Here is a 72,089-nt window from a genome sequence, read left to right on the forward strand (position 1 = left end):
TCAAAATTATTTAAGAGGTCAAAACTTTATATAATGTGATGACAAGATAGAAAAGAGATGAAGCGAAAGATTAAGAAGGTGAAAATACATGAACAAGAAGAAAGTAAAGAAATATATGAAAGGAGTTAGCTGATATGTCCACAAAAAGATGAAGAAAGAGAGCTCTCCCCATATGCAAGAATGCAAGATTAAGCTAGAAAATGAACCTAAAATGCAAGCTAATATGCAAAGTGGTTTACCAGAAAGAAACGCATAACATTTAGACTCTTAATTTCATCATTGAGCATTTATTAGGGACATCATGAGATCATACAACCATCACTATTATAACTATGAAGATATGAATATGATCGATATTAGATAGGTATGTGGAAATCCAATCTAAGCATCAGAGACATGTAAGTCAAGATAACTACACGATTAGATTCCCTAAGTTTAATTTAGCAAGATTACACTTGTATCAAGGCATAAGCGCTAGGGTAAACCCTGAGTGCGGTCTTGCAAAACAGTCAAGGATGATACATTTGTAAGTCAACGTGTTGAATAGGACAAGCATGAATTCTTACAACACTATAGACAAAAAAAGTATACCCACAAGCGGAAATCAAGAAGACATGCCCCATGCCCCCAGTCTTCTAGTCAATGACATCCTTGAAAGACTATTAGGGATGGAACATATAGTAAATAAATCATCATAGACAGCACACAAAGTAGATAAAGATCAGCATAGCTTAGTTATTTAAGTGTTAAAGTGCATGTGTGTAAGTCACTTGGCCATTTCTTCAAGACTTGATTCTGAAAGTGAGAAATATCACGACATCAGAGATTGTAGGCAAACTATTTGTAAAGTGTTGAAAAACACTTGATGTCAAAGTGGGAGAAGTGTTGAGAAACATCGTTTTGTGAGTTGTCCAAGAAACCCTAATGCACAAGAATACCTCAATAGGCTAAGCAATTGTGCCTCCAAGACGAGGACAAGAAACAATTCCAACCTAGAAAATGTGTAGCAAAATAGGTGATTGAGACTGATAGACATAGGTGCGAGGGTTTCAAGTAGCGCCTGTTTCCAGGTTTTCACCGCTTGACAGATTTTTTCAAGACTTTTTTCAAATTTTTTTGTATTTTTTTTTTCATTTTTAGAAAGAGCTCAAGCTTTTTAAATGTAGATAGTGCTCCTATAGGAAAGATAAGTCATGATAAGACAAGACCATAGAAAGGTATGCTCAAAGATATTGATAGGGTGATGAAAGAGAAATGGTAGTAGGAAGAATATATTGAGGATAAGAGTTCATGTATAGAAAGTAAGTGTAAGCTTTAGAGGATTTTATGAGGGTAGTTGAAATATTGGACAAGATCAACATTGACACACACCTTGAAGGGTATTGGAACAATGGAGGAATCATGGATGAAGTAGCTTGAGGTTTAGATGTATGAGGTGGTAGAAGAGATTTGGAAAAAAGTGGAGTGAAAGGCTTTGGAATATTTTTAGGGAGATTTTTGGAAGAAGATGGAATAGAAGCCTTTGGAAGCTTGAATGTCAACTTTGAAGTTGTTTCAATATTCAAGTCTTCTAAAAGAGACTTGGGAATCCATATAGCTTTAGATTTTCCTTTGGATACTTCAAAACACATTTCTTCAATAATGGGTTTAGGAACCCATATTTTCTTTGATTTAGCTTTTTTAATAGTGGACCTTTGCAGTCCCTTTTGTACTTTCTCCTTCTTAGAATTCACATGTCGATTAGATGGGACATAGTGATCTTCATTTTTCAATGGATTCTTATGTTTATTCTCACTTCCAAAGGACTTGGGATTTGTGGATGAATAAGGATGATATGACTGGTTTAGATGTATAGATGGGTGAAAAGTCATCAAGGATGAGTGTCTTTGTTGATCTTGAGGTATTATAGGAGAGCTAGGGAATGAGCTAGGAGTGAATGTGGGAGATGGAGGAACCTAAGGTCCCAATATAGATGGAAGGTTTGAAGACTTTAGCTTTGATGGATAAGGACCAAGGATAGATTTAGAAGATGCAAAGGGATAGTGGGAAGAGATATCAACATCTTTAGAGTGAGCAACATGGTCAAAGCCATCAATAGACTCAAGAGTACCTCTCATAGGAACAACATTTTTAATAGAAGCACTTGAAGCTTGAGCACAATTTTGAAGTGGATGTGGAGAAGTAGAACATGAGGGGATGCTTTGATCTTGACAAGTAGCTTTGGATAGCATAGGAAGAGAACTTTTCTCATAATTTTCAGTAAGCTCAAGGGAGATAGTGGAAGTGATATCTTCATCATACTTAGGAGGTGGACAAGATATAGGATATGGAGGGGAAAAATCTTGAAAGAGATGAAAGGGTGCTTGATCTTGATCTTTCTTGACATTTATATCTTTTTCTTTTTGAGAGTCCTCTTGACATGGAGCCACTTCTAAGGACAAGGGAGAATGAAGAGTGAATGGAGTAGTGCTTGGATTAGGCATAGTAGTGCATGAAGGTTGAGGATGTTTAGGATTAGTAGCATGGAAAAGGTTTGCAGCCAAATGAAGGTTAGCTTGAGTTTCTTTTAGAGGTAGCCCTTGAGGATACACGTAGTCAATGTGGAAAGCATTAGGTTCCTTTTTTGATAGAGGCATGTTAGAAAGATTTGAAGTGTTGGGAGATGCATGAGTGTTGGAAGAAGTGGAAGATGTAATGGAGCCACTACTAGACATAGGTTCATCAATGTAATCTTGCTCAAGAGAAGTACCCTCAACACATGAGTCACTAGAGGTTCCAAGATCAACAATCTCATCATCAATGAGATCTTGGATTTTATGTTTCAGCTCTATACAATCAGAAGTAGCATGGTCATTAGATTGATGATAAGCACAATAAGCATCCAAGAAAGGATTTCCATAGGAGCTAGACTTAGGCAACATGATGAGCTTAGTTTCAAGAAGTTTTTGCAAAGTGTCATCATAAGAATCTTCCAAGGGAGCAAAAGTTCTATTAGAAGTATGTCTAGAGTCCTTTTGTTGTTTCTCAAGTGAATGGTATGCATCCATGTCTTCATCATTATCTTGGTCAAAGATAGGTCTATCATGAAATTTTAGCATAGGCTCAAAGGAGGTATCACTTGCTTGTTCTCTAAGGAGGTCTTTAGATCTAGAAGATGAAGACATTTGATGTCTTGAAGTAGAGCATGTAGACCTAGAAGAAGAGGATGACCTCAAAGAAGGTGACTCACATGCATGTAAAGACCTTAAGGAAGATTCATTTAATGATGCAATCTTCTCCTCTAACCTTTTCTCAAGTTTGGACTTCATTTCTATCATGCGCTTAGAGAGATGAAGGTAAGAAAGATCATTTGTCTCTTCTAGTTCTTTATATTGTGCATATAGATCTTGAAACTCTTTAGTGACATGGAGGATATCATGATCATCTAGATTTGGCCAAGGTTTGATAGCACAAGGTTTAGATCCCATAGTTTTAGATGCAAAGCCAAGCATAAAAGAGCCTAGAAGATAACTTGATGTTGAAACTATAGGAGGTAGAGTGTTCACTTGCCAAGATAGTAGAGAGAGATTAAAGTGACTTGTCAAACAATATGTCCAAGAAACTTACGACATGAATGACTCAAGTCAATAGCAAGGAAAGATGCCCAAATAGCCAAATAGATAGAGCAAGCAGGGTGACAAGTGAACAACTCTCCAACCCAAGAGTGTAGTCAAGAAATCAAGGCAACCATTTCAGCAAAAGGATAACTAGCAAGCGGACATAGACCATGAAGATAGAAAGACCAAGAGCACCAAGACCAAAGAGTCACTTTAAGCATGTTCAAGAACTAGAGAAATAGAAAATAAAAATCAAATGATGAGACTCCCCTTAGCAAGCAACACAAGAAAATGTTTGCATTTGATGTTTTGACTTGGTTGACAAAGTTTGACAATAGTTGATAGCATAGCAAGTTTGATGTTCAAAAGCAATTTCTTTCCAAGCAAGATAGTGACACATGGAGTAGTCTTCAAACAATCAAGCAAGGGACAAAGCAACCTTGCATGATACAAGCATATGTGAGGTCTTAAAAGAATTCCCTAGAATTATCGTCATGTGTATGTTCAAAACATATTCACTGGTATAGCACATTCGAGAACACATCAAGCAATATCTACCTAGAAGTCATGGTTCATTACTCAACAACTTGGCCCATGCTTGATGCTCCTTTGCCTTACACCAAGTGGTTTCCCACAAGAGATATTGGCTTTGTCATGGAAGTGCCATAAGCACAACAAAGGGAACACATATGGTGAGTGTAAATCTTGGGGTGATCCGGTAGTTACTAACTTAGAGTTTTTAGATCGGTCTTCCGTTCATAGTGTTCCTCTTGCTCCCAATTACGGGACACCTCACCTTGCGATGAGTAACCGATCTCACGATCACAAGAGTACCTTAAGCATTCTTGCCTAGTGATCTCCCTATGGTTGAAATCCCATAAGCAATCACACTAGGCGAAGACAAACACTACGTCTACCAAATTTTTGTGTCCTTGGTAGCCTTGAGTTTATAGTGGGTTGGAAGAGCTAGGTAATCAGCTTGTCCCCACTTGGGTCGTTCCTCTCAGGTTGTCTGAGAGCAGGCCCTCTAAAAGATTCTAACTACACAAAGTGGATCAAATTTTGGAAGTCAAGATTTCTAGTTCACCACAAGGGTGAAGAGCATACTCTCCTATTCCAATCATTTTCTCCCAAACACACCAAGAAGATTCAGTTACTACCCCTTGCTTTTGAAACCAAATGGCAAGTCAAGATTTCTGATTCACCACAAGGGTGAAGAGAATACTCTCCTATTACCAAAAGACTCCAATCACAAGTTTTATGTGCCTATGAAAAATGAAAAATTAGTCAATGCCACACATGAAAACAAAAAAGCAAGAAATTTTGAGTTTTTATGCTTTGGGCAGCCCTGCAAACAATGTTAGTAGCCCTTGCGCATTTGAAGCTTTGACATGCGTTCTTTTTATGCAATGTTTCAATTTTTTTTTTCATAAGGATGGCAACCTGTAATCACAACTTGTTAGCACAAAAAGTTAATATGAAATAACATAAAAATCTGCAATAAAAAGTGGTGAGTTGCCTCAAAAATCCAATTTATCTTCCAACCAAGTGCATGCAAAGAAAGTGCAAGTTAATCACAAATGCTCTCATTTTTACTCTTTGATTTTGACCTAGTCAACAAGATTGGACTTGTTTACTATGATTTTGTATCCAAAAATGAAAATGAAAAGAAGAGACCCCTATTAAAAATCAGACAGCTTTCCAAAAATGCAAGAAATTTTAAAAAATCTCTTCATTTGTGCTCTAGAGATCAATTTTGTCAAAACAGGCCAAATTTATCAAATCGAGTTTTTGATCTTTAATACGACCTCAAAATTCAAAACACAAAGAAAGAACCCCCATTATAATTGAAAACCCTTTTTGAAAATGTAAGTTTTTAAAAAAATTCGCTGATTTGTGATCATAAACGGCTTTTTATGAAAAATAAAGAAAAATTCATAACTCTCGAAAATCACATCAAAATGCTCTGAAAATTGGACTGAGACATTTTGAGCACATACTCAACTTGCAAAAAAATTTCAGAACCAAACTCCAAGCATTTTAAAAGATATGATCAAATCTTTAAACCAACTAGATTTTTGGCCTTCAAACCAATCTACTTATGGATTGGCCTTAAAACCAAAGTGATAATTCTACAAAAGCACTTGATTAGATCCAATATGCTGCTGTAAAAAACCAGAGATAAAAAATGAAAACAAATGGAGCTAGAACTTGATTCAAGCCCCACGGTGGGCACCAAAAATGTACATTGGATTTGTGTCACACTCTAAACCATTCTATCCAAATGATTCCATGAGTTCGGAATGCTTGGAATGCCGGCTTAGAGCTCCCTATCCATGGAGTGCAAAAGAGTATATTTCAAGAATAAGAAGGCTCTCAGATGAGCCTTAGAGATACTCTTCTTGCTAGTAAACCATGCAACGTGAGGTTCTTTGAGACAAGAGCAAGAGTGCAAATATCTTCAAGGAATTCCTCAAGAATGCAATGCAACTAAAGATTAAACTAGAATGAATATGAAAAGTGCAGCTATTCTAAGCATGGATGAGAGTGTTGCAATCTAACTATTAGACTATATGATTTAAGCTAAATGTAAAAATGAAAGCTAAGCTAAGCTAGAATGCCATGATGCCATGGATGAGAGAATTTAGACAAGAAATAGAAGTTCTCCACAAAGCTCCAAGGAAACCTGTTAGAAAACCTGCAGCATAACAATATTCAAAAATGAGGATGGATCCTTTGAGAGGGAAAGCTCTCTCCCTTTTAAAGATGTACGGACGGTGGAGATCAAGATGAAGATGGTGGATAATCAACGGTTGAATTCAAAAATAGGAGTGATCCATGTGCACACACAAGTCAACCAATAGAATATAAGTTGACTTGTCATATAAGACAAAAGTCTCACAAAATTTTTCCTTTAATTGTAAAATAGAAAAAGGACTTTATGTGTGCACTTTAAGTGGGTTAGAAGAATGGAGTCTTTTATTTAATTAAAAGGGGACATGTTCTTTTAATCAAATAATGAACTTAGGATAGCATAGTCAAACTATAGGTTATAATCAAATAAATTGATTATTAGCAATTTGGTCTAGGTAAATGATTAAATTAATTTAGCCAAAATGCTGAGAAGGGGGCTAATAGTCTAGATGACCATTTTTAGGTGATTACACAACTTCTGTACACCATCAACTTAGACTCTGTGCACTTAACCACATCATCTAAACACTGTGCTAAACATGTCCATAACTGCACATGACTAGAAAATCAAACCATTGTCTATACCATCAAGATCTTTGTCCACTACTCTACTAGTCTTTACAAAAATAATGCTATGTTGACATCAATGACAAACACAGTCATGAATGCAACATATCAATACTCTTCAATGCTTAGGATACTCCCCTAATGTAGTATCATCATTATTCATGCTAACAAACCCCTTATAGGGTAGATCATTAGAAGTGATCAAATTGTAGCCCTACCAAGCAAACTTTATTATTGTAGTAATAAAGATTTGTGGGTTTCATCCATACCCCTATTTTATCTTCAACTTGGAGGGCTTATGGGTTACCAAATCTTTTATGTTATGTGTTTATGTTTCCATGGATGTTATGCTTAGATACATTTCAATTTCAAAATTACAAGTTTATGATTATATGGAATGAGATCTAAGATATGAGATGGATTAGGAGTGAATGTTGTTAACTTTAGATATTGTTTTAATAGTGAAAAGTTTTATTGGTCCTGATTTCACCCCCCCTCTCAGTATCTTGTTTCCCAATAAGACTTCCAACAAATGATATCAGAGCTTAGTTCTTTTGAAAGAAATCTAATAGCTTGAGATATTAGATCTTTGAAATGGAGGAATACAAATTGGGAAAGATCATTGGGAATCAAATAATTGAGATTCAGATCATACTGTAGCAACTTGAAGGAGAAAAAGAAGAGTTAAGGAAATCCTTAAAGAAAAGGAAAGATACAACCATTCAACAAAATGACACACCATGTAAGGAATTTGATATTAAGGACTTTCTTAGAAGTTGAAATACCGGTGATAGTGATGTAGTGATAGTAGATCTAATGGAGAAGAAAACCATTCTATGTAAAGAAGTTAGGGAACTCAAAGGAGAACAAGAAGTTCAATCAGTAAGACTATGTGATGTAACTAAACAAAAGAAGAAAGCTAAAGAAGATAAGACTATGGCTGAAGAAGATAAAAGACAAATGACTGCCAGACTTAAAGAAAGATCATTTGATGTGTAAAATCTTATAAAAAATTAGGTGGACATGATGAATCAACTATTACTTACAAATCAAGAGTTGAAAATAAAGGAAATGGAGATCACAAATCTGAGATCACAGAGTGACCAACTAAGAAATAAGTTAAGAACTAAGAAAGAACCTATAGAAATAATGAATAAGCCAAGTGAAGCTATCAGATACTTTGAATAACTGATGTGATTACCAAGGTCATCTAGTGATACTTCTAGTCTAGGACATATCAATCACTTTTCATCTACTAAAGTGAGAGAGTCATCAAAGAGTTGAGAGAAAAGATATGCAAAATCCAAAGGAAACCTATATGTCATCATTGTGGTAAACTTGGACACACAATGAACATTTGCAGAAGAAAAAATGGTATGCAAAACCCTAAACCTATGTTTACTAGTAATTATTTTAATTGTAAAAAACAAGGACACCAAGCATATGAATGCAAGTCAAAGACAAATGATGCACCTACTACACCAAGATTTGAAGGATGTTGTTACAACTATAAAAAATATGGACATAAAGCTCAAGAATACATATCCAAAGAAAAATCCAATTGAACATCTAAAGGGAAAACACATGCACCTAAGCAAGACAACTCTTACAATTGGGATTAAAAGACATGGTATAATTGCGATTATTTTGGAGAGTATGGACACATTCTAGAAAGTTGCATTCAAACAATTTCAAATGCAACTATAAGAACTAGTTGAATAGAAACCTAGTTTGTTTTAGTTATCTCAAGGTTGGATATATTTGTAAAAACTGCATGACTCGAGCACTAGCACCAAATAATGAAAACAATAAAGGAAAAGGGAAAGGTGAGATGAATAAATCATTAAAAGAGGTAGTAGAAGCTGTGATGCAAGGATGAACAGGAAAAATTAGGGCCAATAGCACACCTAGCTCTCCGAACCACCTTGCAAGAGTTAACACAATGGAAGCAAACACAAAGAACAACAACCAAAGGAGGAAGAAGAGTGAAACACTTTTATTGATTCTTAAAATATTCAACATACATGCCCAACTATAAGGCCTTCTGGATTATGACTAGATACAAAGTACATTCATACACAAAGATCAACAACAAATTCACACTTTCTAGTTTTGTTCTGCAGTCCTCTTCAAAATTGCCTAAAAACTACTTAGCTCTAAGCCTAAACACTCTATTTATACTAGAAAAAATGTATTATAGATAATTCTAGAACATGGAGAAGCCACAAGTTAGATCTTAGCAAATATTAAATGAAAATAAACCAAAATTAAATACACAAGTCGGCCTGCATCAACAATTAACTGTCTTGAAATTGATGTCTAAGAGAAATTGCAATATCTCCTAGCTTCGATTGAGTTAGAACTCATGCTTCAAATTGTGGGTAGATATCTAGGTCCTCTACAACCCTTTAAGTGTAAAAAGTCTAATTCATTAAGGAAAACTATGCATCCATTCTAAAAGTTGAGCACAGAAAACTATCACGCAGAACTACCAGAAATCGATGTTCCGAGAGAATTTCCATAACTCCCAAACTATAAAGAGTTAGAACTTGAGATCTAGAACATAGATAGTAATCTAGGCTCTCTTTAATAATTGAAGTGTACACCCTTCATTCATTATGGAAAATTAGTTATAAAGTCTGCAACAAGCACTAAGAAACCAGAAAACATAGTTTCAACAGAACCCAATTTCAGTAGCAAAATAAAAACTGAAAACATGCAAGATAACAATGCAACCTAGGATGCTCCTGCATCAAACAACCAAGCTTGGAAGAAATTATTCTTTTGAATCAATGAGATGTCACAACTTGAGATGAATCTAATTCAGATTGGGAAATCCATGAAGCATCTTCCATAGGTTTGTTCTTCCACTTCACTAGATATTCATAATAATCTTTTCCCCTTGTGCTCTTACCTGATTCTCTAATCCAATATCTATTCAAATTCTTCAATTTTATTTTTAGGATAGTCCTTTGATACAACAACTTCATCATCTCACTTATGATACTTGTACAAATTAACAAAATTGAATGTAGGAGATATATCCATGTCATTAGGTAACTCAACTTCATAAGCATTTCTACTATCAAATTTCTTCAAGATCTTACAAGGTCCAAACTTCTTTATCTTTAGCTTACTATATGTTCCAACTGGAAATGTTTCTTTCTTCAAATAAACCATCACCTCATCACCAACATAAAAATCATGATGTCTTCTAGACTGATCAACATTCTCCTTATACTTCTGATTACTTTGTTGTATCCTCAACTTCACTTCCTTATGTAAAGACTTTGTATAATCAACAAATTCTTCTCCTATAGCACTTCTTTTTTCTTCACCAGCAATATCTCTCAAATTTGATAATCCTCTAGGCTTCATTCCCATAACAATCTCAAAAAGTGTCTTTCTTGTACTCCTATTCATAGAATTATTGTATGCAAATTCAGCTTGTGCCAATACCATCTCCCAATTACTTGGCTTATTCCCAACTAAACATCTCAGAAAATTACCCAAGTTTCTATTTACAACCTCTATTTGTCCATCTGCTTGCAGATGAAATGTAGGAATAAACTTCAACTTAGTATCCATATTCTTCCACAAAGTCTTCCAAAAATAACCAACAAACTTACTGTCTCGGTCAAAAATAATATTTCTTGGTAATCCATGCAATCTTACAATCTCTTTAAAGAAAAGTTCAGTAACATGCTTAACATCTGATGTCTTCTTACATGGTATGAAATGAGCCATCTTAGAAAATCTATCCACTACAACAAATATGGAATCATACCCTTTCATTGTCTTAGGTAATCCAAGAACAAAATCCATATTGATGTCACTCCAAGGTTTCTTAGGAATAGTAATAGGTGTATACAAACCAATATTTTGACTCATTTCTTTTGCAACTTGACAAACTCCACAACTTTTTACAAATTTTACATCCTTACACATTTGTGGCCAATAATACTTCTCTCTCAGCAAAATCAATGTCTTATCAATTTCAAAATGTCTAGCTAATCCACCACTATGCTTTTTCTTAATCAGATTCAACCTCATAGAACTTCTAGGAATACACAACTGAATACCTTTGAAAAACATACCTTTTTGAATGAAATACTCATCATACTGATGTGATTGGTCAAATTTGGTGCTCTACACTCTCTCCATGCCTTAGAAAAATTAGGATCAACATCATACAACTCTTTCATTTCATCAAAATCAAGAACTTCAACCTTCATTTCAGTCAACAAAGAACACCTTCAACTCAATGCATTGGCAACTCTATTAGTAACTCCACTCTTGTGCTTAATGGCAAATGTAAAATTCTGCAAGTACTCAACCCACTTCATATGTCTCTAATTCAATTTATGTTATTGCAAAGCTTTATGATCAGTATACAACACAAACTCCTTAGGAACCAAATAATGTCTCCACTTCTTCAAAGCTTGGACAATAGCATAAAATTCTTGAGCATACACATAATACTTCCTTTTAGCATCATTCAACTTTTCACTAAAGAAAACTTAATACATCTCTAATTGCATTACCACTTGCATCACATTCAACTTGAAATACTTTGTTGAAATCAGGCAAAGTCAATATAGGTAATTCAACAACCTTTTTTTTCAAAGTTTCAAAACACTTATCAACTCCATGTGTCCACTTGAATTCCTTTTTATCTCCCCTCATTGTCTCAATCATAGCATTACAAACATAACTGAAATTCTTTATAAACTTTCTGTAAAAACTAGCCAAACCATGAAATGATCTTACCTCACCCACATTCTCAGGTGTAGGCCACTCTAAGATTGCTTTAACCTTCTCAGGATCCATCTTTAGTCTATTAGCTGAAATCACAAATCCCAAATACACAATCTCCTCTTGCATAAAAGAACACTTTTTCAGATTAATCAACAACTTTTTCTCTTTCAACCGCTATAATACTTCCCTAATATGCTCAAGATGTTCTTCCTTAGTCTTACTAAATATCATAATGTTATTCAAATAAACAATCACAAACTTACCCAAGAATATTTTCAAAACTTCATTCATCAACCTCATGAAAGTACTAGGTGCATTAGTCAAACCAAAAGGCATAACCAACCATTCATACAAGCCATCTTTTGTCTTAAAAGCAGTCTTCCATTTATCACCTTCTCTGATTCTAATATGATGATAGCCACTCTTCAAATCAATCTTGGTAAAATACTTTGCTCCACTCAAGAAATCCATTATGTCATCCATTCTCGGCATATGAAACCTATATTTCACTATGATTTTGTTAATAGCTCTAGAATTAGTACACATTCTCCATTCTCCATTCTTCTTAGGTGCTAATACAATAGCTACAACATATGGACTCAAACTTTCTCTAATCAAGCCTTTTTGCAACAACTCATGCACTTGTCTATTAAGTTTTTCATTCTCTGTAAGTGTCAATCTATATGACACTTTGAAAAACTAGCTCCAAGAATTAGATCCATACAATGACTTATGCTTCTTACTGGAGGTAAACTATCAAGAATGTCATTAACAACAATATCTTTATAGTCATTCAACAATTCTATAATTTCTATTTTCATACCAACTTTTGTTGCTTGGTCATTACTATCAACACTTGGTCCTCTAGGAACCATAGCAAAACAAAATTGATTCTTCTTTACTTCCTTTTCAAATTGCTTTCCATTAACCATGCAAACTTTTATTGCAGTACAACCAATCTCATCTGGACTTTCAATCAAAGGAAACAACATTTGTTTCTTCCCATTTACCTAAAGAGTATATTGATTCAATATTCCATCATGCACAACATATCTATCATATTGCCAAGGTCTACAATCCATAGGCATAATATCACACAACACTTCATCAAAGTAATGTCCAATTTTGAACTTCACAAGGCATTTTTTATTTACCAATATCTTATGCTCATATTTGATCCATGAAACATGATAGGGCTTGGGATGTTTTAGCCTCTGTAACTTCAACTTTGTAACTAGCTCTTCTGATGCCAAATTTATTTAACTCCCACTATCAATGGACATAAGGTTCTTCTCACCATCAAATTTTCTCCAGCCTTATGTCCACTTGGTGAACTCTCAATGTCTCCTTGAATCACAACATTTCTCTTATTCTGCCCACTTTTAGAAGATCTACATTCAAAGGATCTATGCCCTTCTTTACCTCATCTAAAACAATTACCACAAAAACCACCTCTAGGATAAGAATAACCTCTTCCTTGTTAAGATCCAATACCTCCTTGGTATGAGCTACCACCTTTCCACTTAGTCTTGTCTTTTACTTCAAATTTTGCATCTTTCTCAAGAAGCTAACTTGGTAATCAATAGGAAGGAATTTGTTCTTTACCTTGTTCACTATCTTCATCCAAGTTTTGACCTTCTCCTTTCCTCTCCTTTCTCTATCAGTTTGCAAATGCTCCCACCATAGCGAAGCATGACCTTTTAGCCTAGTAACTACAATCTTCACCTTTCTATTATCAGGAGTGTTTTCATACTCAAAGAATTTATCCATATCTGAGATCCAATCTAACACAACATTGGTATCCAATTTTCCATCATAAGGAACAACTTCTACAGTAGGCTTTGAATTTTCCCTAGACAACACTCTCAACAATCTTTCCTTATCTTGATCTTCTTCAAGTTCTAGATTATGGTTTGGTGTTGTTGCTTCATCATCACTTACATCATTAAAATGTGTTCCTCTCCTTTGGGTTGTCTCCATCACATTTAATTTGGCTACAATTTTTCTTAGCTAATCCAATATGGCATTATCAACATTTTCTCTACCATGAACCATCTTTACAAATCAAGTTCCTGCAAGATCATAACCCTCTTCAAGTTATAGGTCAAATCCGTAGATCTACCTCCCTACAACCAAATCCAAATTAGGGTTCTACATGATCCAATCTCCACAAGGATGAACCTCAGGATCTAATACCACCTGACACGAGGATGGATAGGGAAAACTAGGGCTAATGGCACACCCAGCTCTACGAACCACCCTGCAAGAGTTAACACAACGAAAGAAAACACAAAGAACAACAACCAAAGGAGGAAGAAGAGTGAAATAATTTCATTGATTCTTCAAATATTCAACATAAATGCTTAGCTGTAAGGCCTTCTAGGTTATGGCCAGATACAAAATACATTCATACACAAAGATCGGCAACAAATTTGCACTTTCCAGTTCTGCTTTGCAATCCTCTTCAAAACTGCTCAAAAAATACTTAGCTCTAAGCCTAAAACTCTATTTATACTAGCCAAAAAAATTTATAGATCATTCTTTAACATGGAGAAGCCACAAGTCAACTCTTAGAAAATATTAAATGAAAATAAACCAAAATTAAATACACAAGTCAACCTGCATCAGCAATTAACTATCTTAAAATCGATGTCCAAGAAAAATCGTGATATCTCCTAGCTCTTATTGAGTTAGAACTTGTGCTTTGAAATATAGGTAGATATCTAGGTCCTATACAACCCATTAAGTGCACAAGGTTTGATTCATTAAGGAAAAGTGTATATCCATTCTAAAATTTGAGCACAAAAAATTGTCACACAGAACTACTAGAAATCGATGTTTTGAGAGAATTGCCATAACTCCCAAAATATAAGGACTTAGAACTTGAACTCTAGAAAATAGATAGTACTCTAGGCTCTCTTGAATCCCTGAAGTGTGAAGCCTTTAATTAATTGTGGAAAATTAGTTATACATCTGCAATAGGCACCCAGAAACCCTAAAACACAATTTCAGCAGAACCCAGTTTTAGTAGCAAAATAAAAACTAAAAACATGTAGGATAGCAATGCAACCTAAGATGCTCCTTCATCAAGCTAGAAATTAGTGAAGAAATAAAAGGTAATATGACCCAATCTAATGGAGCAGGTGATCACAACACATTAAACTAAGCAAAAAGGTACGTAAGGGAATGTATATTCAAATGTTATATTTTACACCAGTTCCTAACAAGAAATGAGATTAAGATTCAATATCAACAGGAATCAAGATGCATTAGGAAATATATGAGAAAATAATTGGGCAATGGATTAAGTTATACTATTAAGTGCCAAGCATCAATAATATTGTCTATATTATTTGAGCATTACAATATAGACCAAGAGCTTACATCAACCAAGTTGATTATTGACCAAACAAAATGGTGTTGATCAAGTCAAGCAAGGGTGACCGAGTATTTGGAAGCAAAAACACAATGTGAAGATTGAGATAGCTATTATGCACCTACCAAAGAATAACACATTTATTACAAACTTAAATGAACAGATTGAATGTATATATCAAATTTTGGTGTTGATTTTCATTTTACAAAGCGATTTTAAGTGCACATATGATTCAAAGGTGATCAAGGAAATTTCAACGATATAGCAAGCAAATCACAATGTATCATTGGAAAATTTGGAAGAACTTAGTAAGTAAAGTTTCAGTGTTGAGTTAAGCTATTTTTCAAAGTTGTTGAAAATTTTTTGTTCAAACCCTAGGTTAGAGATGGCATCCTCTATATCTACATCTGCAAAGGAAATATTGAAGGAAAGAAATGTACAAATTGTGAGGAATAATCAATTTTCTCCACCAAAATTCAAGGAGTACCCTAATGTTGCATTGACTGGTGATGAATCTGGTATCCTGTCATCAATTCCACCAAGAATATTGATGATTCATAATGCGAGATCATGCTACATGTGCAAAGTGGAAAAAATTGGAGATTATGAACTTCGAGCAGCATATGATAAATTGTGTAATAATGGAGTTTTGAGGGATGAGAACAAAATTGTTGCTGAGAAAGGGCTAAACCGTGCCCTAATTTTTCTGAAGGTTTTTAATGTTGAATGGATAAAGATTGTGTTGAGCCAAGTTCAAAATATGAATATATGATTAGAAGGTGGACCAATAAGGATAAACAAGGCTATCATTGGCCGAGTTACAGGTTACCCTACTTTGGACAAATTAAAGATAATGAGATGTGCTATGAAAGATGTCATTGAAAAATTGACAAAAGCAAAGTGGAATGGTCGTAGTATGTTGAAAAATGAGATTGAAGATCTAGTCATTGAATTTGTAGTACGTGTGATTGCACAAAAATTCTATCAGTTGAGATGATTGAATATTGTACCTTGCATTATAGTGGACCTAGGATATAAAATTATGAGGAAAGATCATAGTTATGATCTTGCTGAGCTGCAACTACAACAACTATCAAAGAATCTTGAAGCAATAAGGAAAACAAAGAATACTTCATACAAGTTTGGTTCCTTTACTTGTTTGTATATTATTCTATGTACAAAATTCATTCCCCAGCATTGACACCATAGCATGGGATAGGAACAAATTGATAATTGCACAAAATAGTGACCTAACCAATTAATTGGGAGATAATTTTGAGGCAATAATGGAAAATTATTTTGAGGAATTCAAGAATAAGATGAGGATACCTATGTTAGTGGTAGATCATTATTCTAATGATATATATGCTTTATGGTAGATACAAATTTAATTTATGCACAAGCAATACAACCAAGGGTTGAATGGCTGAGGTAAATGCAATATGAAGTTAAAGTTGATGAGGTTAAAATAGCGACATTGTCATCTAAAGAAATCAATACAAATGCCGAGATGTTTGGTATCTACAAGGCAACCAAGATTAAGATGTTAATGGAAAAAAAGTGACCAAGATAAATAGAAAAAGAAAGAAGATAATTAAAGACCTTGAGGGAAAACTTGGCAAAGGTCAACTTCAAATAACCAAAGGCAAAGGAGAGGATGAGGAGCCCAATGAAGAAGTTGAAGTTGAAGAAATAAATGGCAAAGAGGTAGTTTTTGCTGAGTCTAGGGAAACAAAATAGAAGAAAGTAGTGATTGTTGATCCAAAGGTAAAGGAGTATTTGAAGAAAGATGTGAAAAAGGTTGTTATACCATTAGAGCTAGAGCTGAAGAGAAGAGTAATCACAAGATCAAATGCAACTCAGTCCCCAGCTACAAAAGGCAAAGGAAGCCAAAAAAAGAGGAAGCCAACTAAAGCACATAAGAAAAGCCCACCTAAGAGCCCTAGAAGAAAACTAGTCATTACACCTGATGAGGAGGAGGAAGATGAAGAAGAAATTGAGTCTGACAATTTGAGAAAACTTCAAATTATTCACAGACTACTTCTAATGACTATTGACCATGTATGCGAGGAGATTATAGACTCAGCTAGTTTTGCAGGTTTTAATAATATTAATTATGATTATTTAAATAAAGATGATTAGGAGAAGCATGCAAAAGCTATGATGGATATGATGATAAATTTTAGATATAAACCTATAGAATTAGGTGAAGGCATTCCTGAAGATTTGTATAATAAAGTTGATGCTAAGTGGAAGTGGGAATTATCTACTAAAAGAAAAATAAGGGAGACTAGCACAAACAATGCCCAATTTGGGAAAGATGCATATGTCTATAGCCCTGAAAGATTTTGTAAAGATATTTATACCAAACGAAAGAGTATAAAATTTTGAAGAATAAAGCTCATGAATTAGAGAAAGAAAGTATAATAATATGGAAGAAAGAATTTGGATTGCTTGTTCCACCGGCTAATGAAGAAGAATAGGAAGAAGGAAAAGATCTCGTAGAATTAATAGGTCAAGATGATGATGAAGAAGTTTCAAAGCCAGACTAAAAAATGAGGCAATTGGTAGAAGGGAGTGAACAACAAGATGTTGTCACTATTGAAGAAATTCTTGATTCATTGCCATAGAATCAAAATGTATTAACCGAGGAAGAAATGAAAAATGCTACGTTAGATGCCTCAGACCCCTCTCTACCATACACCAATCTAGTTTTTTTGTGGATTCAAGATTATGAAAGGATTGATAGTGCAAAGACTGATGATTTTCAAGTTACATTAGTTACAGTAGAATCTGACAAGAGTGTCAAGTAGTATGGCAAGGTGATAATTGTGTTTCCATAATTTACCCATGTTATAGATAGCACTACAAAAGAACAAAAGGAGGAGAAGAAAATAGAGTTGAAAAAAAAACCCAAAGAACAAGAGGCTATCCAAGCTCTTATACAATTGTCGAGTGCCATGCCAATAGAGACATTAAATATTACACTTGTACAATATGTTAGATCAACTCCACAAGAGTCGAGAGAGATATAGAGATTGAGTGCAAAGGGAAAACAACTAAAAATAACACTACTTAGTGATAGCACCCCTTGATCATAGATAGTGGCACAAAAAGATGAAACACCGGAGGAAACAATGAGTTTAGATGAGGTAATTACATTGCCTATGTATGACTTGAACAATATGACAATAAAGAAAATGCAAAATTTGCAAACCTTGCTAAGTAGCAAGATAGAATAAGAACAATTAAGAAGAGAACACAAAGAAAAAACATGTATTACATAATATCAAGGATGTTTTGTCGAAGCTTTTGAGATTCATGATGTTAATGAGAAATATCAAATTTTAAATTAACTTGTGTATATAGTTGATAAAGGACAAACAAAAAATATAGAGACCAATGAAAAATTGATGAGATGGCCTAAAAAGAAATTTGAGCATAAAGTTTTGGAGAAAGCCTAAACTGAACTTGAAATTAGGTAGGTTGAGCTTTCTACTCTTGTAACGAGTGTGAATTTTTTTTGAATGTAATTCATTCTTTGTATATAAATCTTTATGATGTTTATTTCTTCACATTGGAGAATCAACATGTTATTGATAAGTTACAAGTAGATATGAAGGCTTGTACAATCTCGTTAAGCAAGAACACAAGTTCAAGCTCACTTTCTTTCAATAAAATGGCATACGATCAAGGGAGGTTAGCCAAATTGATGGCTAGAGATAATAACATTAGGGAAACATTGATTAATATTCAATTTATGTTACTACCCAATTTAGAGATAATTCAAAAGGAATTATCAGTGGCTCAGGATTTATCAGGGAAAGATCTCCATATTTCAACAGTAGAGAGCCTGATTGATCTAGTTGCTCAACAAGAGATTCAAATAAAAATCATGGAATTAGTGAGAGTAGGATGGAATAAAGGACTTGAAGAGATTTTGGCTTCCCATAAAACATTTTTGGATAAATATTAGCTGACCCCTTGTAGTACCTAGCCCTAATTCGCATTTCAATTATCATTGCCAAACTCTTTTAGGCTAGTTTTATACTTGATGTTTAGTAGCATTACTTTCAAATTTTTAGATATTGTTTCAGATTTAGTTTATTATATGATGAGATTACTTGGTACTCTATATTTCATGTATGTAAGATGATTATGCAGTGTTTTCAATTATCGATGATGATTAGTTAGATGGTTTATTATCACATGTGTTTTCTTATGGATACTTACCCCATACTACATGTGTATGGTGTGCGTGTTTGTTTTCTTTATGTATGGCATTTTTGATGTGGTTAAGGAAGGGAGTTGTAGTCACCTGTTAGTCGAGATCTACACGATGCACCACTTCCTGCCATTGCCTGTTTAGCTTAGTATATTGTGTCTGTACATGTGTGAATTTATGTAGGTTGCAGGTACCGGATATCGACTTCCCTGAATTGCCAGGATGAGCGTACCCTATCGCATTATCTCAATGGTAAGAGAGGGGAGATAAATCTTAAGTCCAAATCCTAAACCTTTAAGCCATTGTCCTAATTTAAAATTAGGACAAGTATCTGAGTCAAGTACCCTCCGAATGCATCAAATGATGTAATTTCGTGATTATAACCCTTTTGTTTGATTTATTATGTGTTTTTCTATGATGGGTTTTCGTATGTTGCTTTATGAGTCCTTGATGTATTTTCTATTAATTAAGTCCAATTAAAAAGATTAATTAATGATTTAATTTAATGCAAAATTAATATGATAATCTTTAATATTTAATTAATTGAGAAATTAATTAAATAAGAAGGATTAAATTGGAGATTAAAATTGTAAGGATAAATTTAGAACGTGATAATATTTATTTACTTTAATAATAATATATTTAGAGTTCATTTTTAAATAAATGCTAAATAGTATTGTTATTTAAGTTAATTAAATATTTTATCAATTAAGTTTCTAAAATAAATTAAAAGTTGAAAGATATTAAATTATTAAAGTTTCTAGATTGCATGATGCGAGCATGAATTGAAAATAAAAGAAATTAATTAAAAGATAAAATAAGTGGAAATAATAATGTTATTTTTAATTTCATAAAGTGCGCATGAGTTTAAAAGTAATAAAGATTAAAATAGAAGTCAAGTGGAATATTAAATAAAGTTACTTAATAATTCAACTTAATGTGCATGAAAAGATTAATGCAAGATAAAGAAAGATAAATAAAGTTAATTTTAGAGTTAACTCAGTTGAGCAAGGAGTCCTCTCGAGTGAACGCACAATTAGTGCCCCGATTTGAGGAGAAAACTCCTTAACACAACTTTGGGGTTCATTTTTGAGGGACACAAATTTGGACAGTGAATTTGGGGAGACAAAAATTTTGGGAGACAACTTTTGGAAGCGAATTTTAGAAGGTGAATTCTAAGAAAGATTTTTAGAAGAAGGTTATTGAAGAGGAGTGAATTCTCTTACAGTTTTTGGAGATTGCATAATAACATCAGGCTCAGGTAGGGTCTTGTGTTTTGATGATTGATTAATTACGCAATTATCCTTTCCTGTCTTCTTTGTGCCTGTGGATTGTATATCTGAATTCTCTATGATGAAAGCTTAAATATTTCAATATTGTAAATTATTAAATGCTTGTCAATATATTCGGCATACGTAAAAATTAGAAGAGTGATCAGACATCCTTGTTTGATAGATCAAAGAAATATGGATTTAATCGGGGAAGGGTTGAATTTTAAATTTAAAAATGAAAATTGTAGATTGAAATACGAATGGTTAATATTATTTTCTCTATCAGAGTATATTTGTGAATGTTTATAAATATATATATATATATATATATATATATATATATATATATATATATATATATATATTAATAAACATATATTATTAAATTTTAATTAAGAGAGAGTTGTCTTTTGATAAACAAAACTACTTTTTTTAAAGAGGCGATTTTAAATTAAATTTAAAAGTTTTTATAAACAAAAAAAAAAAATATAAAACTTTATATTTATAAGTATGGGGGGGGGGGGAGGGATTTACCCTGTGCCCCACCCCTATCGCTATCTGCGACGGCAGGGTACTTTGTACCTGACCGTTGCAGGCCCTGCTACAACAGGTACTGCGACACAGAGGCCAACAACCTTTTCAAAAAGGCTTTCTTTTTTTAATTCGTTTTCTTTATTACGTTTTTTATAAATCGTATTCATTTTATTGAATTTTAAATAATATTAAATATTAATAATTTTATTAATAAATTTATATTATTATTAAATCAAATTTTATTATTAAGTTATATTGATAATTAATAATTAAATAAATTATTAATTAATGAAAAATATTAAATAAATTATTAGTTAATTTAATTAAATTTGATTTAATTAAGGATTACTAATAACAAAAGTATTTAATGAAGTTGTAAATTTAGTTATTAATCATAATAATATTGATTTTACTAAAAATGTAATTATTCGATTTAAAATCAATAACTGTTAATTTTATAACTTAAATAATTAAAGGATTAATCCTAGACTATTTTTGGATATTAAATTTAATAATAAGGGTAACTTTATATGTATTTTTGAGCCAATAAATTAATGGGTTGACTTGTAAATTAAGCAAAGAATCTCATACACTTGGAATGTACATTGAAATGCAAACTGAACTTTACTGCTAACCCTATTATGTATTTTGAAATCAACCCAAACTATGAACTGTACTATTTTGTTTATGTTATCTATGTTTTGGGGTTGATTAGATGTTGACCAGTCTTAGGTTGTTACCAGAGGCTCGAGGGTTGTGCGATTGTGATGTTATGGTGAGTTGTTCTCGATCTTTATACCTGACCTTGGTAATGTGATGCTATGCTCTATTATGGATGTCTTTACTAGTTGTTATTGCTTTCCAATTTCCTTGTGTGAAGCTGAGGTGTTTTAAAGTGATTTGTTCTTGATGATGTCATGTTGTGACATGTTTTGACTTGACCATTTTGGAGTCTTCGATCAGTATTGTGATCTATTATTGGGATACTTGTTGGTTGCTCGTTGGAGAACCATTAGATATTGTGACTTATCATTGATGCCTTCAGTTGCTGATAGAGAACTGTTGTGATCATTATGAGTATCATTTGATGCTTTCCAGACACTTGTATAGGGCTGAGGTGATATTTGTGATTTGTGATTTCATGAGTCTAGGGTAGGTTATCTATGTGTAGTGTCGAGAAGTGGCTTGCGATGGGGGCCGAGGCCTTAAGTGGCTACCAGGGTAACTCATTGTAAGTTGTTTTATTAAGTGAAAACATCTCACCTAAATACTGACTTAAATGAACCTCATAAGATAATTGTATGTTCTCTCCCATGCCTTGAGTGCTAGTACAGACTAGGATGGGGTAGAGAGAATGCTTGGTTGTGACCTTGCATTCTGTAGTATGCCTCGTCAGTATGAGAGGATACTAGTCACCGTAGGATCACAGGGGATCCGAGATTCCTAAGGGGTTGCTCGGGTAACTTCCGACGTGACTTTTGCGATGAAACTTTCTCGCTTGCATAGTAGGTTCCCTACGTGTCTTTGTGTGCCTCTGGGTCTAGATGTCGATCTATGTTGGAACCTTTGAGTTAGTGTACTTTTAGGATTTCCCAGACTTAGAGAGTACTTGTGTTTTGTGTTTTGATACCTTGTTTGGGACTTGAGACTATCTCCTTAGCACGGTGGGAGTGGACCATTTAGGTTCCATGCGGTCGGGTGGTAGTGCTTTTACTCTTACCATTGAGATCCATCCGTAGTCACTGTGGCTGGAGCTTTCTTGGTTGGCATTTACCTTCACTATGTTCTTGGATCATTATGATGGATGGTTAGATTTTATGATGGATGTTTTATCATTATGGATGTATGGATGTATCATGTGTGGTGGATGATTTCATTTATTTTATTGTACTTTGTATCATGGATTTGAGGATGATGTATCTTTATTTTTACATATGTATATTCTTTTAAGCCTTTCATACCCTGTGACATGTACAGTGGATGATTGAGCATTCTGAGTTAATTTGCCAAGAGGCATTCGAAACAAATGTATATTATGGACATTGGACTTTATTATTATTCTTTCATGTGGATGTGGTAGTTGTTAGACTTAGAATTAATTAAATTTAAATGTGACTCAACGTCTTAGGATCCTTAAGGAATGTAACCTATTATGTATGTTTGTAAATGATTACATGTTATTGCTTCCGCTACTATGTGTTTGATGTGTATGTTATACTTTCTTATTTAAAAAAAAAAAATGTTTAGCAAACTTAGTAAAACTTTAGGTTAATTCTTTTGGATCCCTTGGCGGGGCATTACACCCCTGTAGATCCCAAGGAATAACTGTAAAAAATAAGGGGAATATGTATACGAAAAATGAAATGGGAAATGTCAGAATAAGCAAGGGGAAAATGCAAGATCAGACGAGTCAACATCAAAGTGAAAATATGTATATATTGTATAGCAGAGTTAAATTTTTTTAAAAATGAATCGTAGTCTCAGGGGAGTGCTGAATTCTTGATATTTTGATTGCTAAGTCATGAAAAAGTTTTTTTACACTAATGTCAAAGGGGGAGATTGTTGATCTCTAATTACAAGTTGTCTATTAGTGTCCAACACTTAGTCATTTCCAAGGCAACATTGGTCAATCACCACTAAAATTGAGCCATCTAGAGAAGGCCAAGCTACAAAGGACCTATCTTTATATCACTAGATGCTAAGCAAGTTAAAGGTTGCCAAGCACCCCAGAAGAGACCAAGCCATCATACATGCTCAAGAAAAAATTGAGACTGAGTGAAGTAAAGGTTAACTTATGCCGATTAAGTTAGTATATGTTGAGCCTATAGAAGTCGAGTGATCAAATGAATGCTAGTTATGACTGAGCGTTAGAACATTCAATTGCCAAGTAAACCAGTTTTGACATACGAGTTTGTGATGGCACACACACTTATGTAATTCATTTTAGTTGAGTTCTACTTGAAATTTAATGATTGTAGAGATAATTAAGGAGTAGATTATGTATTTTGGTAGAAGGAATTAATTCCAAGAAAAGAAGATTAACCAATAAAAAAATAAGAAGAGTAAAATGGAAAAAGGATGAAAATAGATCATTGATTAAGCTCTAGAACTTTATACAATTATCTATTTAAGGAATGGATCTAACCCTAAATTAAAAGTAATGAGTGTGAAGATGTGAAGAAGCGAAAAAGCTAAGTACAAAGAAAAGAGGCTAAGTTAGAGAGAAGATCAAATAGAGCAACCTAATAGTGAAAGACATAAAAAAAAACTTATCAGATAAGGAGATCAGTTTGAGATATTGAAGAGAGGAGGTCCATAAACAACTTGTAGAGCAAATTGAAGGATCATGTACTAAATCAATTTTGACAGGTTGAGTTAGGGAAAATCTCTTAACATAGTCATTTTAATAGACCCATTTTAAATCTCCTAACATAGTCCTTACTTCATTATAATTGTACAATCCTTTAGTCAAGGTGAGACCTAACAGTCTTGTAAATATTTTAACAGAGCAGAACCCTCACAAGGTAAATTATCAAAAGTGATCAAATTGTAGCCCTAATAGGTAAACTTTGTTTTTGTAGTAGTAAAGATTTGTGGGTTTCATCCCCACCCCACTTGTACCTTCACCTTGGAGGTTTCTAGGTTACCAAATATTTTGTATTATGTGTTTATGTTTTCATGGATGTTATGCTTAGATAGATTTAAATATTAGAATTACAAGTTAATGATTATATGGAATGAGATCTAAGATATGAGATGGATTAGGAGTGAATTGAGTTAACTTGAGATATTGTTGAAACAGTGAAAAGTTTTATTGATCTTGATTCACCCCCCTTAGTAGCTTGTTTTGCAATAAGACTTCCAACACACATGTGCTATGGAAATTTGGCATCCATTGTGCACACATGCTATAGTGTACACATGCAATGGCTTGGGCTCCATAAGCCTAAGGCTTGTGGAGACTAGGCCATAGCGTGTGCACTCTAGAATTTAAAAAATAAAATAAAAAAGGTGTCATGTGTTTGGAACACAATTTGGTACATTTGCCCATGGTTTTTTAACAAGTTTTTGATAAGGATAGTTTTGGAGATTTGGCATTTTCCCATTAGTCAAATTTCACTAACTGTTACCATTGATGCCAAAGCAGGAGATTATTGGCAAGAACATAGGTATCACAACATGGATGTTTTCATTTATGGAAATAATATAAAATGGTAAGGTCTCTTGGACTTAAATATAGCTTTGGTTCTAGTTTAATGTGAAAATTTTCTCAGTACAATTCACAAGAACTATCAATAGAGTTATTGTTTTGATCAACAAAGTTAGAAGGGATGATATTAATGGCCATAATTTTGGATAATTGTAGAATAAAGTTTATAAATTATATAACTATGTTAGCATATTTAATATATCAGATATCATATATTTTAGTTGGCAAATGTTAAGATGGGTCTATATTTCATAATACAAGCTAAGAGGAAAATATCAGGCATTTTGACCTAAGAAATTGAATTTCCTTGTCAATTCAATTGCTTAGAAATGTAGGGATGACATCCTAGATGTGAACCTTAGTTAGAAAGTTTTATTAATTTGTTTTTATGGAGTGTTACATGTTTGATTACTAAAGCTGTCTGAATAGTATAATTGAGAGGGTATATAATGAAGACAATTTGAGCATGTGAAGTATTGTTATGATATGCACATGACATGCAAGATTTATTTATTATTCTATGATGTTTTGATGGTTAGATGTGAATATTCATTGCATGGGCATAATCATATGTGAGATACACAAAGGATATTGAAGATATCAATATGGCTAGTTTGGGTATTGTTTTTATAACTCATCTATAGATTGCATATCTTTGTAGATAATTGAGATCTATTATATTAGAAAACCTAATAGGGTTGGGACATCTAAAAGATCTAGTTGTAATGTCCCACCCAGAGATGCTTGGAACAAGGATTCAATACAAGCCAAGATATTAAAAAAAAAAAAGTATGGATGTACATGATAATCAACATATGAGGATCAAAAAGACTACAATGGAAGACTAACCAAATATCCAAACACCAACAGATCTCCAAATGCCGCTACCAAACTAAAGAATGAAAACCAACGATGACATTAGAACAAAAAATCTCTGATTTGTCAAAGCAAGGAAACACTAGCATTCCTAAAGGGTACTCAAAAGTTCAAATTGTGTTCTCCAAAAAATAGTAGAGATGCCCCCAATTTTTCATGCGAGAGGATTAACAACTGATAGTCTCGTGCAAGGAAGTACCTCTTCATGCAAGAAAGTACACTAAGCCACATGAGGAAACACCATTTCATGCAAGGAAGTTCTAGGTTTAGCAACCAAAGAGCACTGCACTAGTGTTGAGGTTTGCATAAGAAAGTGCCAAGAGCCACGTGAGGAAATGCAAGGCCCTACATGAAACTTCCACAATCTTGCACGAGGAACCATAATGACACACCAGAAAAACAAGGAATAAGAAGCTAGAAAAGATGATCCCTCCACACTGGGGAGTACCAAATCCACAATCGAGGCATAGATACTCGAATCACAACAACTAAAAGATGAGAACTAAATCTAACCATCTAAACATAGCAGTGAAGGAAATGAACCAAAAGCAACATCACAATGAGATGAAACAAAAAAACTAAGTGCACGGTTCCTCCTAGAAATAATATCATCATGGGACCTTGAAGGTCCTAGCCATCCCCTACTCATAACATACCAAATTTCCAACTAGATAGGTAGAGCTATCTTATGAGGATGTCACTACTAAAGCTTAATAACATCATAAGAACAAAGAAATCTAACATGCTAACTAGTAAGCAATAGATACTCCAACTAAAAAATAAATCATTTAATCATATGCTAAACATCATAATAAGGGAATGCATCAAATAAACTAACATCATCCAAACATGATATCTTAGTATTCCAATGAAAGCATAAATCAAAAGAAAGCATACTCCAAAACTCGAAGTAACAAGTGAAAACATCAAGTAACTTTTGCACTGGAACAATAGACCATCTCTATACACCGATCCCTAATAGTGGTGAAGGTAGCTACACCTCCCAACCATGTGGAATGCATAGGTTCACTCCCACCATATTGATCAAGCTAATGATCCAACCACAAAAACACATAAAGAAAATATTTATGGCTAACACTCATGCCGAAAAATAAAGATGACTAAAACAAAGATCATGAGACAATGCAAGTACTAAAGATCTTGGTTAGACAATCAATGGGTAACTATAGGGGTTGACAACATGGAGAGTCATTTGGCATCAGAGAGCCTAAGCTTGGAACTGTGTAGACTCAACTTCCCAATAGAAGGCTCTCACATTGAAACATTTTATTATCTTAAATTTTTTTACCACCCAATGTTTTACTTAGCTATCAATTGATTAAAACTTCCTTTTCCAACCCTCTAGGCAATGGTCACCAGGCTACAAGATAGAAGCCCCCTCCATGAATGCTACCCTACCCTACCCATGCTCATCCAACGATGAGTGCCTGTAGGCATGTATATTCCCAACCCAACCCAAAATGATCATAACTCCTGGACATACCATGGAAGATTAGGCCTCACAAGTCACCCAAAAAATACATGTGCACATGCTCATGTATGGTGCACCACCATCACAAAGATCATATCACAAGGACTGGATGAGAACACAAGCAAAATATCACTCAACTTAAAAAAAGCTCAAGAGGACGAATGTGACACACATCCCAATGCAACATACAAGTTCAAAAATGATCTAACTATCATCCTAATGAATGATCCAGGTCCACAACCAACATCATGCCAAGAAAACTTGAGAAAACCAGGTAATACACAAATCGAGATAAAATCCCCAAAATTGGAAAACTTCAAAAATAAAACCCATTTGGTCTTAGAGCACAAAAGCCATGAAAATCCAATAAAAATCAAGCTCAGACACTATATGCAAAAATAACCAACATAACCATGTGAAAGCCCACACCCTCATCCCAAAAATAGGGAAAATGTTCATACCCAACCAACTGGGCAGAACCAAAAAACATAAATGGAAGGGAACACTAATTCTCAATCTCCCAAAAAATAACCACCAGAAAAAGAAGTAGAAATGAAACTAAAGCAAGAAAATGGGAGAGACTTACCTAATAGCCAAAAGGGCAGAAATAGGGAATAGCACAATAAAATAAATAACTTACAAAAGCTACTGGAAATCATGGCAAAGAAAGGTCTCCCCGACTTGGATCTAATGAGATTGATCTCATGAAGATCCCATGCCCGTAGCTCTCACAATGAACAAAAATGCAATCCTCCAGAAGAGGTTTTTGGAAAAAGCTCTCAAATTCTTAATTTCCAAAAGCAAGAAGCGAGCAATTAATTTCTTCACTTCTCACATATTCACTTTTTGAGTGAATAATTAATTAGGGTAAATAACCAACCAACCTTGTTAAACCCCAAATCAACCCAAACAAAAATAGACTATTCCAAGTAATTGGAATTCATCTATGGAAAAGCTACTAGAAATTAAAAATCAATTAAATAAAGCTCAAAAACCCAAAAATCACAACATTTCCTTAATAAATTTCATGAAAATGCAAACCTCTAAATGCACAGACATGTTCATAGGTCTAATCACATAATGCAAAAGAGTCCAGATTTATCAAATCAATGGAAAGTTTAATTCAAACATTTAAATAAGATACATTGACCATACAGGGACAACATTGGTAAAATGAACGACTGAATCACTAACTCCACATGCCACTGCCAGGGATATAAATCCTACACACTAAAACACATGATCAAGTGCAATTGCATATAATAACATAGATGAAGCAATAAATACATTAAATACCTAAATTAACCATTTATTCAATTATACTGAAATAATCCATTTACATCACTCACATTCACATAAAGCATAATGAAGTAAGAATGGAGTAAATAATCATAGCATTAAATCCAACATATAACTAGATCTAAGATATGTCCAAATACTAGATAACCAGATATCATCATAAAACATACTGTCATCTCAAAATGGTATCAACATGCAAATATGATCAACTGCACATCATAGTAGTATAACATCTATGGTACTGAAATCAAAGTATAACATCCAACCCTCAAGTCATCTCAAATGCAAAAATAATAATATGAGAACAAGTATCTCTCAAATTAAAATAAATAAGGTACAAATTTCAAACATGAGAGGCATTACATCCTCCCCCACTAGGCATAAGCTTACTCTCAAAAGCTTGCAAAAAGATAGGTGTACAAATCTCTCAATTGTGTAGCATCTTCCCAAGTAACAAAAGTCTCATCGCTTGGGTCCCAATATACCCTTACCTACTCTATATCTTGAACTCTCAAAGTTAGCCTCTGATGATAAAGGATACAAATGGGCTCCAAAGAAATTTTCCCATCCTCCATTGCAAAACATCCCAATTAAGAACATGGGTCACATTGGGAATATACTATCTCAAAATAGAAATATGGAAAACATCATGGATGCATGATAGGCTAGGTGCCAATGCTAGTTGATAAGAAATAGGACCAATCCTCTCAAGGATCTCAAATAGTCTAACAAAATGTGGCACCAACTTAGAGGATTTCCCATAACAGATGGGGCTCCTCCTCAGAAACACTCTCAAAAATACCTTGTCACCAATAGAAAAGTAATGATCCAACCTATTGGAATATACATACTTCTACTGCCTATCCTAAGTAGTAGTCAAGTGATCTCTAATATGAACAACCTACTGCTCCATATCTTGAAGCATCTCTAGACCTAAAAGGACTTGGTCCTCCAAACGATCCCAACTCAAAGGGGTATGACATGGTCTACCATACAAGTCCTAAAAATGTGACATGCCAAGATAAATATGATATCTATTGTTATAAGGAAACTCAATGAGGTATAAATAATCCTCCTACTTCACTTGCCTGTCGATCACAAACATGTGAACAACATCTTTGAGAACCTAGTTCACTCTCTTAGTCTAACCATCGGTCTTTGGGTGATAAGACTAACTAAAATTGAGTTGCACACCTAAAGCATGTTGGGGAGACATCTATAGTGCTAAAGTAAACATTGGATCTCTATCCAAAATAATCCAATGAGGGATGCCATGTAAATGAACAATATCTTCCAAGAAAAAATGCGCTATAGAAGAAGCTATGTAGGATGTTCTCATGGGTGAAAAATGTGCTACCTTGGAAAAATTTTCTACTATCACCATGATGCAATCATGTCACTGTGATGACATAGGAAACCTTGTAATGAAATAAATAGATATCATATCCCATTTTCACTCTAGAATAGCATGTGGCTGCAAAATATCGGCTAGATGTTGATGCTCTATCTTCACTTGCTGGCACTCGAGACATCAAGCAACAAAATCAAAAACATCATGCCTCATCCCTACCCAAAAGTACAACAATTTAAGATCAACATGCATCTTCTTGACACTAGGATGTGTGGAATATGGCACACGATGTGCTTCTAACAAAATCAAGGTATGAAGATCACAAGACATGGGTATATAGATATGCTCCAAGTGTCATAGTAGTCCATCAAACTCAAGAAAGTAACCTAAAAACCTCCCCTCAAGGGTATGTCCAGACTCAATCTCTGCCCTCACCTCCTGATACCATGTGTTACTAGGCAAGGCCTCCAAAATATGAGCCCACAAATCCACTCCCAATGACAAAAATGATATCTCATGTTGTCTCCTACTCAAAGCATCCACAATGACATTTTCCTCCCCCTTAATGTAGTGAATAGCAAAGTCATATTCACACAGAAACTCTATCTAGCGATGCTGTCATGCATTCAGGTTTGGCTAAGTAAAGATATATTGCAAGCTCCTATGATCCCTATGCAACTCAAACCTGTGTCCTAAAAGGAAATACCTCTAATGAACAAGAACATGCACTACAATCACAAGTTCCAAATCATGAGTGGGGTAGTTAAGCTTATGGTCCTTGAGTTTTCTAGACTCATACATAATCACTTGACCATCTTACATCAACACACACCCACACCTTCCAATGAACCATCTGTGCAAACCATGAAGTCCCCTATAGGATTAGGCATTGCAAGGAATGGTACAGTAGTCAAACACTCCTTAAGAGCATTAAAATTTGCCTGACACTTGTTTGACCAAACATACTTCTTCCATTTCCACTGAAGAGAAGTGATGGCATGAGCCGCACATGAGAAATTCTTCATGAAGCACTAGTAATAACCTGCTAATCTTATGAAACTATGAACCTTGGAGACATTAATGAGTACCGACCAATCCATGTAGCTTGGATTTTCTCTGGATCCACCACAATACCATACCCAGTGATGATATGCCCCAAATAATTTACCTTTGATTGGAAGAATCCACATTTACCCAAGTTTTCGTACAACTAATGATCTTGCAAAAATTGCAACACTTAGCATAAATGGACTTCATGTTCTTCCACAGTCTTTGAATAGATCAATGTCATCCAAAAACACAATGACACACTGATTGAGGTACATGCAAAATACTCCATTCATCAAACTCATGAATACTACTAGCACATTGGTTAACCCAAAGGGTACAATCAAGAACTCATAATGCCCATATTGTGTACAAAATACTATCCAATGAATGTCAACCTCCTAGATATGAAGCTGATGGTATCTTGACATGAGATCAATCTTTGAGAACACTCGCACTCACTTCATCTGATAAAAAAAATCATCAATCCTCGACAAAGGATATTGGTTCTTCACCATCACTTTATTCAACTATCGGTAGTAAATGCATAAATGCAATGATCCATCTTTCTACTTCACAAAGATGATTGGTGCACCTCATGGGGATACACTAGGATGAATATGGACCTTGGCCAATAATTCCTCCAATTGTAATCTAAGCTCACTCAAATCCTAAGTAGTCATGTGGTAAGGAGCTCATAAAACTGGCTTTATTCCTAGTATGAGATTGATCTGAAAATCAATGTCACACTGCAATGGCATATTAGGTATCTCATCAGGAAACACATCTACATACTCATGAAAGAGTGGGTGATCATTAAGTGTCACCATATGACTATTGGACTCCTCAAGATCACTGATAGAAATAAAAAACACCTAACATCCCTTTTGCACACTCCATTTCAGTTGATTAACTAAGATTGTCCAAAGTGAGACTAGTCTCTGAACCCCTAAAAGTTACACCTGCCCACCTATGTCATCAACACATTGTACTAACTTATGACAACAATCTATATTTTCTTGATGGGTGGCTAACCAATCCATGCCCAATACAATGTTATATGATCCTAGGGGTAGGATACAAAGATCCATTATGATGGTGAAGGTAACCAAATTCAAACTGCAACCACTAACCAAGGAGTCTAAAGCCACTTTGGATCCTGTGGCTAACTCAATTTTCCACCTATCAACCTGATGTACTGCCACTAGTTCACATTGCTAAACAACATATGGTGAAGTAAAAGAATCTAAAGCACTAGAGTCAAATAATACTAAAGAAAAAATACCATGTAATGTACCTGTAGCCTTGACTATGGTACCTTGATGCTCAACTTGACAATTATCAACCACTACAAAGACTCGATGACTTCTTCCAGCATCTCCCACAGTAGGCTCTAATCTAGCTACACCTCTATTAGATCCTATAGATGGTTAAATAGGACATCCCAAAGCTTTATGGCTAGGCTAGCCACACAAATAATAGTTTCCTACAAAGCTGGAACAAGTTCCCCAACCACCTTGAGTAGTACTGGAATAAGGTGCACTTCCCTTACTATAGTTCTGCTGACTACTTTGAGGAGGGTGATCTTGTAGAGATTTCTATCCATGGCTTTGGTCATCCCCTTTCTTCCCCGAGGCACCATAATACTATCCATGCTTGGGCCAATACCCTCACTGATTACTACGACGAATGCTGATTGAGTTTGGCCCTTTCCTAAGGACTAAATAAACTGAGCATCTTGCCCTGAATTTTGTGCACTTTGGTTCTTAGAACCTATTTTGCCACTAAAACCCCTAGCCACATTGCTCTCAAGAATTCTTTCCTTCTCTACAGAAAGTGCAAGTATTCTCAACTGGTGAACATAGACATCTCCAATGATAGAGTCCCTAAGGTCCCTAACAAAATGTTGCATGAGGAGTGCTTCATCATGATGTTAACTTGACTACTACCTCAACCCAAGGAATTGCTTCTCATACTGGTCCACTATCATATTCCCTTGCATGAGCTCATGAAACTCATTAGTATAGGCCTCATAGTACTATGGAGAAAGGAATTTCTCCTTGAAGCTCTCCTCGAAGATCTACCACATCAATATGGAGCTTCTCACTCTCCATATCCCTCTAATAGAACTATGTTCTCTCAACTATGTGATAGCACAATGAGCCTTTACGTTGCTCCCATAAGGTAGTAAGGAGAAGTAATGCCTCATATCTAGTAACTAGGTCTCAGCCTTGAGCCCTATCCCATGGCCATCAAACAATGGTGGTTTGGATGTTTGAAGTTACCACATCATCTCTACTTGGGTGAAGTCATCATTATCATTTCAAACATGACCCCTCCATTGGTGCCCTCTACCACCAAGTGGTCTATGAGAACATTCATGTTCATGCTCCTCCTCTCTATGCTTTGATTGATGAGAATCACCATATGGGATCCCTCTTCTCGACTGTTGTCATGTTGGTTTTCCTCAACATGAGGCCCTAATCAAGAAAGAACCTCTTGTAGCACCACACATCAATGCCCCAATACCATCCTGATTATTGTTACCTTTTTCTCCCTCACCATCCCACCTTTCCTCTTCATGGTGTTCTTCCTCTTGAACAACTTGTTGGTTACCAATCGACCACTGAGTCTATGTGCAGGAGGCATCACTGAGGAGTCACAAGATAAGGGTTAGAATCAAACATCACAAACATAAGACTCACAAGCATGAACAAAAAAGATATCAAGATAAGAAAACATAAGATAAAAATTCATATACTTAAGCCAAAACCAAAACCATAGTGGAAGCATAACAAAAAGATCCCAATGTTGCAACGTGGGCTCTGATACTAGATGTGCCCCACTCAGAGATCTCGAGAACAAGGATTCAATAAAAGCCAAAATATTTATTAAAAATAAAAGAATGTATGTGAGAATCAACATATAGGATAAAAAAGATCGCAACAAAAGACTAACCAAACATCCAAACACCAACAAATCTCCAAAAGCCACTACCAAACTTACATGACCAAACTGAAGAACAAAAACCAAAGCTTGCATCAGTTCACAAAATTTTTGATCTGTCAAAGCATGGAAACACTAGCATTCCTAAAGGGTAATCAAAAGTTGATGTAGGAGCATCTTGGGTGTAAGAGCAAGCTTGCATCACCCAAAAATATTTTCTTTTCAATCTTTTATTTTAATAAGGACTAGTAGACAAGGTGGTCACTATTTATGGGGACTTACTAATTTTAGTAAGTTTTTCATATGAGCTTAGAATGTTCTTATTTTCAACATGAAGGTTCATTTTAGAGTTGTAAGACGACCATAAAAATCTCATTGCTCCAACATATGTATCAGAGAAGTTATTGCAGATTTTCAGTGGAAAAATTTGCAGAAAAATCTTCAAGCTCACTGTTGGAGGCCTTAGAGTGCCTTGACGAGGTCCAAAAAATCTATTGAAGGGCATTTACACTATTTTGAGCCCATAGATTAGGAGTTGGCATTTAGAAAAGTGGTTATAATAGCCAATTAGAACAATGATTCAAGAGTTATGGCCTTCCAAAGTTGGGTTACCTAAAATTTCTAAACTAATTGTCAAAGATGTATTTGGTTGACTCTATATGTTTTGTTAGGGTCTGTCGGCCCTAGGTATTAAGTTTCAATGTCTAGAACCTTCCCAGGTGGCATAAAATTGCCTATTTAAGAAAGGCCTAAACATTGTCTAGAGCAGCTTTGGGTGGTAGTTAGTAGCTTAATTTTGTAGATTATTGTAATAAAGGTGCCCTTGTGGGTTAGCATATTGTACTTTTGAATTTTGTAATTTTGCATTTGCGGTACAAATAAGAAGTCCATATTTTTTTCTCACATTTTTTGTTGTTTCTTTGTTTCTTTTTTGTGTTCCTAGTATTAAGGGGAGCACCCTTCATCAAAAGTCCAAATTGTGTTCCCCGAAAAATAGTGGAGATGCCCCCTATTTTTTGTGCAAGAGAATGAAAAACTAATAGTCTTGCATGAGGAAGTACCTCTTCATGTGAGAAAGTACACTGAGCCACATGAGGAAACACCATATTGCACAAGGAAGTACTAGGTTCAGCAACCAAAAAGAACTGCCCTGCATGAAACTTCCATAATCTCCTGTGAGGAACCATAATAAAAAACTAGAAAAAAAGGAATAAGAAGCTAGAAAAGATGATCCCTCCACACCAAGGAGTACTAGATCCACAATCAAGGCATAGAAACTTGAATCATAACAACTAAAAGATGAGAATTGAATCTAACCATCTAAATATAGTAGTGAAGGAAATGAACTGAAAGCAAAATCACAATGAGTTGAAACATCAAAGCTAAGTGCACAGTTCCTCCCAACAATAATATCATCATGAGACCTTAAAGGTCCTAGTCATCCCCCGTGCGTAACATCCCAAACTACCAACTAGATAGCTAAAGTTGTCTTATGAGGATGTCACTACTAATGTGTAATAACATCATAAGAACAAGGAAATCTAACACGCTAACCAGTAAGCATTAGATACTCCAACTAAACAAATAAAATCATCTAATCATATGCTAAACATCATAATAAGGGAATGCATCAAATAAACTAACATCATCTAAACTTGATATCCAAGTATTCCAATGAAAACATAAATCAAAATACATCAAGCAATGGTCACACTAGAATAATAGACTATCTCTGTACACCAGTCCCTAACAATGGTGAAGGTAGCTACACCTCCCAACCATGTGGAACCCATAGGTCCACTTTCGCCATGCTGATGGAGATAATGATCCAACCAAAAATACATAAAGAAAATGTTCATGGCTAACACTCATACCAGACAATAAAGATGACTAAAACCAAGATCATGAGACAATGCAAGTACTATAGATTCTGGTCAAACACTCAATGGGTAACTATGTAGGGGATGACAACATGGAAAGTTGCTTGGCATAAAAAAGCCCAAGCTCAGAACTGTGCGAACTCAACTTCCCAATGTAAGGCTCTCACACTAAAACATTTTATTATCTTAAATTTTATTGCCACCCAAATGTTTTATTTTGATATCACTTGATTAAAACTTCCTTTGCCGACCCTTTAGGAAATGGTCACCAGGCTGCAAGATAGAAGCCCCTTCCATGGATGCTACCATACCCTACCCATGCTCATCCAATGATGAGTTCTCATAGGCATGCATATTCCCAACCCAATCCCAAATGGTCATAACTCCTCGAAGTACCACAAAAGGTCAGGCCTTGAAAGTCACCATACAAATGCATGTGCACATGCTTGTGTGTGGCATACCACCATCATAAAGATCATATTAGAATGACTGGACGAGAACACAAGAAAAATATAACTCAACTGAAAACAAGCTCAGGAGGATGGATGCAACATGCATCCCAATACAACATAAAAGTACAACAATGATCTAACTAGCATCCTAATGGATGATCTAGGTCCATGACCAACATCATGCCAAGAAAACTTGAGAAAACTGGGTGACACACAAATTGAGGTAAAAACCCCAAAATTGGAAAACTTTGAAAATAAAACCCATGTGATGTTAGGGCATAAACGCCACAAAAATCCAATAAAACATAGGTTTAGACACCATATGCAAAAATGACTAGCTTAACAATGTAAAACCCAAAACCCTGATCCCAAAAATAGCGAAAATGTTCATACCTGACCAATTGGGTAGAACCAACAAACATAAATGGAGGGGAAAACTAGTTAGTGATTCATTTGTTCATTTTACCCCTGGGATCATATGATGTGGCACATGGAGTTAGTGATTTGACAACTATTGATTTTACCAATGTCATCCCTATATGGTCAATGTATCTTATTTAAATGTTTGAATTAAACCTTTTGGTGATTTGATAAATCTAGACTCATTTTCATTATGTGATTATACTTGTGAACATGTCTGTGCATTTAGAGGTTCACATTGTTGCAAAAGTTGTTAAGGAAATTCTATGATTTTTGGGTTTTCGAGCTTTATTGAATTGATTTTTAATTTCTGGTAGGCTTTCCATAGATGAATTCCAATTACTTGGAATAGCCTATTTTTGTCTGGGTCAATTTGGGGTTCAACTAGGTTGGCTAGTTATTTACCCTATCGATTATTCACTAGAAAAGTGAATAAGTGTTGAAAAAATAAATTAATATGGTTAAGTGTTGAAATACAAAATTGGATTAAAAGTCATGTAATATTGATTTACACCCCCTCTTAGTATTTTCTATATCCAAGATTCTCAATAGCTTCCAAAATAAATCCTTGAGTCACAAAGCCCATGATTGTAGGATAATAATCCAAATGATAACTTTAGGGCAAATTCTCTTGAAGAATTGCACTTCATAATGGCTTAGATTGGTAAAAATTTGATCATCACCCATAGAAACACTATGAAAATTTCTAGATGTATTAGAATGTTGAGGGGAAAAAATATATCTTGGTGCACTGGATAAATTTAAGGGGCCTGAACAAAATGGTTCTAATGTGATGAGACTAGTTGTACAAAGTGCAGGAAAATAAGACTAGTAGTTTTCCTAAAATGATTCCCATTTTTATTTTGTATACCTAAATTATATTTATGTCTAGTTGAACAAGTTCCTAGAATAGTTGATGATGAGATATGTATTGAGAAACAAGAGTTATAGGGTTGAATTGACTAAATTAATTATCTACCAATCCTGCGTCAGTCTGCAAGGTAAAAACTTAAGACCAAGCCTCTACTTGTGTTTAATGGCATTAACTAGGAGCAATACCAATTTATTATTTATAATAATACATGGAAATATTAGCATTTAATATTTTTTTATCCCATTATATTCACTTCATTTTACATTGAAGATATTCTATAGATTGCATGAGAATAAGTTGAAACTTATGGAAGAAACTAAGACTTTAATTATTAGCTTCAATGTCATGGTTGATCAAACCACCTTAAAATTAGCTATCTTCCTAATTTAGAGTAGTAGTAGATCCCAAAGAACATAATTATGGACTATTTATTTTGGTTAGTTATTAAAGGAATAAATGCTCATGAGTATTACAATATGTATGATATGTTTTGATTGGTTTATGGATGGTCATAATATTACTAAAATCAAGCACCTTCAGATAACCAAGATATAAAAGCTGCAAAAATTTAAGTATTTATTTGCAAGATGTGCTAGTAGTGATTCATATGTGTTGAACCCTATAAACATGAGAAATATTTTATTGGATTGTTCAATAAATTCCTCAATTTCATTATTTGATTTAAGGATTAAAACATTAGATGAAATAATCTTGTTCAAATAATGAATAAGAAATTATGCCTTTCATGGTTCTATATTGTGTGTGTTGATCCATTTAATCAAAAAAATTAGTATTGGATATTAAATGAGCTATAGAATAAAGTTCAAGCATACTAGGTACACATACTTGATTAAAAACTCTATTATTAACAATAAGAAATTCAAAAATCTAAGAGCATCAATGAGTTTCCAATCTTGTTTGTGCCTATTTATCCTAAATTCATAAATAATTTTAAATTGGACAAGAATATTCCTAAATTTATTTACACTAGAATAGACATATATCATGTGTCATAAGTATAGTTTGTAGAACCAGAATCAGTATGCAAAGAACATTAACAAATAAAGTAAACATTCACAAACCAAAAACTAAATTCACATATATGCTTAGACAAAGAAAGAAAACAAGAAGTGCAAACCTCACAAGAAAAAACACTCCATGCTTTCTTGATTCTGTAGATGTGTCCTTTTGCTGTGGATGTATGCTCAAGATGCTCAAAAGCTGCTTCAATGGAGATGGGTAATGGAAAATTGGTAGCTTTGTGAGCTCTCAATTTGGCATTATAAGGGTATGGTTGATGGCTTTGGTTCTCAAAATAGCATGGTAACTTTAGCTCAAAGATTGTTGATGAAATGGCTTGGGATGGGATTCAATTTATAGGCTAAGGGGTAGAGAGATGGAGGACTTAGATGCAAGGATGGATGAAGGCTTAAGGAGGGTTAAGATGCACTCAAAGGGGAGCACATGGATTGTGCTTGTTTAGCACCAATGGGAAGGTGACACTTGTCACAAGGAGGATGAGTGTGAGAGGGTAGGGTAAAGGGTTGGTTAAAGGCATGATGAGTGGGGTTGAGTATGTAAGAGGGATGTAAGAGGAATGAGTGTGGAAGAGGGAAGAGTGTGGAAGATGGGTGTAAGAGTCATGAGTGGGCTTGTAAGAGTCTTTATGTTTTGTAAGAGCACTCATGACTTAGTGGTTGGGTTTTTTTGAGGGGAGACTTTGGTTTGGATTAGGAAAGTGTTAAACTTGTTTAAGGAATGTGACAACATTAGGGGGTGGATTAGGCTTGGGTTTAGGATTAGCTTAGGGATGTTAGAGATGTGCAAGTGGATGGCATTAATGAGGGTGGGTGAGTTAGTGGCTAAGCTTGGTTAGTATGGGTGGATGGGGTGGATTAGGCTAAATGGAGGATTAGAGATAGGTTAGGGGTTTTTGAATTTGAGGATTTCATTTATCAAATAGATTTATTTAATAAATGGGGATTTTTGGAATTAGATAGGAGAAAAGGATTTAATTGATAAATAATAGATTATTTGATTTATCAATTAGGACTATAGATGATTAATTAAATTAATCAACTAGGGATGGCAAATGATTAATTAAATAAGAATTTAATTAATGATGCCTTTAGATAACTAAATAGGATTACTGAAATAGTGTAATCAAATTTAGGTGTCTACATTTTGCCCCTCTTTGACATAGTGTTGAGACAACACTATTTCAAAGAAGTTCGAATGAAGACGACACGAAGAAGATGTTTTAGCAACAAGGTTGCCCCAGTCTCAGATAAGAAGAGGAGAGACTAGACTTAGATGATGCCCCCTCAAGAAGGCGGCGGGGAGAGAAATGAGGCTCGATGACTTCTTGAAAAGTACAAGAAATTGAGACAAGCTGAGACGCAGGTTGGCAAAGAGAAGGGGCTGAATTAGCTCAAACTCTCACTACGGGAGAATGATAAAGGGAAATCAGAGGCACAACAGTAAAGCAAGCTTAAGACTTTCCAGGATTGGGGGGGGGGGGGGGAGATGGAGGAGCAGAGTGCTATAAAAGGAATCCATGGTAGGGAGATGGATGATAGAATGATAAAGTTGATGCAACAGGATTTCAAAGAGTCAGACTGGCGGAAGATGGGTTTCGGAGATCCCTAGGACTAGGATTGTGGATCTCGAAAGATGAGGCTTGGTGGATTGATTTGATTGGTGGATCCCTAAGAAAAGGATTGTGGATCCCTAAAGCTAAGCGTGAGGAGTGATTCAAAGAGATACTGATGCATAAGCTGGGGTAGGAACGACAGATGTAGGATATGGATGGGGGATAATGGAGATGAAGGGAATCCATTGAAGCTTTTTGAGCGGGGGGATACTTCAAAGAGAAGTACCACCATGTAGTTGAGCACTAGATTTGCTATAGGACTGTTGGTTAATTGCCAAGGTTACCAAGAACATCAAGGCCATTTGCACCAACTATCCAGAGGACTGACGAACTGACTCAAAACAAACACATAAGGATTGCCCCAGTATCACACATGAATCCCAGAGGAAGCAGCGTGGAAACGACACTAGGTAACCCACAAGCAGAAAAAGAAAACAAGCAAAAGACCTGATCAAGACCTTACGCTCTAATTGCCCCATTCGTAGCATACCATGATATGGAAGATTGTGGCAACCTTGAGGAGGGAACAAGGAGATTGCTTGGAAAAGATATTTCAAGACCCAAAAGGGAAGATCCCAAATCAAAAGAAAGTGAAAATCCAAAAGAGAACTGTTTGCCAATGAGATGGATAGGACGAGGTACTAACGAACCAAGATCAGACATGAGGAAAGCTATATCCTGCAAGGATCTATCAGAGAGCACCTAAACTGATGGATCTGGATGAGTGATGTGTCTGGCAAGCTGAACTAAGAAGGATAACACTTTGGTGATAGGAGATCTAGCTAAAGGATGCATTGGAATATCTAACCAAAGTGTGCGATGTGTGCAAGATGTTGACCAAGGATGAACTAACATGAAAGCCGGATAGATACAATGATACTAAGCTAAAGAGGATGTACAAGCTGATAGACCAAGATATGTTACAAATGTACAAGTTTGTTCATGTTTTGGTTTTTTGTGAGATGGAAATGTTTGTGAAGGATGAGATTTCTATAATAGTTGATAGGTGGATAGGTAGATGGTTTGTGAAAAGCTTAAGAAAAATGGGATTCTGTGTGTGCATGTGATAGGATACAGGCTAGGATACAAGATTATTTACAAGCTGGAATATGGTACAAGCTTTGGACAAGATTCAAATATATACAAGGTATGGTACAATATTTACAAGGTATAATACAAGCTTTGGTACAAGATTTACAAGCTGTACAGGAGGTATTGACAAGCTCCATTAGATTTTGGATATTTGATTGGAACACCAAGGGAACAAGCAGGTGTTTTATGGGATGGTGGGTGGATGGATGAGGGATAGGATAGTGATAGATAATAGATTAGTCTTTAGCACACAAGGCGCCTGAATTACTAGGTTTTCACCAAGGTACCTATCCAAGGCGCTTGAATTGCCAAGTTTTCACCATTGGACGCTTATTTCTCTTTACTATTTTTTTTTTTGTATTTTTCAAAAGCTGGGTATACCAAGGATCTTCAAGCATAGAACTTCTTGAGATGAATCATGTTAGTGGGGTCATTCAAGAGTTCTCCTTCTGGTGTAGATAATTGATAGGCTCCAGAGCCAAAGGAGGCAGTAACCACATAGGGACCAAGCCATGTAGGTTCAAACTTGCCTTTCTTTTCTCGATCTGCTTGGACTTTCATATTTTCTTTGAGGACCATGTCACCTGGCTGAAAGTGTCGTGGGAGCACCTTCTTGTTGAAATTTATTTTGAGACAAGTTTGATAGACTGTGAGATGGTCATAGGCTTGTTGTCTCTTCTTGTCTAAGAGATCTAGTTGGGTGAGTTGAGCTACTCTGTATTCTTCATCTAAGATTTGCCCTCGCAAAGATATGCGTAGTGAGGGAAGTTCAACTTCTATAGGTAATAACGCTTCAACACCATAGACTAGGGAGTATGGAGTTGTGCCTATGGATGTACGGAAGGAAGTTTGATAGGCCCATAAAGCCGAATTTATTTGAAGGTGCCAATCACGGCCGGAATCATTGACAACTTTCTTTAGGATTTTGAGGAGGGTTTTATTAGTTGCCTCTGCCTGGCCCTTACCTTGTGGGAAATATGGGCTAGAAAAGCAGTGATGGATGCGGAGGGAAGTGCATAATTCTTCCATGTTGAGATTTTCAAAATTACCTCCGTGGTCAATGAAGATGGTGGATGGGATGCCGAAGCGGCAAACAATGTGGTACAAGATGAACTTGGAGACTTGAACTCCTATAGCTGAGACTAGGGGGACTGCTTCCACCCACTTAGTGAAATAGTCTGTAGCTGTTATTATCCATTTATGTCCATCAGATGAGAGAGGTGTGATAGTTCCAACTAGATCAAGGCCCCAACAAGCAAAAGGCCAAGGTGGTGCAATAGGTTGTAGATCCTGTGCTGGAGCGTGCACAAGATTTGCATGCTGCTGACATGGGAGACACTTTCTGACAAAGTCACAAGAGTCTTCTTTAATGGTAGGCCAATAGTAGCCTACTCTAAGGATTTTTCATGCTAGGACAATACCACTCGTGTGGGCACCGCAAAGTCCAGAATGTACTTCTTTTAATGCCATCGCGGCCTCATTTTCATCTAAACATCGAGAGAGAGTATCGTGATAACCCCGACGATATAGGGTATTGGCTATGATAACATAGCGGGATGATTTTTGGATGAGGTTCTGGCGTTGGGTGCGTGTGAGGTGAGGGGATATGATACCATCGTTAAGGTAAGCATGAATTTCATGGTACCAAGGGGATTGGGGACCAACCAAGATACAAACACAGTTTGAATCCTCATTCGCATAGGCAGGTTTGAGGAGCTGCTCAACTAAAAACTTATACTGCGTAGCTTCTTGGGGAATTTCTAAGAGCGAGCCGATAGTGGCCATGGCATCTGCTGCCTTGTTCTGCATTCGAGGCTCTTGTGTAAACTGAAGCTTTGTAAAATGCTGGGTCAACTGATCAACTAGCTCTTTGTAGGGTAATAGCTTTTCATCTTTGGTTTGATATTCATTTAAGACTTGTTTGATGATGAGTTGGGAATCACCAAAGACTTGTAACTCAGTGATATTCCATTCTGTAGCTATCTTTAATCTTGCTACAAGAGCTTCATATTCTGCTATATTGTTGGTGCTAGGGAATTGTAGCTTGAAGGCTTTTGGAATGTAATCTCCTTGAGGTGTAACTAATAATATTCCTGCCCCTGATCCATGAGAGGTGTATGAGCCATCAAAATAAAGCTTCCATGGGGGCTGTTCTTCAATTAGGCAGATATGCTCGTCTGGGAATTCTGTGAGCAAAGGATATGCATCTACTAGAGGTGCATCAGCTAGGTGATCTGCTATAGCTTGCCCTTTGATTGCCTTTCTGTCCATATATTGGATGTCAAACTCACTTAGTAGCATAACCCATTTTGCTAGCCGACCTGTGAGTGCTGTTCTAGAGAGCATATACTTGATAGGATCAATCTTAGAGACTAGTTGGATGGTATGACTTAGCATGTAGTGGCGAAGCTTTTGAGTTGAGAAAACAACTGCCAAACAAGCTTTTTCCATAGGAGTGTAATTGAGTTCATAACCAACTAGGGTTCTACTGATATAGTAGATGGCTCTCTCTCTACTATAATCATCATGTTGTGCTAGAAGTGCCCCTAGAGCAGTAGGTGTTGCTGATATATATAAGATCAAGGGATGACCAGGAACTGGTGGAACCAAGATAGGGGGATTGGTGAGGTACTGCTTGAGCTGATCGAAGCTGCGTTGACATAAAAGATCACACTTGAAGTTCTCATTCTTCTTTAGCAAGTGTGAAAATGGTGTACACTTATTTGCAAGTTGGGAGATGAAGCACCGGATAGATTGAAGTTTTCCCTGAAGAGAGCAAAGCTGTCACAGTGTCTAGGGAGGAGGCATGTTTAAGATAGCCTTGACCTTTTTGGGGTCGATCTCTATACCTTGTTTAGAAACTATGAAGCCTAGAAGCTTGCCAGATGTGACCCCAAACACACACTTCTTGGGATTTAGCATGAGATGATATTGGGCCAACCTATCAAAGACTTTCTCTAGGTCAGCAAGATGATCCATGAAGGTGTGAGATTTGACTAGGATATCGTCCACATAATCCTCCAAAATGCTATGGATAAGATCATGGAAAATGGCTGTCATAGCTCTTTGATAGGTAGCCCCAGCATTCTTTAGGCCAAAAGGCATCATGGTGTAGCAAAAGGTTCCCCAAGGGGTAATGAATGCTATCTTATGCTGGTCCTCTTCTGCAATCTTGATCTGATTATACCCAGAAAATCCATCCATAAGGGACAAAATTTCATGTCCAGCTGTAAGATCTACAATCATATCTATGTTGGGCAAGGGAAAATCATCCTTTGGACAAGCTTTGTTAAGATCTCTAAAATCAGTGCAGATTCTGATGTCACCGGAAGGCTTAGTGACAGGGACCATGTTGGAGATCCATTCTGAGTAGTCAATAGGTCGGATAACCTTAGCAGCTAACATTCTTTCTAGTTCAGCTTTGACTAGTAATGCCACCTTGGGGTGCATTTTTCTAATCTTTTGTCTGACGGGCTTGATCTTTGGATCGACTGCAAGATGATGAACTACAAGCTTTGGATCAAGTCCTGGCATGTCCTGATATGACCATGCAAATCGGCCAATGTTCTCTCATAAAACCTCAAAGAGGAGGTCAGCTTGGTCTTGTGATAGGGATGCAGCAATGTGAACAATTCTAGGGATCTCTGAAGAACCAATGTTGACTTCTCTAGTATCCTCTATTAGAATAGAAGACACCTCTGGTCGATTATCTTGAGGAGGCAATACTAAATCCTCATGTTCTGCTTGTGGCTCTGGATTTTCTTGCTGAGGGGTTCTCTTTGCTGCCTTAGCTAGTCCCAAATTTACCTTAGTTCCAGTTTTGGGTGTATCGAAACTAGGTTGGGGATTTTCTCCAAAATACCCCTTGGGATCTAGCTTGTAGATGTAGGCAGAATCTGGCTTTGTCTTCTTATGAGGAGTTTCAGCTCCCATGAATCTTAGAAGCACTTCCTCTGATGCGAACTCATCAATATGTATGACACTTGGTTGGTCCCAATCTATGAGTTGTGGATGAGCAAGAGGTAGGTCAATGAGATGGATGGATAGTTCTCGGAGAACAGAGTCTCCTAGGAAGATTTGGTCTGGGATATCGTTGTAGGCTCTCTTTTCAACTTCCTCAAGAATGTCTTCGATTTTGACAAGGTCGCGATGGATGTTCGAAAAAGCGTGACCGTTCTTGTTGGTGCCCCCAGTTGTGGGTATGCCAAAGGCAAGTCCTGAATTCGTTTCCCAATTATGTGCTTCGATGGGACATTGCATGCCCCTTTCTTCTGGTCCTAGTCCACCTCCTTGATAGTTCCATTTTTCAATGATGAGCTTATGTTGTTGGGGATACTTTTGGCTGAAGTGATCAAGGCGTGCTTGATTTTTTGGAGGTGCATCCTTATGTAACCAATTGTTGATATCTGGAGTGAGCTCTTCATGAAGAGGGGTTTCTGAGGACACAAAGGTGGTTGGGCCAAACTGTTTGTATCAAGGAGGTGGAATCTCCCTAGCTTTGTGATATGTCGGTCATCCATGGGTATGTGGATCAAGTGGGATTGCTCCGACAGAAAATGCATCTGACAGACTATATTCTCCACAACCTTTGTTGTTGATCTTTACGGTAGATAGGGTGGAGGCGAGGATGGTTTCTGCATCTTTACAAGTGTGGGATGAGCTGGCGATGGCTGTGCCAATGTCTATTCCAGGGCAATGGTTTGTATATGAAGCTTCAACCACATTTCAGTAAGCAAAGGGTTCTGGATCGGCATGGATGGTTACCTCAGTGCCCTGATGCGGAAATTTGATGCACTGATGGTAGGTGGATGGAACGGCCTTCATAGCATGAATCCATGGGCGACCGAGGAGGATGTTAAATGGTAGGTTTAGATCAACAACATGGCAAACTGTCTCTTGAATGACTGGCCCAACCTTGATTGGTAGCAAAATAGTCCCTTCTGTGGTCCATTCCAAGTTGTCATAAGCTTTGATGGTGATAACCTCACTGATCATATCTGCCTCAGTATACCCAGCTTGTTTTATAAATTTTAGGGTGCAAATGTTCAAGGCTGATCCATTATCTATCATTACTCTTTTCACGGCAAAATTGGATACCATGATGGCTATGCGAAGTGGAAGGGTGTGATCTGGCTCAACCGCGGGTATGTTGGTGGGTTTGAAAGATAGGGCACATGAGGATGAAAGGTGTCCAACAAGATTACGAAAATCAGTAGCATTGATATCAGAAGGGACACGGGATTCTATGAGAGCACTGTCAAGGATGTCTTTGTACACAAGACTAGTGCGGAGAAGGTCTAAAATGGATATTTGGGCTGGCATGTTCCCAAGGTGTTCCAAGATATTGTACCGGCTTTTTGACGGAGCTGATGGTGTTGATGAAACTGGTGGGCCTGCGATGTTAAATTGCGCTCTTCGAGTGGTGACCGCACACTCATTGTCTGGTCCTCGGATATTGATAACATTGACAGAAGGCTCTTTCTCAGATATACAACCTATAAGGCTACCATAGTCTATATAGGATGAAGTGTGGTCATTGTTCTTCCCATGCTGTTGGTTTGGTTGGTGGTTGTTGGTGTTGTTTTGGATAGGTGCTTTTCCAGGATTTTGGTTGTTGTGTGGAGGAAAAGCATTTTGATAAATCTGTAAGCCTGCATTGGGAGAGGTTTGGGCACCAACAGTGATTTCCTTCCGATCAATGAGGTCTTGCACATAGTCTTTCAGTTTCATGCATCTGAGGGTGGTGTGACCGCTTACCCTATGGAACTTGCAATACTCATTGTCCTTGTACCATGCAGCTTTGGATTGGCTTGGATCAATTTGCTGGGTAGGAGGAAATTTGATGAGGTTTTCTTTAGCCAATTTCTCAAAAATAACATCCAATGGCTCACCAAGGGGTGTATAGTTTCTAGGTGCAGGTTGGAATCTGGGCTTTTGCCCTGCAACTACATTGATGGCATTAGCTTGATTGTTAGACCCTTGAAAGTTGGGTCTTGTATTGTGGTTTTGATAGCTTTAGTTATTTCGTTGTTGGTAATTGGTAGCTTGTTGGTTGTTTGTTTGATATGGTGGGTTAGACTGGTTTTGAGAAGGACCAACGATATTCACATGTCTGGTGTCAGTAACCCCATCTGTTGCAACATGCTTGTTTTTGGTTGGCCTCTTTGTAAATCTTTACCACACCATATTTGATGAGTCCTTGCTCAAGGATCATTCCTTTCTCTTTGATATCCTTATAGGTCTGCAAACAGTTCATGGTCATGTGGTGAGCCAAGCTAGGATGTGCATTATCAATAAACATTTTCACCACATGGCGTTCTGGCAAGGTGCAGGATATGCGGGTGGTAAGGGTTTGCCATCTTTGCAGGTATTCGGCAAGGCTTTCTCCACCTTTTTGCTTGGTGTGGACAAGATCAACTATTGATAGCTCTGTTTCAACAAGATGGGCATATTGGGCTACAAATGCCTCAGATAATTCAGCAAAGTTTTTAATTGTGCCATAGGGGATTCTATAAAACCATTCAAGAGCTGGTCTAGCCAAGCTTTTGGGAAAAAGGCGCAAGAGGAAGACATCATTGTATGCCACGTCTTGGAAATGCATGTAAAATTCTTTGATATGTGTGACAGGGTCTCCTTTTCCTCTGAATTTGTCAAATTTAGGTACCTCAAAGTGTTTGGGAAATGGTGTCGTGGTAATGGCTCTGTCAAATGGGTAAGGACACACATTCTCAAACTTGAATGTCTTTGGATCATTCCCTTCTTGGATGGCTTTCAGAGCTGTCTTCATTTGCTCCCACTCTGAATTGATAGGTGATGGTTGGGTTGCCCCCAATGTAGGAGTGCCTTGAGGTAGGTATGTGCTGGATGGGGCCACTGAATATGGATGGCTGTGAGGGATTTGCTGATAGGGATTGTACATTGTTTGGGCAGCTGCATGGTGGATGACGGGTTGTTGAGGGGGAGGTGGCGCATATTGCTGCATGTGCTGTGAGGCTTGCTGTTGATATGAGATTTGAGGTTGGGATTGAGGAACATAAGCTGGCTGTGGGATAAATGGATTGCTTTGTGGAGGTAAGGTATAATATGGTTGTGAGGCTTGGGGAAAGGATCAGAGGGCTTGTGGGGTTTGACCAATATATGTGGGTTGTGCCCCCATTTGGGATGGTATCTGCAAATAATTGGTGGTTGGCTGGGGTGGTGGATTACCTCCTAGAAGTGGCATTGAAAAGTAGTTGGTAATTGGAGGTAATGGATTAGTTGGTGGTGGAGGTGGTGGGAATTGAAAGCTTGGGAATGGAACTGATGGGGTTTGATAGCTTTGTGACTGGATTTGGAAGCTTGGTAGAGTGGTGGTGGGAGCTGGGGTCACTTGGGAGCTTGGTAGAAGATTGGCAGTAGCTTGTGGGTTTTGATAGCTTTGTGGAGTGAAGGTAGTAGCTTGTGGATTTGTGGCTGGTGGTATTGAGCTCCCAAGACTTAATGGAAATGATGGGATTGTACTTTGGGCTGTGGTGAACAAGCTAGGGGCGATGAAAGGTTGATTACTTGGCCCCATGGGTGGCATCCCTGTTGTATATTGCTGAGGTTGGCCAAAGATGCTAGCATTGATTTACGAGATGGGTGGATTTGGAAGGCTGGGTTGGGGAGCAGCAACAATAGTGAAGGGGGTGAACGGTGAGGTGTTTTGAGTAAAGGGGGTTTGGAGCGGAGAGGTGTTTTGAGTAAAGGGGGTTTGGAGCGGAGAGGTATGAACCAAGGATGGAGTGGTGGTGGCTGGGTTGGCTTGCGGCATGGAGATTTCAACTTGGGTGGATGATGGTATGTTTGGGTCTGTTGGGTCATATGGATTGGCTGGAGGCTCTTCTTTTGGAATATATTGAGGATAATTTGGATCATAAGATCCTATGGGTGGTGGCAGCTGCCCAAACAATGGGTGACATGGATCTGATAATGGAGGGGGTCTTCCAAAGTCAAAGGTTCCTACATTGTCCCTTCAAAAATTAGCCATGATTGTCTCTTTGTTTTTGTCTATAATGGCGTTTACCAATACTGCATTTCCTGGTTGGTTCATGAAAGCTTCAATGTTAGTAGGTGATGGCATAGCTGGCTCTGGGCTAAAGGATGGCTGAGTGCTCAAGGGGGGTGAGGCTGTTCGATCCAAATGATAGGGCTCCATTGTTTCTTTCTTCTTGGCTAAGCGAGTGACAGGTGGCATGAAAAATGCTCCTAGGGATGATATGCAATAATGCTGATGGATGCAAAAGGGGGAAGGCTTTTCTATGCAAATGATTTCCTAGGTTGAGGCAAAGCTATATGACAAAACCTAAGGAGGATTGGGTTGGGGATTCTAACTTCAAAGATATGTTGTCAAAGCACAAAAGGTCTGCTTTCCTATGTGCAAGCTTGGTGGTGATTGTGTCAACTTAAGGATAGACTGATGATCCTTTAGGAAGAACACAAGATTGACCACTTGCGAATCCCAACCTTTAGCTCAAGGTGATGAGGGATAACAAGTGACAAAGCTAGATTACCCTAGACAAAGCTCTGTCAAAGGGATAACCTTGGTGAGATTGGTGGATTTGGAAGATTTTAGGAATGGCAAACTTTTAGCAAGGTGACAACAAATTTGAAAGCTTAGATGTGCAGATTTTTGATTACTAGCTAGATGGTATGATTCTAAATGAGATGGATGAGCTAATAATGCTTAAGGGGATAAGCTAAGATGGTTGGCTTTTCTACAAAGATGACTCTAGAGTGAAGCTTATCCAAGAAGATGTGGAGAAACAAGGGTGTCTAATCATAGAAATCATGCCTAGTTGGTAAGGCATAAGCAGGATTAACTCCTGGATGTTGGCTAAATTTGATGGTGCGCTCTAACCAGGCCTCTTGAAGTGCTTCGTCGGTAGCTTTGTCCTCTGCTTTGTGGAGTTTGGAAATTCGTGGGCTTGGTGTTATTTCTTTTCTCTTGGCTGAAAGTTCTTGGTATGCTAGAGATGGCTTGAGTTTGACCTTGTGAAACTTCTGTTTGGGTTTGGGTTGTTCCGACATAAATTCCTGAATTTGCTTGGCTTTGGGAAAAATCTCAGTTGTTTTGCTTCAACTTGTTCAACTTCCAAAATAGGCAGTGACTACGCTAAGTGTGCCCTAAGCTAGGATTGACCAAGTTTGGCAAACATTCATTCAACAAGTAAAATAAAAACAAGCAATAGATAGGAACACCCAGATAGAAGTTTGTGGTTCTCAGAATGTGATACTTGCGCCAAGGAGTGTGTATGTTCTAGAAATGTTTCGATCAGTCACTCCAAACACATTAACATCCTAGATGGTTTTCTGCAAGGCTGACAATTGGTTTAGCTAGGGAGTCCTCGATATACGCAAGGTACGTGAGGCCCAAATCCGTAGATGAGACCAAAAGGATGTCACACAGTCGAGAGGAGCGGTAACCCACTTCTCCTCTTTCACTTCTCAAGGGTATAAAGTTCCTTGAGGCTTAGCCCGAATGACAAACTCTTGATCCCAAGAGAGGTGTCTTTCGATTCATCTCCCGATTCTTATACTCCGCCGGAGCGCTAGAGTTGAGGTCGTCCAAGGGGTGATGAAATCCCCAAGCAGGCCTCCTAAAAAGAAACAAGGTTTTGGATCCTAATCTTATGCACCCAAGATGGCCTCGAAAGACGACAAGGGGAGAGAAGACTCGGATGACCTTGGGCTAAAAAACACACTTGTTCTTTTACCAACTGACTCTTATGTGTGCTAATCTAGACTTTGCAAGCACTCATGTTTAAGAGACAATGTTCAATTCCAACTTGAAGCGCCAAAAAAAGTAAATCGATTGAAGAATGCAAACAATAAGAAGAGTTAGGGTCAACAAAAGCAAACTCGCGCACCCTGAGGCCCTCCACGTCAAGTATCGATTAATTTTCTTTAAGGCATTCAAGATTGAGTGTGAGTTTTGTTTTAAGCCCAAAACAAAAGTGTGTGAGATTTGATTTCAAGCGCATGCTCGGAGGCTCTCCACGTCAGTTGTTGTTCAATTTTAGTGCCCAAACTTGAAGTGTGATCGATTTAATCTAGAGTTTTGGCCATTTAAGAATTTTGATAAAGTTAAAGCAAACGTTCAAAGACCAAGTGAGTGAGTTAGATTGTGGAACATTTAACACCTTTTTCAAGTAGACCCATCCCCATAAATGGCACTGAGATTGCAACCAATGGTTAATATTTGATGGGTGATTAGAAAAGAGGTGAGTCCAAGGAACTACTCAAATTGATTTTTGTAAATTTGTATTTTAACTTAACAAAGTTTCTTAAATGCCCAAAAATCAAACTTTACCTAGATTGCATGTGAAAAAGAGATTTGTTTTGTTCAATTTTAGAAACTCCAAATGAAGTGTTTGATATTGTAATGGTTAATTGATCCTTGGCATTCAAGATTGGATTTTTTGTTTTAAGCATGCATTCCAAAGAAAGTTGATTTTAATCCATGACATTCAAGAGTGTGTTTTGAGCAACATTCATTCAATGGAAAATGTGTTTAACCATTCAAGTTCATTTTTTTTTTAGCAACATGCATTCAAAGACAAATGGGTAAACATTCAAGTTCATTTTTTAGCAATATGAAAACCTGCAAGAAACATGATTAGTGGTTCCATATGTGCTCCAACCTGCAATGAGACAAAAAAAAAGCAATTTAGTTAGTTAGCCAAAATCTTCAAAAATGAGAGCTTAACTATGGGAAATTTTTTTAAAACTTTTTTTGTCATTTTTTCTACGCGTAAAAATGCTTAAAATGGTCTAAATCCTATGGACCCACTAAAAGTCAAATTTTGATTTATACTCTTTTTTTTTTTTTTTAGCTACAAAGTGCAGAAATAATAAAGCAGAAATGGAACATAAGCAAGCAGAGAAGACAGTCTGTCAAAATATGAAGACGCTAAAATAAAGAGACGCCAAAATACAAAGAGGACAAAACAGATTTGCAGCACAGAACACAGGTGACAAGCAGAGACGCCGATTTACGCAGATGCAGATTTTTGCAGAATACGATTTTCGCAAACGCGGATTTTCGCAGACGCGGATTTTTGCAGATGTCAATTTTTGCAGACGTGGATTTTCGCAAATGTCGATTTGCACAGACGTGGGTTTTTGCAGATGTCAATTTTCGTAGACAGAACAGGTTGCAGACGCCAAAACTGCGCCAAAAAAGCTGAAAAATGCGAATTTTTATTTTTATTTTTAGATGGTATTTCTTCTTCCTAAGTGCGTTCTTTAACTTGCAAAAACAAGAAAAACACCCTCACAACACACTCAAACAACAACAAACATTAGATGGTTAGAAAAATGACATATAGATGAAAATAGATGATTAAATGACCCATAGTGGGGTCCCACCAGGCGTGCCAAAATGTAGAACCAGAATCAGTATGCAAAGAACATTAACAAATAAAGTAAACATTCACAAACCAAAAACTATATTCACATATATGCTTACACAAAGAAAGAAAAAAAGAAGTACAAACCTCACAAGAGAAAACACTCCATGCTTTCTTGATTCTGTAGATGTGTCCTTTTGCTGTGGATGTATGCTCAAGATGCTCAAAAGCTGCTTCAATGGAGATGGATAATGGCAAATTGGTAGCTTTGTGAGCTCTCAATTTGGAATTATAAGGGTATGGTTGATGGCTTTGGTTCTCAAAATAGCATGGTAACTTTAGCTCAAAGATTGTTGATGAAATGGCTTGGGATGGGATTCAATTTATAGGCTAAGGGGTAGAGAGATGGAGGGCTTAGATGCAAGGATGGATGAAGGCTTAAGGAGGGTTAAGATGCACTCAAAGGGGAGCACATGGATTGTGCTTGTTTAGCACCAATGGGAAGGTGACACTTGTCACAAGGAGGATGAGTGTGAGAGGGTAGGGTAAAGGGTTGGTTAAAGGCATGATGAGTGGGGTTGAGTATGTAAGAGGGATGTAAGAGGAATGAGTGTGGAAGAGGGAAGAGTGTGGAAGATGGGTGTAAGAGTCATGAGTGGGCTTGTAAGAGTCTTTATGTTTTGTAAGAGCACTCATGACTTAGTGGTTGGGTTTTTTTGAGGGGAGACTTTGGTTTGGATTAGGAAAGTCTTAAACTTGTTTAAGGAATGTGACAACATTAGGGGGTGGATTAGGCTTGGGTTTAGGATTAGCTTAGGGATGTTAGAGATGTGCAAGTGGATGGAATTAATGAGGGTGGGTGAGTTAGTGGCTAAGCTTGGTTAGTATGGGTGGATGGGGTGGATTAGGCTAAATGGAGGATTAGAGATAGGTTAGGGGTTTTTGAATTTGAGGATTTCATTTATCAAATAGATTTATTTAATAAATGGGGATTTTTGGAATTAGATAGGAGAAAAGGATTTAATTGATAAATAATAGATTATTTGATTTATCAATTAGGACTACAGATGATTAATTAAATTAATCAACTAGGGATGGCAAATGATTAATTAAATAAGAATTTAATTGATGATGCCTTTAGATAACTAAATAAGATTACTGAAATAGTGTAATCAAATTTAGGTGTCTACATAGTTTACCAAAAATTCAACATCTAGCTTGAAATCTATTGGAAAATTCATTTATCCTTTGAAAAGAAAGACAAATAATGACTCAAAATGCCTGAATGGAAGAGAAAAATTCTACCAACAGTTGGATGAGTTATCATTGGATTGATAACCCTCCTCTGAATTGTGAGGTACAACTCCCTCCTAAAAAGTATTCAACGAATCAAACAAAAATCATGTCTTTAACCTAAAGACACAAAGGTTTTTTGACATTCATTCATAAACATGGAATGAATGTGATTATTAGATTTACAAACTAGACAATGAGAGAAAATCCAAAAAACAACCCTAAGACCATTATTCTAGTCTTTCACATCACAGAGGAAGTAAAAGGAATTAAATGACTTATCCTACAAATGATGATTTTGTAAACTAACAGATTCACAATCACATAATTACTTGACATCATAAAGTAGGATTATATTCAAAATAGGGAAGAAAAGACCACAAGATCTATTTCAACTAGAAAAATAAACATAAAGACCTTAAGATCTAACACATGCATACTTTAGAACACAATAAAATAATCATAAGACCATCCCATCCCTTCCAATGTGATCAAGTTGTAGAAAAATGAAAACCAATTCCCCTCTTCTTTACATTTACACCCATAAGATATTCTCTCCCTTCTCATAGCCTCAAGACCTCTGCAAAAAAGAAGAACCACATTTTTGGATTTCTATTCCATGCTTATCCTCTTTGCTTTCTAATAACCTTTTTTTGTGTTTTGACAAATGTAATTGCTTGATATCATTCCTAATATCACTTTGAAAAAATTTAGTGTTTTTCAAATGTTAAAGTTATACAGATAATGAAAAAGATGTTGAAATGAAGCCCATATGTCCCTTGGATAGGTGGCACATGCTGGTGAAGACTCAACATGATCCCCTTCAAACACCTGACAATGTGTAAGGCATGAAGACGAGTTTGTTTTACTTATCATGAAACACAAACTTCTTTTATTATGGGAAAGTGGCCCAAGCCTATGGTTGTATCATTCATCATCATCTATTTGTGTGTCACCAAACATGGGTGGATTAGTCTGTGCAACCTCCATCTTTCCTTAACCCATGTGCCTCTTATATAGGTTCCCCTAACCTATAGACTTGCTAAACCAATGAGACCTCTCTAAGTCACATGATATACCTTGAATATTTTGTATTCTTAAAAATGGAAATTTCTCATAGGGATTCTCTAATTACATTGTAGATGTTTCCTTATATGAGATGCGCAACCCAACTTCTTCAATAAATGATTGAAATTTCTCCTCAAGCATGGAAGACCATTGAACTCATTGTGTTTGTTAATCTTTTTTTACTGTACATAAGATTTTTAATCACTTTTTGAGGTGGAATGACACCAACAAGGACATAGGAAACATGGATGACCATTGCAACACCTAGAGTCATAGATTTTACAATAGTCCACAATTGTCACACTTTTTTCTTTTGGATTGTTCCCTTAGGGTTGTAATAGGTGAACTGGGGGTCAGCTTTTGCCTAGGAGGATTTTCATGGGAGTGGAAGTAGAAATGGAAGCATGAGCAAAAATGAAAATGACAATAGAGACAAAAGTAGAATTCTCTTGCATGCATTTATTGACAACAAAAAAATAAATTTGCCATAAAATTTAAAAAATGGTAGTTATTGTTTTGAAAGGTGGTGCCTTATTATAGATCAGGACTATGAGGGCCCACAGGAGATGTTGGATCTCAATTTGCCTTCAACCCACATTGGATTGTAGCTATTTTTTTGTGAAATACAAACATGTCATAATCAATTTTTATGTGCTTTATCCATGGACTCTGGTTCCAAGTTCGAACTCTGCACCGACCATATTTGGGTTGAAATTATTTTCCACTATAATTGTGTTCAATATACTTATTGTAAAACACTTTTATGCTCTAAAAATATGCTATCAGGTTTGCATTTGCAAAATTTAAAAATCTAGAATACATAGGTTTTGGACAACTGATGTACATTTTGTGCTATGTTTTACTGTTTATTGGAGAATTAATTAGATGTGAAACTTATTTAATTAGTAAACTAGATAAATTGAAGAGTACTCTCATATCAAGAGGTTTCTAGGGGAGAGGACCTAGTACTTGAACACTTTCCAATAGTTGTGAATGGAGTTTTTCACTTAATACCTACACTTACTGACTTAATGTCCAATTTTTTTGACAACATTGTACCAATACTTGTGACTTTAAAGTTGTTAGTACAATGTTAACTACCCAAAATTGAATAAAATGTACCCTTAGTTATAAAAAGTAACCAATGATGTGACGCCACATCAACTGTTCAACTATGGGTACCCTTTATGCACAACCAGTGGTCTCACTTTTTTTTTGGGCTATTTTGGACAACTTGGCAAAAAGCATGCTGATGTGGCATCATAATGGGTGATGTGGACTTGAAACCTTAGTTATAAGTAGATGAATCACCAACTAAGCTATTGTAAAAAATTGGGAGCAATTTTAAAATTTTATGTAGGGTATTGATAAGCGCAAAGTTAGGGTGTTCAAGTACTGGGTCCTCTCCCCCAATGACTTAGATTATGGTCTTTGCATATTGATTGTAGGATACTTTTCTTGTGGTAAAAAATATGGTTTCTTCGTAGCATTTTTCTAGAGTTCATTCCAAGTACATCAATTGGCATTTGTTTTAAATAAATGTTAAACAGGCATATATAACAAAAGTGAAATGCCAATGCAACAAACTTTTAAATGATTAAAAAATGAAGTCCACATAGGTGGATGCCTTAAAAATTGATGCAATTATTTAATGTGATAATTTAAGGTGTTGGATCAACATGTGTAAGGATGTAATATAATAATCAAGAGTCGGCATGTAATTGTGAACTATTCCTATTTGGTGCGTCATTGTTATGTTTCTTCAATGTCATCATTATGTTTCTTCAATGCACAAAGTTAGAGATGTACAAATTGGAATGTAAGGATGTCAAGGAGAAAGGGAATGAAAACATATATGGACCCAATTAGGTGAAGAATTAGGATAAGATAGATTGGGCTTTAGAGTAACCTAATATAGTCGGGAATGGGGATTAGTTTCAAAGATACAAAATGCAACAAAATTGGAAAATGAGAAAGAGAGAAAAATGACGCAACAAGAATCAAGGTTTCAAAATATTACATACTTCATATAAAAAAAATAGGGGAAAGGAAACACTAAATTTATTAATACACACATATTACTCCCATAACTCCATAGTCACACACATATATTACTCCCACACATCTATAGTCATACAACTTACAACAATATCAATCAAATATTTTATGAAAACTTGATTTCTTATGTGAATTTATTTCATGCACAATCAATTGCATGCTTGTTTGATACTTAAACTTGTAGATTTTATACTTGTCCTTTGATGCTATTAAATTGCCCCATTTAGTGAGTTTCACATTTTTAAAGTAATCTACAACTTCACTTGTATGCTCTGCTATTATTCTCTCTTTGTTGTTCACTCTCTAGTGCCTCATTCTATTTTTTTAAAGATGAAAATATTTATATCTCTAATCTTGGTAAATATACTACACATATATCAAACTACCAATACACTATAAACTGGCATACTAAACATTTCATCTTAAATAGAAAGGACCCAATTCTACCATGAGAAAATATGGAAATGTAGAGATTTAAAGGTATAGAAAGGGGCCGATGAAGAGAAATTTTTGTATAGAGAGAAGGAGATATCTAGAGGGAAGAAAAAGATGATGATAGAGGAAATAGATATGCAAAGAAGAAAAAGGATAAATAAAGAGAGAGGAAAAATGGGTAGATAGAGATGGTAGGAATAAACATATATAGAGGAGAGATAAAGAGAGAGATTGATTAGGCCACTAATTGACCAAATATAATTCATAAATGTATACAAACAAATAGATTTTTTTTTTCACTTATTACTTCCTTTAAACTTTTCGACATACCTATTGCCCACTAAGGTGCAATTGATATTTTAATACTCTACATTAGGGATAGTTGACTGCATCAACATCTAAGATGACTCATCACTATTTGGATCATTATGTATAATAGTTTTTTGGAGGCATGTCACTGTCCTTTTTGGGAATATTTGATGTAATCTTTTAACTTGCCAAATTGGTGACTTCTTTCTTTACTTGGGTGAGCATTTTGTCAAAAAGTTTATATGCATTATTCATACTCTTCTCATTACCCACAATACACTAGTCAATCTTTGTGCTTCAAATAGATGGAAATGTTATTGAGCAATATGCATTATATCATATATGCACATTGTAACACCCCACTAGGGAATCCAAAATAAATTAACCTAAAGTTTCATTAAGTTTGCCAAACATTTTAAAAAAAAGATAATAAACAACAACAACTTTATTATAGTGGAAGCAATAATAACAAGAGATAAAATAGTGGAAGCAATAACTCACATACATACAACCATCATAAACATATTACATCTCCTAAGGGTCTCATGACATTGAATCACATTTAAGTTTATTTTAACTTAAATGTGACTCAATGTCATGGGACCCTTAAGAGATGTAATCTGTTTATGTGTTGCTTATGTATGTATGTATGATATTGCTTCTGCTATTTTATATCTATTGTTGTTAAGTGATTATCTTTCAAAAAACTAGTGTTTGGAAAACTTAGTGAAATTTTAGGTTAATTTCTTTTGGATTATGTAACAAGAGATTGAAGAGGTTGAATAGGTATTAGATCAAAGAGTTGGTAAGAACACAAGATGGAAAGATTACTATAAGTATTTGGTAAAGTGGAAGAACAAACTAGTTGAAGATGCTACATAGATGTCCCAATCTGAGTTGGATTCAACTTAGGTTATGACATCTCAATGATTCAAGAGAATCATTTCTTTCAACCTTATTTTTTTGATGCAAGAGCATCATGGGTTGCATTACTATCCTACATGTTTTCTGAGTTCCTTAGTTTTTGCTGAGTTGCAATGACTTGTATTGCTGAGTTGCAATGACTTGCATTGCTGAGTTCTCTATGTTTGTCAAATTCACAATTGCTATGATATGCCTTATCTTTAAGATCTTGAACCTTTTTTAAAAACTTCAAAGAATCCCCAAAATTGCTGAAGTAGCCAAGCTGCTTGATAGGGCAAGGAGCTGAGTGACAACAATGCCAGTCATAGGTAGTGCCGAGTTGCTTGGCACCTATAGGGACTGAGTTTCTTAGTCATCAAAGGGGATCTCAATAATGGAGACCTAGTTTCCTACCTAGTGGGATCTAAATTACTAGGCTCAAATAGAATCAGAGTGTCACAGGGAGAAAGAACAATGTTAAATAAAATGCATAAATGGTTTCTCCTATATTTTGCAAAAAACTTACTAATCATGCACAATAGACCATGTATCAATGGAGACAAGATCTAAAAGCACAATATATTGGAATTGGAAAATATGCTTGCTTCTTTCATTTTTTTGATCATCAACTTCATCTTCTTCATCAATAGTCAACACTTTACTTGAAGTGCTTGAAGATTCGTCCACAAAACTATCCCATGGTTGATTTTCAAGAGACTCCACATCTCTTGAAATGACGATCTTCTTGATGATTGGATTTTACAATCTATAGGCCTTTGATTCCAAACTATAACCTATGAAGATGCACTTCACACCCTTGTCATCCAACTTTTTCCTTTTCTCCTTTGGCACACATGCATATACTACACACCCAAACACTCTCAAGTGCTCAACTGTCCATCTATGTCTTGCCCATTCCTCAAGAGGAATATTGTCACGAAATGCCTTTGTTGGACAAATATTCATCAAGTATACTACTATTGCTACAAACTCTCCCTAATATTCACTTTGGATTCCCTTTGCTTTCATCACGTGCCTTGCCATCTCAACAATGGTTCTATTCTTTCTCTCAACCACTCCATTTTGCTGTAGAGTATAACTAGCTATAAGCTCCTTCTTGATGCCATTTTTTCTACAAAAGTTTACAAAAGAATTGGAGGTATACTCCCCCCTCTATTTAACCTTAGGACTTTTACATAATTTCCACATTCCTTTTCAGCCTAGGTTTTAAATTCAACAAATTTATCAAATGCCTCAGATTTTATTTTCAAAAAATACACCCATGCCCTACAACTAAAATCATCTATGAATGTCATAAAATAAGTACTCCCCCCAATAGAAGTGTTTTGCATAGGGTCAACTAAATCAGAATGCACCAACTCTACTGGTGCCCTAGCCCTTCTAGAATTATCAAAATTAAAGGGAAGCATTTGTTGCTTACTCAAAATACAAGACTCACACTTATCACATGAATCTACAATATTTGGCAAACCATCTACCATTCTTTTCTTGAATAATAAGTTTAAACCACCAAAATCAAGTGTCCATACTTGAGATGCCACATCTTGGAGGGGTCTTCAATCATGCCCTTTAAAGCTGGTTGCTGATGTACTATTGTACATGCATGTTTAGGAGTTGCAACAATAATTTGAGAAGAGAAACAAGTCTTTATCCTCAAGGGGAACATCTGGTTCCTTGTTATTTGGACTGCTGCTAGAACATTCTTACTCCCATCTTTCTCATAAATGACACACTTGTCACTTTTCATCAGCATCTTGTAACCATTTTGAATGAGCTATCCAACACTCATCAAATTGTGCTTGATGCTCGAGCAAGATAAATATTTTGAATTTCTCTCTTCTCACCTTGCTTGGTGTGAACCATTATAGATCCTTTCCCTAGAATAGGAATGGTTCCATTTTTTCCATTCTAATTTTAGATTTGAAATTCTTATCAATAAATGAAAATAGACTTGCATTACCACTCATGTGGTTATTGCAACCACTATCCAAATACCATACCTCAAGATTGCCTTCTTCACCAATGTTGCACATGATGAAGGTTGTGGGATTGTGTACTTCACCCACATTCACATTACTCACATTTGCATTCTACCTTGACCGATCACCTTGCTTTTTCCATCATTCAATTGCATAATGCTTAAATTTATAGCAGCAATAACATTCTACATTACTCTTGTTAGAGTTGTAGTTCTTCTTACCTCCTCTAGAGTTATTTTGAGAGCTGCTTGCTCTCTCTTGATTGCCTACTCATCATGAGCTTTCTCCTCTAGCATTTCCTTATTTGGAGTTGCCACAACTTCTACCTCTAGAGCCTCTACTAGAGCTATTTCTACCTCTCCCCCTGCCTCTTGTATTGGACTAAGCTTTCAAGCTTTGAAAGCTTTCTCTTGGGAAGATATTGTTGATCTGTTAATCCGATGCTAATGGGTTTGAAATGTACCCATCAACTCATTCATTGTCAATGTAGTGAGGTCCTTTGCCTCTTCAATGGTCATCACAATATTATCATAGTTTAGAGGAAGAATCCTCAATATCTTCTCAACTATCCTCTACTCATAATATTCTCCATTTGATTTCACCTGGTTTATCAAACCAGAGATCCTTGAGCTAAAATGTGCAATAGATTCATTACCCTTCATTTGAAGGTTCTCAAACTCCCTTCAAATCATATGTAGCTTCACTACATGGACTTTATCAATCCCTTTGAAATTTATCTCAAGGATATCCCATGCTTTCTTTGAATAATTAGCTACTGCTATCTTAGGAAAAATTGTTTCTATCATGGCTACCTCAATCAAGCTTACAACTTTTGCATCCCTTCTTCTTGACTCCTTCAACTAAGTCTTCTAATGGTTGGTGAGGGCATCGTAATGTGATGGGTTGGTTACATCATTGAACACATTTACTAGAAACCCCCACAAGTCATTTGCAACCATAATGGTCCTCATCTTCTTTGCCCAAGTGTCATAATTTTGTCCATTAAAGGATGATGGTTGTTGCCAAGTCTTTCCTACATCTCCAACCATGTCTCCTATACAAAGATGTCAAAAACCTAGAAACAATGCCCAAATTCATGAGGATGTGGGGCTTGATAGATTTGATACCATGTAAAAACTTCAAAAAATCCTTAAAACTACTGAAGTAGCCAAGCTGTTCGATAGGGAAAGGAGCTGAGTAACAAAAGTGTCAAGTTATAGGTAGTGCTAAGTTTCTCAAAACCTATAGGGATTGAGTTTCTTGATCGCCAAAGGGGAGCTCCATAGATAGGGAGCTCGATAGAGGAGATTGAGTTGCTTGGCCAATAGGAGCTGAGTTACTCAGCTCAAATAGAAGCTGAGTGTCATGGGGAGAAAGAAGAACATTCCAAAAAATGCATAAATGGTTTCTCCTCTATTTTTCCAAAAGCTTACTAATCATGCACATCAAAATATATCAATGGAGACAAGATCTAAAAGCACAATATATTGGAGATGGAAAAATGCTTGCTTCTTGATATTAACTAAATCAAACTGATACATATATGGAGAATAAACTATAAACCCTAGGAGAAAAAAAATCTAAAAACTTAAAACTAACTTACAACAATGTATGGCTGCATACAATAAACCTAGAACAATCATTGCTCATACAGGACAAAACATTACTTTCACAAAAAACTCAGAAAGTCTTCCATACATGTTTCTATTGGATCCGATAGAACTTTCCACCTCTGTTGTTCTATTGAACTCAACTGACTCTCAAAATTTCTGAATCTAACTTATAGAATGAAGGAACATTCCCCCCTTTTTGTCTCTTATTGTCAACTCAAAATCTCCCTCTCATTTTTGAATTCAAACTAACCTACCTCATTTAATGTCTGACTTTTGTAGCTATAGTGTCTTCTGACAAGTAGGTGTACTAGAGGCTCATGAAACAACATAAATATTTAATATTCCAACCTTTTTAATAAAACAACCAATCAAAAAGGGTGATTTGGTCCTTTTTTAATTATGAGTGTTTCATGATCATCCTAAGTTGCCCATGATCAACTTTGCTCTCACACACACACACACACACACACACACACACACACACACACACACACACACACACACACACACACACACACACACACACACACACACACACACACACACACACACACACACACACACATACCAGGTTCAATTTAACTTGAACTAATTAAATCAATATAGACATAAAATAAAGACTGATAACTGTGGCCAAACATTGATTTTACATGAGGAGCCCGTCCATTATGTGAGTCAAAGTTTGAAATGCCTCAGGATAGTGGGATTAGAGAGCACCATGCATACCACAACCATATATTTTCTATCATGGGAGTCTGATAATCACACGATCATCACCTTTACTTGAATTCATATATTTTTTTAATGTCTATGTCTTGTCATAATATTCTATTTGTGCTAGATGCTTGAGTGTATTCTCAATATTTAGGATGCCATTCTTCACTAAAACGGTTGCCACCAATCCACAGGCTTGGGCTTGATGGGTCATGATGATAACCAATGAATGGATATTTAGAGAGGAAAGGGCATGACCCTTCCTAATACATTTGCAATATGGGTTCATCCTTTATATATGCCTACTACCCCTATTCATTTCTTTGTGCTCTGGTAAGCTTTTTTCTAAAAAAATTGCATCTGATCTATGTTTCACCAAAGTTGGCTAAGCATATGTAGTCATCATTCATTAGTGATTAATGCCTTTCACCATTTGATTCTCTATACCCTATTTTAGAATACTTCTAAACCATAACATGGAGTGATGCCTTCATTGCCATGTCATACACAAGGGACAAATGTGTCAATTTTGAATTTTAATTTTCCATGAGCGCTAAGTAGATTGAAGATCAAGTCACGTAAAATTATATTTGAAATCATGAAATGATCGATGTTCATCTATTGGATTGGAATGGTTTGGTTAAGAGATTGAATTTGCATTCCTTGTTTATCATTATACCTCCAATATTATGTATTATCGGCCAAAGCCAAGACCTTAATCAATGGCAAAATGGCTATCCAACCAACAAAATGGATGTGTATATTAATTTACTAGCGATCAAACCAAAGGTGCAATGGGTATTCTGAAGTGTACCAATGTTTTACAGAGTAAAAATGAAGCCATGGAAATTGACATTGATGATTGCCTGCTAAACTATTGGTCCTTTTATTATTCATATATTGATGTCCTTTCTCGTCCATGATGGCATAAGGATATAATAGTGCTCAAGGCTCAACACAAAGTGTGTCAATGTTTGCACCAAGTCCATGAACTTGTATATTACAAGAATCATCAAATCTTTGCAAAAGATTTTGTTTGAGCTTGTACAATGGAGAGAATGATATTTGTGATAGAAGACAAAGTTACACAAAATAGATTACTTGCTAAACAACATGTAACATCTTTAGTAGACTTAAAGTTACACAAAATAGATTACTTGCTAAACATCATGTAACATCTTTAGTAGACTTTCATGTTTAATAGTTTTTATCATCACAATTTCAAATAAATTTGGACATTATTTATGGTACTTGAATTTATAATGCATGTCAGATAAAAAATAGTATCTAAAATTATTGCATGCTATATATTAGCATTTATGATTAAGAATAGAATTTGTAGAGGTAAGCATAAATCTCATGAACTTAAAGAAATTGTGAAGGGCATCAATATTAATAAACTTGATCAAATTGTTTCAATAGTAAAAAGTAGGACAAGACAAGAACCAAAACCCTCAACAAATAAACAATGAATAGAAAAATTGTAATCCTTTTTCAAATGGTGAATACAATAGTTTGGTTGTGGACTAAAATTAACTATCCCTTGTGTGGATATTTTGTTGTTGGCTGATGTACACTTCTTCTTTTAGATTTTTGTGACAATCAACAAATGAATACTTCCAATTGTGCTAGAACGAGAAAGGCAAGGAAACTTGTGATTTATTTTATCAATGTTGGCTAGTATATGATGCTTGGTTCTCTTCTAAAAGCATTGTAAAAGTTAATTAAATAGACATGATTCCTCCAACACTCCTAGGAATGCACGTTTAAAGCCACAAAGTAGCAAGCATACTAGATCCAAAGAAAAAGCTATATATGGATAGCCAAGGAATAGGGGATGTATGTCATAATAATAAAAAACAAGGTTTAGGAAATAGAAGGAAATTACAACTCATAATAATAAACAACATAGTTAGCGACAATACTAGCAGCTATATGTTGTTTATATGATAATATTCCTATGGCAATGATAGCAAGGCATTATTTTCTATGCAAAAGTAGATCAATGTTTGAAATCCATGCCATTGATTGATTTGAGTCGCATAAGATGGTTGTAACCTATTTCAATTTATTTAAAACATCAAGTGAAATTCAAATTTGTGTTTGGCTGTGGCAAACCTTCTAGCTTATTAATAAGAAACAATTTTATGCTATGGATGGTGTTTCTTTCCAGTGTCCCAACACACCATTGAAGCTTGCAAATTACTTTGATAATGGTAGACTGTTTAGTATGTTTGGTAGTCTTGATGGTAGATCTCCATATCTCTACATTGTTGTGATCAATGCAAAGTACATGGATTTAATTTAGGTGGCCTAACTTATTTAAAACCTAACCTCTCTTTTAAATTACAAAAATGGCTTCCACCAATTTTAGGTGTAACGCCCTGCCAAGGGATCCAAAAGAAATAACCTAAAGTTTTACTTTTTTTTTTTGAACAAGAAGAATAGCATACACATCAAACATATAGTAGCAAAAGCAATAACATACAATCAACTAAAAACATACATAACAGGTTACATTCCTTAAGGATCCCAAGATGTTGAATCACATTTAAATTTAACTAATACTAACTCTAACAACTACCACATCCATATGAAATAATAATTATAAAGTCCAATGTCCATTTAAATAATATACATTTGTTTTGAATGCCTCTTGGCAATACAATTTGGAATGCTCAATCATCCATTGTACATGTCACAGGGTATGAAAGGCTAAAAGAATATACATATATAGAAATAGAAATACATCCTCCTCCTCAAATCCATGATACAAAGTACAATAAAAATAAATGAAACCATCCACCATACATGATACATCCATCCATCATAAAAGATGTAACATCCAGCATGAATTATAACCATCCATCAAAATGATACATAGATAGAATGAAAGTAAATGCAAACAAGGAAACTCCAGCCACGGTGACTACATACGAATCTCAATGGTAGGAGTGAAAAAGCACTACCACCCAACCATGTGGAACCTAAATGGCCCACTCCCACCGCACTGAGGAGATAGTCTCAAGTCCCAAACACGATAACAAACCAAATATCAAAAGTACACTCTAAGTCCAAGAAATCCTAAAAGTATTCTAACTCAAATGGTTCCAAGATAAGTCGACATCTATACCCAGAGGCACACAAGACTTGTAGAAAACCTACTATGTAAGCAGGCAAGTGTCATCACACAAATCACGCTGGAGTTACCCTAGTAGTCTCTTAGGACCCTGGGTCCCTAGTGATCCCTATGCGGCCACTAGTATCCTCTCATACTGACAAGGCATATTATGGAATGCAAGGTCGCAACCAAGCGTTCTCTCTACTCCCATCCTAGTCTGTACTAGCACTCGAGGCATGGGTGAGAACATACAAAGACTCTTATTAGGTTCATTTTACTCTCATTTAGTCTAATGTTTTCACTTATTAAACAACTTACAATGAGTTACCCTGGGAACCACTGAGGGCTCCAACCCCCATTGCAAGCCACTTCTCGACACTACATGTAGATAACCTACCCTCGGCTCATAAAGTATAAATCAAGAATCATATAAGTTCACCTTAGCCCTATACAAGTGACTGGAAAGCATTAGAAGATAATCTTAATAACACATCAGTTCTCCACAAGCAACTGGAAAGCATCCCAAAATAATACTAATTGTAGACTCCAAAATGGTCAAGTCAATTATGTCATAACATGACATCATTAAGAACAAATCATTCAAAACACCTCAGTCCTATCAAAGTGACTAGAAAATAATTCAAATATAACTGATTGACGACTCATAAATGGTTAAGTCAAGTAAGTCATACATTCCCCTTAGTGTCACAAAAGATCATTGGAAAGCAATAACGAACAGTAAATACAAACATATCATAGAGCATACCATCACATTACCATGGTTGGGTTAAAAAAAACATCGAGATCAAAACATCATCATGACATCACAAACACATAACCTTCGAGCCTCTAGTAACCTCCTAAGATTGGTCAACGCTAAAACAACCCAAACCCAAAACATAGACAAGACATAGAAAGAAAAATAGTCTCACAGTTGGGTTTGAAATCACATGGTTGAGTTAAATATGAGTTTTCAGTTCTCGTTTCAACATATAATTCAGGTAGATGAAATTTCTAGTTTTCCCTACAAATTAACCCATTCCGATTATTTGAATAAAATATAGATTTATCCCCATTATTATTTTTAAAATCAATATCCTAAAAAAAATCTAAGGGTAATTTATTTAGTTAAATCTTTAAAATCAATCTCATTGATTTTTATAGAATAATTTACAAATCTACTAATTTATCTTCATTATCAATTAAACTTAATTAAATAATGTTTAATTAAATCAATTAATAATTATCAACAAAACTAAACATAATTTTTTATCAATTATTTATTAAATTTACAATTATTAATAAACTATTAATAATTAATAAATTCAATACTTAATTATCTATTAAATTTTCATAGAAATTATTTAATAAAATTAATAATATTATAAATTTAATAATTAACATTATAAAAATTATCCAATAACATTAATAATAATGATCAATTTAATAATTAATATTTATAAATTTTTTAAAATAAAATTAATATAATAATAAATTAAAATTTTAAAAAAATACAGCTCTAATTAACCATGGACTGCGGTAAGGTAGCCGCGGTCTGCCCTTGGCAGTCGCGAATTGTTTAGCAAGCTGTGGTCTGCCAAGCCGTAGGCTGCTTGGCCAAGGGGGGTTGGGGGAGGTGGTGGGCCCTGCCTCCCACTTCAATTTTTTAAAAAATAAAATAAAATATAATTTAATATAAATTTTTATATATTTACCAAAAGCAAGACCCCCATAATAACATTTTTAAATATATATATTTAATAATATTTACAATTTTAGTCTAATAGGAAAAATACGTTTAACCATTCAAATTTCTAATTAAAAATTTTCTTTTTATTTCAAACCCTTCCCAAATAAAAATAATAAATTCTTTAATCTACAAAATGGGGTTTTTGATTACTATTCTAATCTCCACGTATCCAGAAAATATTGATAGGCATTCAATAATTTACAACATTGAAATGTTCAAGGTTTCATCACAGAGAAATTCAAATTTACAATCCACAGGCACGAAGAAGATAGGAAAGAAAATTAAGTAATTAAATTGTACAAATAATCACAAGCGTCTACCTGGACACTAATGCTAATCGCCATGCCCAAGAAGGTTGAAGAGAAATCCCCCTTCTCAGAACCCTCTCCTTTTCAAAAATTCCTTCCTCTTCCAAAATTTTGCTCTCCAAAATTTGCGTCCCACAAAAATGAACCCTCCAATTGTGATAAAGAGTTCTCTCCTTAAATCGGGGCACTAATTGTGTATTCACCTAGGAGAACTCTGTGCTCACCAGACTTCAACTCCTATTAACTTTTCTTAATCTTTTCTTAATCTTTTCCATGCACATTAAATTGAATTATTAAATAACTTTATTTAATTTTCACTTGACTTCTCTTTTAATTAATTTATTAATTTTCAATCTCATGCACACTTTATGCAATTAAAATATCTTTATTAAATTCACTTGTTTTTATCTTTTAATTAATTTCTTATATTTTAATCTCATGCACGCATCATGCAAACTTAAAACTTCTAATAAATTAATTTCTTTTTTCCCACTGCTTAAATTATTTTCGAATGTTAATTGATAAAATATTTATTAACTTAAATAATAATAGTATTTAGCATTTATTTAAGAAAATGAACTCTAAATATATTATTATTAAATTAAATAAATATTATCACGTTCTAAAATTATCCTTATAACTTTTATCTTCAAATTTAATTCTTTTTATTTAATTAATTTCTCAATTAATTAAATATAATTAAATATTAAAATATCATAATAATTTTTCATTAAATTAAATTATTAATTAAATCTTTTAATTAGACTTAATTAATATAAAATTTACCAAAGACTCATAAAACATCATACGAAAACACATACAAAATCAAACTAAAGATTTATAATCATGAATTAACGTCATTCGACATATTTGAAGGGTACTCAACTCGGATACTTGTCCTAATTATCTAGGGAAAATAGCTTAAAAGTTTAAGATTTGGACTTAAGAATTTATCTCCCCTCTCTTACTATTGAGATAATGCGATAGGGTATGCTCATCCTGGCAATTCAGGGAAGTTGATACTCGATACTTGCAACCTGCATAAAATCTACACATGTACAAATACAATATTCTAAGCTAAATAGGCAATGGTAGGAAGTGGTGCATCATGTAGATCCTGACTAGAAGGTGACTACGACTCCCTTCCTTAACCAAATCAGAAATGCCATACATAAAGAAAGCATACATGCACACCATACACATGCAGTATGGGGTAAATATCCATAAGAAGACACATAATAATCCATCTAACTAATCATCATCAATAACTAAAATCACTAAATAATCATCATGCATACATGAAGTATAGAGTACCAAGTAATCTCATCATATATCAATTGGATCTGAAATAATATCTAATAATCTTAAAACAATACTACTAATAATCAAACATTAAACTTGCCTAAAAGAGTTTGGCAATGATAGTAGAAATGTGAACTAGGGGCAAGCACTACATTAGGCCCTAAACATTCATTTCTCCCTCAATCTTCCAAAATTACAATACACTAATAGAAACAAGACATCTATTTTGAGGAAATAGAATGGATGAAGGAGAATGGACACAATCATGGAGTCTAAGGTCAAAAACATGGGAAAGGCAATACCTAATTTAGTGTTGCATGGATCTTCTCATCATTTGAATGTTTTTTCCTTGACATAGAAACAATAAAAGCACTATTCTTAATACAACTGATGTGGGTAAGGAGGTTACTAAGATAATCAAGGAACTGCAATAGTGGTTTGGTTTCATTTTATTTATGTTTTTTGTCTTCATTTTGAAAACTTTGTAAGTTGTAGGTTCCAGGTCCTTGTAAAACTTGGCTGTGTTTTTCGGTTACATTCTATGGTTTCAGGTCCCTATAAAACCTAGTTATGTGTTTATTTTTTGAGTTTCAAGAGTGTGTTTTCCTAGTGTGCTTAGTTGAATATCTTTTTTTCTGTTGTTCAAGGTTTCAGGTCCCTTCAAAACCTACTTTTACCTTAATCTAAAACAATAAAATCACTATGGATGGAGATCATTTATTTGAAAGACATGAGTATATAAGATTTGAATGGGATTACTATTTTCTTCTAAATTTTTGTCTTCTACATTTCTAGTGTTTGTATGATTCAAGTGCGAATAAAAAATTATAGTTCATAGATGTATTGTTAGATTGAGAACAAAATTTTTGGCCATGTTATATGGTTCAAGGATTGCTACAACCAAAGTGTATAGAAATTATAATGATATCTTGGTGAGGATGCATAGTTATAGGATCCTCCTCAAATTGAAATGTGAAGACATGGTAAAATATAACAAAAAACAAAAAAAAATAAAAAAAATTGAAGATGCAATATGAGGCCATTCTCAACTTAAAAATGAGTAGTCTTCAACTTTGTCATAAATTGATATTAGAACATATATACATATAAATAAATATTATTACATGTTCAATACTTTTAAATGTATAAATTTAACAAATGTACATGTTTAATTACCTAATCTCTGTGTATTCATATTAGTGGGCATTTAAAATATGTACAATGAATGCAATCTAATGTTTAGAAGAGGCCCTTTAGAATTCTTGCACACGAGAAGAATGGATTACCTCTCATTTTTCTCCTTCACTTACAAGCATCTTTTTGAGAATGATTTCCCTGAAAGGTCATCAATTCATGTGTCTCTTTGGTTCATTTATTTTCTATTCATATATAGGATATATGTGCAAGGGGGTGCAAGAGATTTATGAAAATACAATTTCATGAAAACTTTGAGATTTAAAAAATAGTTGAGATCTCAATGATATAAAAATGGAATTCATTTTTTATATTGCAACATTTAATATCTAACAATAGTTTAAAATCTAAACTATTGTTAGATATTAAATGTTGCAATATAAAAAATGAAATCCATTTTTATATCATTGAGATTTGAATAGTTTAGATTTCACTTAATAACTAACAATAACATTTAATATCTAACAATAGTTTAGATTTCACTTTAGAAATAGGGATTTCATTTCCATTCCATTTTTCCTTCTACATTCGCTCGAGGATATGGTTAATGATATTAGGGAAAAAAAGAATAAAGGCTTAAACTTCACCATTATTCATCAGGGGTTAATTTTTTGTCTGTATCAGTTCCACTTAGCTTTGTGTCCCCCCAGAGAGGTTATAGTTGAAAACCCCTGCCATAGTCCGATTTCCCCCCTCGAGCTCCAATACGGGGACAAAAATCCATACTTCTAGGCCATCTCCTAGCAAGGATACTAAGAAAAAGAAAAAACTTGACATAGCCCTAGAACAAAAGGGAAATGAGAAAATTAAAGTTGAAAAGGTGGTTGAGGTTGTTGGAGAGGATTCTGGTGAGGCTATTGGGGAAAAATCAAGAAGAAGGTCTAGTAGGTTAGCTTAGTCCCAGGCTAGGGTTAAGCAGAAGTCCATCAGATACCAGGTTGAGGAAGTTGAAGAAGATAGCTTAGGAAATAACAGTGATAGAAGGGAGTAGGAAAATGTTTCCAACTCTAAAAAGGATGAAGGTAATGAGGAGGGGGAA

This window comes from Cupressus sempervirens, chromosome 8 (assembly GCF_028749045.1).
Source record: "Cupressus sempervirens isolate cs-2001-9-10 chromosome 8, ASM2874904v1, whole genome shotgun sequence".
NCBI lineage: Eukaryota > Viridiplantae > Streptophyta > Pinopsida > Cupressales > Cupressaceae > Cupressus > Cupressus sempervirens.